Below are 72,089 nucleotides of genomic sequence, written 5' to 3' on the forward strand. Positions count from 1 at the left end.
TGTTCAGTGGCAACTTTGCATTACGTATTGATTTGTTTATTTATTTGGGGGGTGGGGGGGGGGGGGGTAAAGGGAGTGTGAAGCCTAAGCAGCATTACTATCAAAGCCTGAAAACATGATTTCTAGTTAAGCAACATGTAAGACTGCCCTTGTTTCGTCCCACGTTCGAGAGGCCAGGCATTTAAATCCAATTTTTCCCACACCTTCCTCTGAACACGAACGGGGAGCTTCACATGGGGTGTCTGCAAAGTCTGAGCGCCCTCAAGTGGCGCTCATTGAACGGCTGATTGGTTTGGGGCATTTTGTGGCGGTGAAGAACTGAAATGAACACAGTATTCTTGAAGGTGTTAGTGTCACAAATACTGTAACAATAAATATTTGTTTTAAACAAACGCATTAAGCTACCAACATTCTAAATTTACTAATTAACACTTTCATATTTGCTATATGATTCCTGTGCATATATACAAATCCCAACAAACGTTTATTTTTTTACAATCACACACACATTAGACATAAAATTATGATATTTAAATCTCCCTATGTCTGAAGGCTGAAATATTTTCTCCTTTTTCGTTTGTTTGTTTCTCTCTCTCTCTCTATATATATATATATATATATATATACTGTATACCCGTGTGTGTGTGTGTGTTGTGTGTGTGTGTGTGTGTGTGTGTGTGTGTGTGTGTGCATGTCCGCGTGTGTATGAAGAATGGGTAATAGAGTATGGCCTGCAGGTCACATACGGATCACTCCAAATCTTAAAACATTTTCAGGAGTCCCGATGCAGCAATAATGTAGCCATTTTCCCCCTAAAATTCGATAGTTAAACTGTATTGAAGTCATACATCACATCTCACAATTTGCAGGGTGAGTGACTGATTCCTGCAACTAATAGAGGGGAGAACAATGCAAGTATTGGCATCCCCCCACCCCCCGAATTTGTAAAAAAAAAAAAAATCCTTTGAACAGTAATAGGTTCAACAATTTATTATAATTTCACACTCACCTTACAATAACAGTCTTATAAATAAATGGTGTGCAGATGATTTGATTTACAAAAAAATGAAAACTTATATTACATTTTTAAAAAGTACACGATTCAAATGTTATCAAATAATTACTGTATCATAGCCAAGTAGACAATGAGGAACATGGTTACTAGTGGTTTGCAGATCCGCATGACAAGTCTACATTTTGTCGCACTTTCACATGCAATACCTTATCCATCCATCCATTTTCTAATCCGCTTATCCTCACAAGAGTCGTGGCTGGTGCTGGAGCCTATCCCAGCTGTCTTCGGGCAGTAGGCAGGGGACACCCTGAACTGGTTGCCAGCCAATCGCAGGGCAAGACGAACAACCATCCGCGCTCACACTCTCACCTCGGGACAATTTAGAGAGTTCAATCAGCCTGCCATGCATGTTTTTGGAATGTCAGAGGAAACCGGAGTACCCGGAGAAAACCCACACAGGCCCGGGGAGAACATGCAAACTCCACACAGGGAGGCCGGAGCTGGAATTGAACCTGGTACCTCTGCACTGTGATGTCGACGCGCTAACCACTGGACACCGGGCCGCCTGCAATAGCTCCTTAGATTTTATGAAATAATTGAGCATTCATTGTAAATATTTAGTTTACAAATTTTAAAAAGTAAATGAATGCATTCCCACAACCCTAGTGAAGAAAATAGGTTGAGAAAAATGAATTAATTTATGATTATTTTATATATAAAATGATTTTATTATATCTACGATTGACCTGTCTCATCTATCCGTTTTAATAAATCACATGTGACGTTTTTGCATAAATTGCCCATCACTGTGGTACCACTCCGTTACGGTAGATGACAGTAATTAATGCCAAAAGCTCTCCTCTGTGTGTATAACAGAAGAAGAAAAAAACATACGAAGAAGCAGGAAGGCGTCATGTAAATATGTAATGACAAGTATGCAGACTTGCTCAAATATTCCCTGCCTCTTGTGAAATAGCTGGTCTTGTTTTACGGTAAATAAATGTCGTTCGGTGCTTTACATCGCCTCTTTTTGGCCCTCGAAAACCTCGACATTGTTCGAAGGAAGAGGAAAGATGAAGGTTGTCCGCACCATCAGGTCTGATTCCGACAGTGATGAAGACTGCTCGGATGTGGAATTTGTGGGCTCCTACCACATCTCTGTCGCCGAGCCAAAGTCCACCACGACTGTGCTAGTTAATGTCGAAGATGCCACCATCAACCCATCTGTAAGTACGATAGATAAGCGCAAATTGCGCAACAGAAACCTCTTTGGGAAGGCACCATGTTCCGCTAGAGCAGGGGTGGTTAGCATGTAGTTTGTTTGTTTGTTTATTGAGCATATATAGTACATACAATAACAGGTTGACAAAAGTCAAACAAAAATTATGAAAGGAAAATTTGAAAGTAGATAAAAGAAAAAAAACACATCATCACAGTTGTATGCTCAAAGGAGTAGGAAGAAGTAAATAACTTATCCAGTCCTACCCCTTATTATGTAGCAATTTGAATTGATCATTTTTCAAAACAAAGAAAAAGAAAAATATACATATCATCAGATACTTTTACCCTTATGTATACTATACTTTTCTATTTGTACACCTTTTGGTTTGTATATATACAGTATAGTTATTCTTTCTCTTTTTTTATTTCAATTTTCTCATATTCATTATAATTAGCATTTCTTGAATACAATTGATAAGTTGATCAAAATCCAAAACAAGAACAAACAGTTGTATTACTATATTTTATAAGTATATCAAATTTATCTTCTTAATTCTGATTCATGTAGTTTTTTTGTACTAATCTTTTGAATTGGATTTTGAACTCCTCCAACGATTTACCGGTACTCATTTTCAGGTCCGTTTCAAGCTTATTCCACAGATTGACACCTATTACTGATACACATCTTTGCTTGATGTTTGTTCTTGTTCTGGATATTTTTGTATTGATTAGTACCCCTTAGATTATAAGAGCTCTCTCTAATTTCAAAAAGCTGCTGGATATTTTGGCAAAGGAGATTGTTATGTGCTTTATACATTAATTGGGTGATTTTTAAGTCAACCAGGTCGTAGAATTTCATTGTGTTTAATTTGATGAATATTGGATTTGTGGGTTCTATATATTTAGACCTATTGATTATTCTGATTGCCTTTTTTTGTAGTTTTAAAACAGGGAGTGTGTTTGTTTTACAGGCTTTCCCCCATATTTCTACACAGTAGGTCATATATGGGAGTAATAATGAGTAATATAATGTATACAAGGAGCTCTTATTCAACACATCCTTAGTTTTGTGGAGTACCCCGATAGTTTTGGATATTTTTCTTTTAATGTTTTCTATGTGTGGCTTCCAGGATAGTTTTGTATCTATTACTAGTCCAAGAAACTTATTTTCATAGACTCGTTCTATTTCAATTGAATTTATCTTTATTTTAACTTGGTCTTTGATTGGTCTCGTGCCAAAAACAACTAACTTAGTTTTTGTTAAATTTAAAGATAGTTTATTTCTGTCGAACCAGTTTTTTAATTTTGTCAATTCATTTTCCACAGTTTTCAGGAGTTGTTTCGTATTTTTTCCAGAGCAGTAAAGGTTGTGTCATCGGCGAATAGGACGCATTTGAATTGTTTTGACGCACTACAGATATCATTTATATATAAAATGAATAGTTTTGGTCCTAGCACTGACCCCTGAGGCACTCCATGGATAATCTTCAGTAAATTGGATTTTTTGTTTTTGAACTGCACATACTGATATCTGTTTTCTAAATAACTTTCAATCCATTTATCTATTATCTACTGTATATTAGTAGCTATTGCTTCCACAAACTCCATTGCTGCCATTAAGGTGGTCCGTTTTTCTCTGAAGCCATATTAATTTTCACTTAATAGCATGTGTTTATATATGAAGTTGTCAAGTCTGCGAGAATATAATTTTTCTAATATTTTTGAAAATTGTGGTAGCAGTGATATTGGTCTATAATTTGTAAAGCATTGTTTTTCTCCACTTTTAAAAATTGGAATGACTTTAGCTGTTTTCATTTTTGATGGAAAAATACCGAATTTAAATGACAGGTTGCAGAATTTTGTAAAGGGTCGCACTACAAATTCTATAATCTGTTTTACTATTGTCATATCAATATTAAAACAGTCAATTGACTTTTTACTTTGATATGTTTTTCAATATTTAATATTTCATTTTGATTCACAGCAGTAAGAAACATTGTGGAAGGATTTTTTTCTAAGAATTTTTTGGATCAGGAATTTGTTTTGCTAAGTTACTGCCGATATTAACAAAATATTCATTAAATTCATTTGCTATTTCTGCAGTTTCCTCAATTATGGTATTTTTGTCTTTCATAAAATACTGCGGATAATCTACTTTATTAGAGCTATTTCTAATTACATGATTTAAGATTTTCCAAATTTCTTGAGTGTTGCTTTTATTTTACTCTAATAATGCATGAAAATGGTCTCTCTTGCTAGTTCTTATAATTTTTACAAATTTGTTTTTATAAGTCTTATATTTTGTTTCAGCTTCTTTAGTTCTGGATTTTAGAAACGATTTGTATAGATTGTTTTTCTTTTTACATGCATTTTCTATGCCTTTTGTTATCCATGGCTTACCTTGTTCTTTGAACTTTCTGGTGACTTTAATTACTGGGAAATGCTTGTCGTATAAGAAGGTTATGATTGACTGAAATGCGTCAAACGCAATATTTGGATCTTCATTTGTGTAGACCTCAGACCAATTTTGCTTGTCTAGGTCGAGCTTGAAAGCTGCGATGGAATGTTGGGTTCTGAGTCTTATTTCTGATGTGTGGGTTATTGGTTTAGTTTTTCTATCAATGTAATTGTGAAAGACTGCAAAGACCGGGAGATGGTCACTTATATCAGTTATGAGAAGTCCACTTTCCTTTTTATGATCAATCTTATTTATAAATATATTATCTATCAATGTGGCCATATCAACTGTTATTCTGCTGGGTCTCAGAATGACTGGGAAAAGACCGTTGCTATACATTGTATTTATGAAATCTGTTGTTTTTTTGTGTCCATTTGGGTTTAATAAGTTGATGTTAAAGTTGCCACATATCATTCGTGTTTTCTTGTCATTAGAACAACTCAGCATATCTGTCAATTTTTTATTAAATGTGTCTAGACAAGATCCTGGTGTCCTATAAACGCAACTTTTAATAACATTTGATGCATTTTTAATATGTATTTCAAGAGTTAGACATTCCATTAGATTCTCAGTTGTGTTTGTCAGGCTCTCAATTTTGCTGCATTTCAGTGTTTTATCTACATATATTGCTACTCCCCCTCCTTTTTTGTCTTCCCTATGAGTTGCATACATTTCATATCCATCAATTTTCATTTCACTTGTTTTTTCATCATCAAGCCAAGTTTCTGATATGGCAATTATTGTAAATTTATTAAATGTAGTCAAATATTCTTTGATTTTGGTGAAATTTTTATAAAGACTTCTTCTATTTATATGTATCACTGAAAATGTCTTTTTCAGTTCTACATTTGTGTTGAATTGTTCATCCGTATAATACTCTGAGTTTGTGATGCTGTGATTATGATTGAAGAAATTATTGTCTGGGTCCAAGTTGTTCTCTGGGTCGAATGTCTTGTGTTCAGCGTAATCAAAGATTTTAAAGTCCATGTTTGTGTTGTTTGTTTCCTATATCTATTAAGTCAAAGTTTTGTCTGGTGGTAATCAGCTTTCAGCATGTTGAAGTCGAGCCCGTTGAATTGGAGTGCGGGGGTGGACGATGAGTTTGTCGTGCCTCAAGTAGGCAATTTCCCCTCTTTGACGTGCCGCTTTTAGTTTTGGAAGCAATTCTTTTCTTTTATGACGTACCATATCTGTATAATCTTCATTAATGTAGATTTTGGTACCTTTTAAGTATTTTGCTCTCTGTAGAATCATGGTTTTGTCCTTATACTTTTCAAATTTCACCACGACTGGCCTTGGTCGAGGTCTTCCCGATTCGTGTCTCCCCGTGTGGTGGGCTCTTTCCACCTCGATTGTCTCCTTTAAATGCAGTTGCTCCTTGAAGATTTTTTTCACTTTTTGCTCCGTTTCGGTCCACGTTTCTCCTTGCATTTCTTCAATTCCATCGATTATCAAGTTATTTCTTTTAGATTGTCCCTCTAAGTAGTCCATCTTGTCTGTTAAAACCAGCATACTGTCACATACTTTATAGATTTCAGTTTGCATGGTTTTGCAATGGTCAGTTCCATTCGTTTGTTGTTTTTTAATGTCATCGACCTCCTTTTGGGTAAAATTAAGACTTGTTTTCAGTTCTTGTACTTCCCTGGAATAATTGTCGAGTCGTGTGTTTGTTGAGTCCAGTATCATCTTTACAAATCCTTTGAAGTGATCCTGTTGTTGCTGAATGAGTGCTGTGAACAGTTCTTTTTGTTGCGTGAGTAGTTCGTTGACTTGCGTAAGGGTCATCAATTCTTCGTCCTGTTTAATATCTTGTCCCCGTTTGGGCGGCATTTTTCAGCTTTTGTTGCTAGCCGGCTGTCAGCTAGTTGATGAGGTGTGCTGTGGTCTTTCTGCGAACCCGGAAGTTGGTGACGTGGCAGTGGGCCTGTGGCCTCCCCGGACGGCACCGCCGCGGTGTTCGAACTTTTCCGCCGCTGCTGCCGGATTAACCGTTCAGCAGGTTGGCCTCAAGTGGTGGTGGCTCCAGCTGCCAGCACCGCCGCCACCGGAGCCCCAAAGAGTCCTCTCGCCCAACCACGCCAGCAGGCTATCGCTTGCTCGCGCTGCCTCGGTGGTCGAGCGTGCCGTGCCTCCGCCTGGCTCACTGACCGGCCGGTTAGTTTTATGGGGTGGACCCCGCTGCCCACGTCCGACCAATGGGTCGACCGCCGCTAGCCCCCCTGGCGTGAACCCAGCCACCGGCGCGGAACCAATGGGTCAGCCGCCGCCGGAGCCCCAGACGACCACTGGCTGTCGCTCGCTCGCTCCCACTGGCTATCGCCCGCTCGCTCCTACGTCTTCGTTTCGAATCTGATGAATGAAAACGGCGAAGCGAACACGTTTCTTCGGTCATGTCGAGTGGGTGCTGCTTTTAAGCTAGTGCCGCGTTACGTCGTCGTTTAGAATCTGATGATCGAAAAACGCGAAGTGAAAACTTGTCTCAGCGTTGTGTCTTTTCCGTCGCATCGGGTGGGCGTTGCGTGTGTAAGTTGAGGGGTTCGTAGGTTTTAGATGGATTGCTCTACGTTTAGAATGGGCAAAAAGGAGAGGACGACTTCGTTTGAAAACAGCTCTTCCTTTTTTTTCCCAACGGCTGCCCCCTAACTCTCGCACGAACACTCCCCCTTTCAGTAATGTCCCACCTTCCTGCTTTTCTTCCCCAATCACATGTAAGCAACATAAGAATATTTCAGAAAGTATTAAACAGAAAATAATTTAGGTAACTAACATAAAATAATACAATGCTGAAATATAAAATGATAATAATTAACAATTGAACAAAAGCTCACACGTGTATTTAAGCTGTAGTGATGGGCAAAGTAAGAAAACCTCGCAATGGAGAAATTCCCGATTCACAGCAGCAAAGTTATGAAAGGAAGAAGTAGAACAACAAAATATAGGAGCTGCTGGAAAGGCAGCCACTCACGCGGTGCCATTTTGAAGTCAAAATAACAAAAATAACACAACACATAGGACACAGACAGTCGTGCAATCTTCACCACTTTTGAAGTTTGAAAGTGCTCTATAAATACTGTTGACTTGACTTGACTTTTCTGCATACACTTTGTTGTCTGAAGCAGTTATAGATGAAAGAGAGGATCAAAGTGTCCTTTCACCAGTGGATCAGAGACGTCATGCTGAAAATGTGCACACGTCTGCTACAAGCTAAGTTTTGAAAGCAAACACGAAGCTCTAGCGTCCATTGACGAAAAAGAGATTGGCTCACATCTCCTGTCCCATGTAAATCCACTTCAATTCCAAGCCGCGACTCCCTCCCAGTTCCACATCCGCATCGGCGCTCCGCGCTAACGCTCCTTTCTTCTCATCGTCGGCTCCTCAAGCCTTCCATCCATCCAGCCGCAGACCGTTCAACAGCACCGATCTCTCCGCTGAACAAAGTGGGGCAGTGAAAAATGCTGCCCATAACAGGCGCAAGACACAAGCGCCCCGGGACTGTCCAGCAACGACAGTCAAATGGCGCCAACATTCCTCCCAGGCAAAAACAGTGCTGGTATACCCATGCTGCCGAGAAGGCGCAACCACCGAGCACAGTCTCCTCCTTGATGAATGTCGTGGCCAAAAAATGCTGAAAAAAGTCCACAGCAGGTCCACACGACGTAACAACAAACACAAAGTGACAAAACAAACCAAAAAACAACAAAAAAAGCAAGGCTCATGAGAGCACTTGCCGACGGCTGTCTACTTGGGCGCCATCTTGACTTCAAAAAAGTGAATGAGACATTGTTTTTCGCGTATCAGCCAATGGTTCATTACGCGATGATTCATTCATATCAGCTCTGAGAGGACTCCTGCTGCACAGTGATCAGTATTGCAGTTTGTATTTGAGATGCTTATTATATCGCTTCACTCCAAATTACGACCGTGTCGATGTTTGACTCAACTAATCCTAATACTATGTACACACTACAATGCAACTAAATTGGAAGACTGAATATTACCTATTTATCTTTGGATTACTGAACTAACTGTGTGACTGACGCGGGGGTGCTGGAGCCTATCCCAGCCGTCTTCGGACAGTCGGTGCGGTACACCATCATGTGACGCAAAATTAAATTAAAACCTTCTTTTTAACAACTTTTTTTTCATAACTTGCTCGCGCGCTTACAAAATGTATTCTAGCAGGAAGCAGTAACAACGTTTTACAGTGGACATTATGGAACTCAACTCATCTTTATGTGGCACTTTCACAGCAGCTGCAGTTAACAACAATATGACTCAAGTAAAAAGTAGTCTCCCAAATAATTACTTGAGTACGACGTAAACATTCAGTGACAGTGAATCTCTTATTAAATTTGCTCAGCCTGGTGGTAGGGAAGCCCACCTGCAGCCCATCATGTTTTTGTTTAATAATAAGCAGTTTGGAAACAATACTTACACGCACAGTCTTCCAAAAAGGCACAATATGGAAATACGGTTTTAAAGGGAGTGTGTAAAATGGGTCTAGGGTGGTTCCATTTACCTATTTACAGAGTGCTGCAAAGCATGCTCGTTGCAATAAATTTACATACAGCCATCCCTTGTACTGCTTGTCCTCACTCGGGTCATGTCTAATTTCTTCATCAAATGAATTTACCCACATTTATCAGCAATGCTGACATCTGATTCATCAAAGCAAGGTGAATTTTGAAAACTTGCCTCCTTTTATCATCAGCGATGTGCATATATTGCCGATTTGTTTTCTCCATGCTTCTGTTGACTGCACCACCCTTTCTACTGTGAGGAGAGGAGTGCTCACATGGCTCTTATTGGGTCGTACGAATGATAATTCATTCGCGCTACAAGCATGGAGTGAAATCCATTTTGTCTCATCTGCTTCAAGATGCACCAAATGAAGATTTTTGTTTGTTTGTTTTGAATCAATAGGAGTGGGTATATTCACAGGATGGGACAGAGGCTCTGATGTTTTAATGTCAATTTGTGCACGGTTTTGGGCACAAATTCCAATGCCCAATTCCCATCTGGGCATATTTTTCCTGTCTGCAATTACAAATAAGATATTGTAACTTCCCTTTTTCTAGGCACCGACAGGGGAGAGAGAAGCAACAAAGGCTCTTCCAGATGTGAAGTTGCATGAAAGACGAACAAACTTCAATGAGAACACTTTGACGAAAAAGTCCAAACAAGAGGACAGCGTACTAAAAAGAACATGGAAACATGACGCTTCAAATGAACTTGATTTACATATACAAAAATCATCTAAGCAGGGCAGAATACCAAAAAACCATCCTTTTCTAGAAACGAGAGTGACAGAAGCTACACGTTCAGGACAGAACGCTTCTCTTAGTTTAAGTGAAGATGCCACGCAGAGGTCAATGTGTCCCGGACAACCGCACAGCGTTCATACAGATGAAATGGATGACGCCGCATTCACCCATGCCTCATGTTACACAAACAACAACATAGAAAACCTGATGTCCACACGTGACCATAAACAAGATGGGACCATCATTTCGCAAAGAGCTACAGAGGATGTGAGTGATAGCGAGTCAAACAGGTCTGATCACCTGTCCCAGAGCGTTCCTGTTGACTCTCCTTGCTCCATATCGAAAAGTGAAGATTTGGATGGCTGTTGGGCAGGTGGCCATGAAGCGGAGCTAGACAGTCCAACATATTTCATGTGGCAAGGGGAGAGTGATGGCGAAGGAAATGCTGATGTTGAATTCAGGGGGGCCAGTCAGGATGAAAGGCATTTTGTGTGCCCACGTGCATGCCAGATATTAATGGATGGATTAGCAAATACTCTGGTTGGTACACTTATTCACATTTTTGTACCTGAATTCACTTATTCGCACCCTTTAAGCATGGACCTATCATATGCTGTCTTTCTAGGTGCATGAGGAAAATGTGAAATGTGACAAATCAATAGTTGGGTGCGAGCAAAGACTCAGCCTAGTTTACATCACCATGGACCAGAACTACCACGAAGGCACGTTGCAGCTTTTGTCGGACCTCCTACAACCTGGTTACTGTCTTCCCAAGGATGTCATGTCCCACGTGCTAAGAGGCATCCTGCTGGACTCACAGTGTCCACGCCATCTTTGCGTGCGGGCCTGGAATCTGTTGATGAGGACACAAAGGTAAGAGAGGGCTAACAACCGCCAGGGTGAATGATAGTCCGTCCAAAGAAAATGACCCAAAATCATATCACTTTATGAAATTCCAATATTCTTATTCATGGATTGAAATCACGCTTTGATCGTAGACACCACCTGGTGGATAAAAAGACAGTACCTTGGAGCTGGGAGATGTTGACAGCAGTCATGTCCACTCAGGTACTGAACACTGGGGAATTTATCGCTGCGAGCTTGCTCGTATAGTTGAACACGGCGCTTTGTCTGACACTGGTCTATCTCCACTTTGTTCATATTGTAAAACTATTTTGCTCACGAGTTGATCAATTAATGATGTCTGAAATAAAGTAAGTTCAACAGTCTGATGTCCAAAATCTCGATGACATTTAAGGATTGTACAAGCTATCACTTTACAGATGTTCTTACGCTGGCCCCTTTTCATCAGGATGAGAAAGAGAAGCATCACCCTGAGGTGGTGCGCATGCTCCTGGAGTATGTTGTGCAGACCTTGGAGGATGACTTCTCTCACAAAAAGTCCACGTCTGAACTCCATCACTCAATCGCAAGAGCTACATTGTCATGCAATCAACACTTCCCACAAGTACAGTGAGTTTGGTATCTAGGAACCGACGGGCCTATCTTGGAAAGGAAACGGATCAATGTTTTGTAACTCGGCCACCATTTTATACCCCCCCCCCCCACACCCCCAAAAAAAGGTTGATTATTATGAACCGAAACAATTACATGAGTCACTCCGTCAGTGGTTGTGCTTGGTCACAAAAGACTTTTATTTGCAAAGGACCTGGCCCTTTTAGATAAACCAAAGTCACAGACCAAGGTATCAGTTATCCTTCCATCCATTTTCTGTACCGCTTGTCCTGATTTGGGTGGCAGATGGAGCTGGAGCTTATCCCAGGTGGGATACACACTGGTCTGGTGGCCAACCAAACGCACGGCAGACATAAACAACCAACAATTGATTGCAATATGGATTTTTACCATGCGTTGTAAATTATAACAATGAGGTTTCAGAAAAAAAAGACATCTGTTGCTGAACCTAACCTTTAATTCATAAATGTTACTAAATACATATATTCATGGTATATTTTTGTTTTTGTATTATTATTATGAAAACCTGATGTGCTAGAGAAAAAAAATAAGGGACAATTCGGAGTCAGCGCTAAAAATGTATATACAATAGTTGACGTGCATTTCTGATGAAGAAATTGTTGACCATTAAAAATAGTTGGCCACTGTTATTTTCATACTAGATTAAGCTCAGCGGCCTGGTAGTCCAGTGGTTAGCACGTCGGCTTCACAGTGCAGAGGTACCGGGTTCAAGTCCAGCTGCGGCCTCCCTGTGTGGAGTTTGCATGTTCTCCCCGGGCCTGCGTGGGTTTTCTCCGGGTGCTCCGGTTTCCTCCCACATTCCAAAAACATGCATGGCAGGCTGATTGGACGCTCTAAATTGTCCCTAGGTGTGAGTGTGGGCGTGAATGGTTGTTCGTCTCTGTGTGCCCTGCGATAGGCTGGCAACTGATTCAGGGTGTCCCCCGCCTACTACCCGAAGTAGGCTGGGATAGGCTCCAGCACCCCCCGCGACCCTAGTGAGGATCAAGCGGTTCGGAAGATGGATGGATGGATTAAGCTCACTTCATTTCAATAAATTGGTAATGATTGTGTCAGAAAGTTGTCAAAAAAGGTCAGTGTTATTGTCCAGTAAAATCTTTATTTATTTACTTATTTTTTAACAATAGAACAATACAGACATTGCAAATAATTAAAATTCCTCAATATGTTAATATAACTGTCAAGAGAGCGGTAGCAATACAATACAATACGAAGACAAAAAACAAAGGAAATGTTTGCAAATGCTATATTTTGGAAAAACTCAAAAGATAATGAGTCTGCTTTCATAAAGGACTCCATCAATCAACTATCAACTAACTGTTGAGAGACCGGTATCAGAATATTTGGACAATTTTAAATTAAATCCTTCAACGATTCATTATTCTTTTGATAATTATCAAAATAGTTGTTGATTCATTTGTAACTGACTCAGCAGTGACTGAATTCTCTTACTCAAGTCATTCGGCGGATGAATTTTTACTTTTATTTAAATTATGCTAACGTAACAAATTCTCTTGATTGGGCCTAGTTTTTGGCAACTGTACCAACCTCTGGTCAATTATGTTGCTCTTCTAGGGATGCCATTAAGTGGTTGTTTTCTGCCATTATGAAATCGACTGAAAGTGAAAAGAGTAATGAAACCGCCAGAGAGAAAGATGAGCATATCAGGTAAGTCCCGCATACTTTGTGAGCATTAATGTGACAAGAACAACAACAAGTATTAAGTATTAAATACTGTTTTTTTTCCCTTCTTCACTTGGAAGACTAACTTTTGTAACCTTGCAGAATCGTGTCCATTCTCCAGAGGATGCTATGTCTGGCTTTAGAGGTGGATCGTTCTCCTGCACTCAGTGCACCGAAATTGTCCCAGGAGCTCTTTTTCACACTCATTAGCATCGAGCCCCTGCGAGCACACAGGTGAGGTTGAGAGAAGAGCAAATAACGTAATGAACTAGAAAATGTTTCTGTTCTCCTGCTACACAATTACCCTCTTCTCCTGAGATTCTCTTTCTCCCCAAATGTCTCCCAGGCTCCTGCTGCTGGACAGCCTGCAGAATCACCTGCTCAGATGGAAGCTGCTGGAACATCTACTGGACCAAGCGTGCCCACTGAAAATGACTGTGCCAATGTCGCTCAGTCGCTTGTTGCACTTTTTGGAGAACTGCACACTGGCTGCAGACCCAACGGTGACTACCGCACATGTCACGAAGTATTATCGAAATTCATGAATTGATAACTAAATGTTATGTATGGAGGCGGCGTGGTGGTCGACTGGTTAGAACCTCACCCTCACAGTACGGAGGTCATGGGTTCGATTCCGGGTCCTGGCCTTCCTGTGTGGAGTTTGCATGTTCTTCCCGTACCTGCGTGGGGTTTTCCGATTTCCTCCCACATTCCAAAAACATACGCAATAGGTTAATTGGATACTCTATATTGTCTCAAGATGTGATCGCGAGTATGAATGGTTGTATGTCTATGTGTGCCCTGTGATTGGCTGGCAATCAGTTCAGGGTGTACCCTGCCTACTGCCCAAAGATAAGCCGTTTGAATAATGGTACCCGGAGAATACCCACACAGGCATCGGGAGAATATGCAAATTCTACACAGGAAGTCCAGAGCCTGGAATAGAACCCTGGACCTCTGCACAGTGAGGCTGACGTGCTAACCAGTCGAACATCGCGCTGCCGCTTTAAACACATCTAAGCTTATTAAAACACCCTTAAACCTAAGACCCATCGCACAGCATTTGACACAGCCAAACACAATTGACATTGGCCATTGCCCAAAAAATTGCTGTGAGTGACTCTTCACCGCACACCTTGCGATTGAGCACTGCTTATCTACCTGAGTGCTGCAATGAAAACAACTGCAATCCTGTATTGGGTTTTGAAGTTCCACATACAATATACTCTTGTTACTTTTTTTTTTAACCGGTGACATTAAAGGTAAAGACAACATGAGTGGGAAAAATCCTGTACAGGTATATCCAAAGATTTTAGTAGTACCTTTTGAATTATTATTATTATAACTGCCAACAATTCAAATTCTCGTGTTTTTGTAAAATTATTAGATTTTCAAAATGAAATTCACAGCAGGCGGCCCAGTAGTCGAGTGGTTAGCACGTTGACTTCACAGTGCAGAGGTGCCGGGTTCAATTCCAGCTCCAGCCTGCCTGTGTGAAGTTTGCATGTTCTCCCCGTGCTTGCATGTAAAAGGACACACACACCAAGCCAGAACACTCAGCATGATGCAGAAGAGTCGGCCAAATTCCAAACTGTGTGCCTGCACATAAATGATAATATGCTGCCATTTACTTATGTGCCATCTATGAATGCAGAGTTTAATATGTCACAATGCTCGGTATCGGGCGGCACGGTGGTCCAGTGGTGAGAGCGTCGATCTGGGTTCGAGCCCGGCCCCGGCCTTCCTGTGTGGAGTTTGCATGTGCTCCCCAGGCCTAGGTGGGTTTTCTCCGGGTACTCCGGCTTCCTCCCACATTCCAAAAACATGCATGGCAGGCTGATTGAACACTCTAAATTGTCCCTAGGTGTGAGTGTGTGCGCCGATGGTTGTTCGTTTCTGCGTGCCCTGCGATCGGCTGGCAACCGGTTCAGGGTGTCCACCCGCCTACTGCCCGAAGACGGCTGGCCTAATAGGCTCCAGCACATCCCGCGACCCTCGTGTGGATGAAGCGGTTTGGAAAATGAATGAATGAATGAAATTCACAGCAGTATGTCTTTACCGGTCATGATCAAATTATTTGAAAATCATACACACACACTTTACTGTATGTTCCTGTATTCCTATGGTTTCTGCTCTGACGCCACCAATGACAATAAAATGGCAAAATATACGGTATTACACTGAAGCTGTGTTGTCTTGCATTTGAATGGATCTCTTCCAATCGACTTCAGTGCTACTCTGCATGTTGCAGCACAAAGTGATACGACTGAAGTCACACAACTCTGAATTCAGACTTGCCTGGATATTGTCAAAACCCATGAAAAACGCCCACTGAAAAATACCGGTATGTGACATGCTGGGGGTGCAAACGATGAACCCACAATCTGATGTGTCATTTTGAATCCCCAGGATGATGGTGAACGTTGGAAGAAATGGGAGGAGTTGGTTCAACACCTCTGGATGTTGCTCGTCAGCTTCAACACAACAATGAAAGGTGAGATTTTCGGACGAACCGGGATCATCGCGATAAAGGACCTTTGCGCTTGCTGTTTTTTATTATCTTACTTCCCATATTTAACACATCTGCATGTAATTTTACACATTGCATTTTTGTACACAGGATTGATTAAAAATGTACTCAGGGTAGAAAAATAGTTACTTTATTTTAATGCTTTTATCCGCTTGCATGAGTTAACATGTTATGATGTTTGTTGTTGTCTATTCCACACAGTGCTATTTTTAATATCTGATATCTATTTTATTATTTTTATTGTTTTGCAAGTTTGCATTGTCCTGAAATAGACTGACCACTGTGCATTATGTCTCCCGGGGAGAGAATGTTCAAATAACGTTATGATAGTTTGGGTACCAGTAAATATCCTGGTAAATAAAGATGTATTGTTGACCTCCACACTGTCCACTTCATCTCTAGGATATCTGTACAGCTCAGTCAGCAAGGAAATAAGGCGACCGGGATCCTGGGTCTACAAGACCGATGATATGCTAACAAAGGCGGCCATTTGTAAATCTGTGGAGGCCTTCCTCTCCAGATCCCAGGCAGACATCGGTCAAGCCTTGCCGCCTCACGTGGAAGAGTCCCTCACTTATTTACAGGACTTTCTGCTCGATGTCTGTGGATGTTAATTTTGGTCATTAGGGCACAGTTTCCATTTATGAACATTTCCGGCTGACATTGTTTTGTTAGATCGGAGATATGAATTACAAAGACCAACTGTCAGAGATTTTCACTCGGACAGTTGACAAAGGCCCGAACACAGGAACAGATCCACTTTCACTGCCGGCAGGAGGTGCAGTTCTCCATGAAGCCACTCGGTGTGCGCTCCCCACTGTCACCCGACCTCTGCAACCTCTGCCGGCCTTTTTATTGATTGTATATGCAAATTACATGAATGAATTGGGAATTTCTCCATTGCGAGACTAATAAAGGTTTTCTTATCTTATCTTACAAGAAACATATCAGAAAAACACTCCCATCTTCATGAACTTGACACACCTCTGGACGGCCCCATTGGTTCGCCCCTCAGACAAAGCATTCTCTTGGTACCAGCACCAACATCCAAAAACTAACACACACGTGTACATTTCAATGAGTGGTTTCTCCTTGAATCGAAATGTCTAATCTGGCTCGTGACCCTTTCTCATGATGGAGTGTTCGAGTACTCCCTTCCGTCCAAGGTTAAACCTTCCTTTCCAAGTTGTCAGACAACAGGCACCAGTGTGTCTACTAATGAGGGTTAAATCTTTCTCTCTGAGATATAGTGAGGTACCATCTGCTCAGGTCCCTTGATCTCTCTATGCTTCCATTGTGTGCAAGATGCTCTGAACACAAGCATTTCGAGGTCAATCAAGCATGTAACAAGATGAAACTTTAAAACATGACATTGTATTGTTCTATTCGAACACCAACCATCCATCCATTTTCTGAACTGCTTCATCCTTACAAGGGTCGCGGGGCGTGCTGGAGGCTACCCAGCAGTCTTCGGACAGTAGGCGGGGAACACCCTAAACCGGTTGCCAGCCAATCGCAGGGCACACAGAGACGAACAACCATCCATGCTCACACTCTCACCTAGGGACAATTTAGAGAGTTCAATCAGCCTGCCATGCATGTTTTTGGAATGTCAGAGGAAACCGGAGTACCCGGAGAAACCCCACACAGGCCCGGGGAGAACATGCAAACTCCACACAGGGAGGCCGCAGCTGGAATTGACCAGGTACCTCTGGACTGTGATGTCAACACGCTAACCACTGGCCCACCAGGCTGCCAAAGACCAATCAAATGACTTTTTTTTTTTTAATGGTTTTGTGTAAATGTTCAAACATTCATTTTATATTCATGTTTCTGGCGGCATTGTTTTGGTTAAATTGGGTGTATAAATGAGAGCGATATAAGGCCCTTTCCAGCCATTCATTTAATGTCACACTTTAAGGTTGGGGGAGAGCTGTTCCCTATCTCTTCCACCAGCTGACTTTGAGCGAGAGGCAGGACCCACCCTGGACTGCCAGACAGTTGCGAGGCACATTGCCAATTCCCACTCACATACTCAAGCTTTTATTTTAATTTAATCCCAAACAAAAAACAGGGTTGGAACAACAGGCCTTTTATGATGAACCACAACACTCTGTCAGTGGTTCCATCCATTTGTAATGAGGATTTTCAACTACATAGTGTGGGGTCGAATGTTAAATGTTTCAACCCCATGGTGTGAGATCACTACCTTTGATTAATATTGTATCAATAACAATTTACAAGAAGTATTTTTAAAAAATATAAATATTGGAACTGATATTTGCTTCAATAAATAATCCCAGACTGTACACCACAAATACAATCTTTAGCACAGGAAAATTAATTTACACACATAATGTAGGGAGCCCGATTGGCAAGCCAATCAGTGATCTCTATTTTGCGGACTGTGATTGATGGCCCATTGAATTCAAATCATGCAACTCCTCATTCTTCACAATTGTAAACATAGTTTTTTACTTAGGTTTGTTCCTGCTTGTATTTCGAATGTTTTGCCTTTCATTTCGTTCCTGCTTGTATTTCGAATGTTTTGCCTTTCATTTCATGACATCATGACTGTGAATGGTATGATAAACAATGACTTCTTGTCCATGTTAAATATTGAACCTAGTGTAAAAGTAATATATAGTACGTGTTTCAAAGTGAGATTTTAATAGAAAAAATTTCAACTTTGTAACTTGATTACCTTTGACAAGTTAGCAAATGTAATTATGGAGATTATTTCTGTCAATAATATGAACTGTCCACGGATAAAATGACATTTTTTTTCTTTCTAGCTTTTATTTTGTGAGTGTTTAATTTTGTTGAATATGTCTAGTTGTCCCAATATTGTAAAATGTCACTGAGTAACATGTTACTTTTGTATCGCGTTACTCCCAACACCAGTTTAGTCGAGTAAAATTATATACCGATGATATGAATGGTAACAAAAGAACCCAGAACAACCTCCAAATAAATGATCGGTAAACTCCAAGGCAATGTACAGAACGCAGCATCCATCCTTGTTTGAGCCAAAGTAGACTTCATGGGAGATGATCAAGAAGGACACCACTGATGATGACAAATAGCGAGACTGGAATTTGCCAAGCTGCAAGTGGACACGCTGCAAAGCATCTGTGAGAATGTCCTGCGGACAGACGAGACAAAACTGGAACTTGATAGCAAGGCACATCAGCTCTTATGTTCATAGAAGCGAAAATGAAGCATCCCAAAAAAAACCCCGCTGTCCTCAATGTGGAAGATGGAGGAAGCGCTTATGTTCTGGGGCTGCTGTGCTACATAGTGTTTCTTGAATCTGTGCAGGGTAAAATGAAATATCAAGACTCAAGGTATTCTAGAGAAATGTGCTGCCCGGTGTCAGAAAGCTTCGTCTGAGTCGCAGGTCATGGGTCTGACTCTTGTACAGTAATGGGATAGTGACCGATAAAACAGGTTATTGTAACAAAAACGTGTGCACATTTTCAGCATGACGTCTCTGATCCACTGGTGAAAGGACACTTTGATCCTCTCCTCTTTCATCTATAACTGCTTCAGACAACAAAGTGTATGCAGAAAGGTGGTGAAGATTGCACGACTGTCTGTGTCCTATGTGTTGTGTTGTGTTATTTTTGTTATTTTGACTTCAAAATGGCATCACATGAGTGGCTGCCTTTCCAGCAGCTCCTATATTTTGTTGTTCTACTTCTTCCTTTCATAACTTTGCTGCTGTGAATCGGGAATTTCTCCATTGCGAGACTAATAAAGGTTTTCTTATCTTAAAACTACATGGATGATGTGTCCTCGAGGCATCCTGACCAGATGCCCCGCCCATCCTACTTTTTTCGTGTTTCAGTAGATTTAGGAGTATTTTGTTAAATGTTTAATGAGTACATCCAGGAGTGTTTAAGTCGCTGTACATGAACACTTAGGCCTACTGTATATGCAAGTGTATATTAATGTCGGTCTCTACCACTGATCTACTACTATACACTGTATCTTAAAAGTGTGTGTGCGTGTGTGTGAACGAGATCTAGTTGGAGTACGTGTGTGTGTGTGTGTGTGATCTGTGGCTAATGCTTTTGCTAGTTTGGGTCACAATAATACACAACTAAGAGTTGGTAACAAATACTAATGAAATATGGCAACTGTCACCATTCTCCTGGCCTGCTCTTGTTTCGCACGATGTCGATATTGGTACTAGGAGTTATTGGAAAGTTCTGTGTGCCACAAATAGCAACAATTTTTATTTATTCCCATGCAAATTTGAGTTTAAGTGAGTAATAACAACACTTTTGTCAAACTTGAACCATGTCAGTCTTATATTTGATCTATATTATGCATCAAACAGTGGGGGGGGCAGGGGTTTTGATGCTAACTTGTCATGTCCTGCTTTGTTTGAAAGGAGAGAATTTCTATGGGAAACAAGTGCAGCAAAGCACAAATATAAACTCTCCTCTTGGCTCAGTTTAGCACCTATACCGCTGTGTTTTGAATGAGCTGGGGGGGGGGGGGGCGGGTGTCTTTACAGACTTGCTTGTGCAACTTGTTTGCAAAGAGTTGCAATAATCCAAAGTGAGGTCACACAAGCGTGAACTAGTTTTACAACATCAGCAAGAGGCAGGAAATGACCAGTTTTCATAACATTTCTCAAGTGAAAAAAACGTGTTCTTGATACTTGTTGAAGTTGTTGTATGTGGGAGCTAAAGGATTGATCCTGATCAAAAATAATTAGCTGCAACACCATAGAGCACAGAGTACTCTTGATTTTTTTTCTATCGAACGTTTTATCGAATGTATTTTCTCTTGATATTGTCCATGTGTCTATTGCTCTACATAATGATATAGAATTATCACCCAGCCTTAATGTACACATATCCACAACCTTGCTCAACACACTCGTGATACGAGCAGGATCGAGTCAAAGTGAACAGCAACGTTTTGCTGAGTTTAATTCACGAGATAAGGCCATTTTAATTGTAATTGCTTTGCTTTTTGTCTACTATTTCATAGATTATGTCCATGTCATGTACTGGTGTTGATTTGCCAAATAACAGTCTATCGGAGTGAGCAGTTGACACAGACAGCCGACATCATTTTGCATAGTGCGATTGATGGCCCATTAATTCAAATTATGTATCTCTTCATTCTTCACAATTCTAAACACTGCTTTTTACTTGGGGTTGTTCCTGCTTGTATTAACAATGTGTGGAGCAAAGTGGCTGTGGATCACTCTTCAGACAATACAGCACAAATGTTTGTACAGGAACGTATCTGAGTGATAAGGAAAAGCTTTTCCGCACTCTACTTGCCCAGTGTGAAAGTTGATGGTGCCCTGGTGCAACCTTGCCCATATTTGAAAGTGCTGACATAACAGCCTACCATAAAGTCACAGGGAGAACTTTCCCACTGAGACGAAAAGTAGGCTGCACCTTGACAACAGCACTCAGCAATCACTCTGCCAGTCTCTCTCCGATTGGAGGTGCAAAAATATGAAGACGCTGCTCTTGTAGAGAACTTTAAAAAAAAATTGTCGCACACAGTGTCCGACTGCTGGGAGCAGGGCTCTATTTTATTTTATTTTTACACTTTTGGAGTGTCATTTTATATAGCCCACGATTTTTGTTGTTGTTGTTATTCATTCACATTTGGCAGGATTGTTAACATCGCTATTCTGTGTGGTGTGTCAAATTTGTCAGACATTTCATTTTCCCTTTACAGGGACTCATCTTGCACCCATATGTGAGTACAGCATCATATCAGTGTATGAAAGCTACCAATCAATACTCAAGACAAGGACCAGACGCCAACTTTGTAATGTTCACTAAGCTGAGGGTTTTATTTTGATTCAACAGCTGTTGGAGCCCGTTAGACGCGGACCAATCGCAGCTCTCGCCGTTATCAGTAGAGGGAAAAAAATCCCCACCGTCGCCATAATACAGCAGCAGCGGAAACGACTGAGAAGTGGCTAGAAAACAAAAGAGAGCACGCAGTCGTCCTCGCCATTTGGTATGCTCTTGCAGGTATAAACGCCATTCTTTCCATCCAGCCGACCCCACGTTCCTCTCGTAGCCCTTTTAGACCGAGTTGGATATCGAAAACGTGTCGGTGTTTTTTCCCCCTTTCCCGTAGCGAGACTTATTAGAATGGCAAGTCAGCCTCGAATAATTGGATCTGTTAGCTTGTAGCTAGCTATATAGCTAACAAGCCTGGAAGCTAAAATAGCTCGGAAGGACTCGCAGACGCGCTATTGTGATGTTTTGTATGCCCGCGTACTTGAATAAGATTCACACGTTTTTGGTGCCTTCTGTAATATCGGCTAGTTATCAGTAGCTTGTTGCTACGATGTTTCTTGGCCTAGTGTTGTTCGCTAAGCAGTGCAAGGCTGTTATGTAAACAAATGTGATGTATATATTCATAAATTTCACGTCTGGCGTCTTTGATAAGATCGATGGAACGATGGCAAGCACAATACATGCGTGATCTGACCCACTTAGTGACTCCCCTTCGGTCTGCGAAGAAATGCGTCCGCGTCAACGTTAGCTGTGTGGCGTGTGTGTTATGCAGAGTTTGGTAGCCAACAAAACCTATTTAGGTTAAGCTAGGCTAATCAGCGATCGTCAATGAAGGGGGGAAAATCGCCAAACTAGAACCTTGAACTATATAACGACTATAAACACTACATTTCCAGACTATGGCGTTGTTGTAAGTATGACAGTAATCTTTGGTGCTTGGCGAAATCTCATCTGATACTCATGTTTATCAAGACTTGTTGACATTCTCATTACGCTCCGTTATTTTTCAGACACATGCTATTGTTAAGTCTCCATTTGATATTTGCACACGTCTTCAAATAGTGTTCATTTCTGCTAACCTTAAAAGCAGGATGTCCCCAACTTAGATCCTAAATGGGTTGTGTGTGATTTCAGTCAGTCATTTATTGATCTTTTTTTCCCCATGTAAATAACTTTTTGTTTGTGAGTCACGATGACACAACTTTAGCATTTTTCCAGCCTCTCCTAATGGCATTGATCTCTCTCTCTCTCGCTCGCTCTCTCCCCCTCTAGTGTTACAGGAATGCCCAAGGAAAAATATGACCCGCCGGATCCCAGGCGGATGTACACGATAATGACCAGCGAGGAGGCAGCCAATGGGAAGAAGTCATACTGGGCTGAGCTGGAAATAAGTGGTGCGTATTTATTAAGAGTCCTTGGCTGTTTTCTTTTTTGGAATCTTTAAGATTGGGCCAATGGAGACCAACCCACCGGGTGTTTGTTTTTGTTTAATTTACCAGGCAGTATTATTTTGTATTATTTAAATACATTAACGAGGCATGTATCGAAATGAAACTGCTTGCCTGAAACAGGAATTGAGAAAAACAATGCCGAAACATTCATTCATTCATCTTCCGTACCGCTTGATCCTCACGAGGGTCGCGGGGGTGCTGGAGCCTATCCCAGCTGTCTTCGGGCAGTAGGCGGGGGACACCCTGAATCGGTTGCCAGCCAATCGCAGGGCACACAGAGACGAACAACCATCCGCGCTCACACTCGCACCTAGGGAAATGCCGAAACAATGAATGAAATTATAATACTGGATGTTAAAATCGTAGGTGTTTTTCTGCACTTTACATTGAATAGTTCAGTGTTTTTCAATCTTTTTCCAGCCAAGGCACATTTCTTTCATTGAAAAAATCCCGTGGCCCACCACTTGCTGAAAATGTGAAAAAAGCTTATTTTAACAACTAAGTGTTGAAAAATAACGCTATATTATAACACCTTGGATAGGAATCAAATCAACATCAATCCAATATTTTATAATCTTTCATATCTACAATACAATACATGCTGATATCTATTGTATCTCTGTTTCTCTGTTGTATATGTTAGTTGCTCCATGTACAGCACTTTGTACACAGCGATGGCTGTTTGAAAGTGTTCTATAAATACAGTTGAGTTGAGTTGATCTATTGCCACTCAGTGTGATAAATGGTTTGGATGAACACAGATCTGATACCCTGGCAGAAATCAATGAAAGACACGAAGCTCTTCTTCCACAGCTCTCATTCTTTCTGTTTTTAGTTTTTACAGCAGTCAGGCTATTTCTTTAGCCGCTTCGGGTCCGAACATCTCATTTACAATGGCTTTGCAGGCGGCAAGTATTAATTGCTCTGCCACATTTTTGATTTAGCCACAAGTTCAGTGACATGGTAACTTCCTTTCAAGGCTCTCTCGTTTACCTTTGCGGTTTTTCTCATGCACGTTGCTTGTTTCTCTGTGTGTTCACGCCTCCGAACAAAACATTCCACATTGTTGTTTCGAAGTGAAGGGTGTTTTGTTTGGAGATGGCGTTTAAGCTTACTTGGGACCATCGTAACGCTGTTGGAGGGCTTTTCACCACATACCAAGTACACTGGAGTCGGTGCTGTTGCATCTCCGGTAAAAGTACATCCAAATGAAAGAGAGCCTTCGTCGTATTGGCTCCCGCCGCAAACGTGGCTTGTCTCGAAACACAAGTCAATTCGCTAGCTGCTGCTGCTCCCTACCTGTATGGAAGAGTACTACATGATTACTCTGCCGAAACCCTGTGCCGCGCAGCGCAGGGTTTGAAAAACACTGGAATAGTTGGTCCTCTGTTTATCTGTTATTCCTTGATTATTTTGGTTTGAATAAATATAATTAGCTCAGTGTCTGTTCTGTCTGGGCCTGTATTTGACACCAAAATGACTTTCACTGGTTCACGGTTGCTACACCGAACCAACCGCGAATTTCAAAATTTTGTAGTAATTCCGCTGATATTTTCTTGCATGCATTTGGCCACGTAAAAAAAAAAAATGTATATTTTGATGATTCTGCACCTGCATTTTTTCCCCCTTAATACTCAAGCAGTATGTTGACAGTTAATAAATATTTACGAGTTACCGAAAGTCTGTGGGTGGAGATGTGCTTTGGATGGACCACTTACTGTCATCTTTGCATTTGCAAAGTTTTGAAGAATAACTGTCTTAATCATCGATCCATTTTCTACTCTGCTTATTCTCACAAGGGTTGTGGGCATGCTGGAGCCTATCCCAGCTACCTTCAGGCAGTAGGCGGGGCACACCCTGCACTGGTTGCCAGCCAATTGCAGGGCAAACAGAGGCGAACAACCATTCACGCTCACAATCACACCTAGGGATAGCTTGGAGTGTTCCGTTAACCTGCCATGCATGGTTTTGGAATGTGGGAGGAAACCGGAGTACCCGGAAAAAACCCAAGCAGGCATGGGGAGAACATGCAAACTCAACACAAGAAGGCCAGAGCTGGAATCGAACCCTGCACGTCTGCGCTGTGAGGGTCAGAGGCTAACCCAGGGGTGGGCAAACCTTTTGGCTCGGGGGGGCCACATGGATTTCTAAAATTTGACGGGTGGGCCGGGTCAGCACAAGATACTCTACATATAAAAAACTGCATAGGTTGACAGTCCACACCAAACATCAACAGAACAAAAGCATTAAAGTGTGAACATACTTTTTTTTTTTTTTAAATGAAAACAGTGAAACAACTATTGTATATGTCCTACATGAACGTCCAAGTATGTTAACAACATACATGTGTGACAACACAAGCAACAAGTGCAACAATATATTGCCCAAAAACTGTAGCAGACAGTACAGGTATATACAAAATATTACAAAGTTAGGACTATTTGCTACAAAATGAGACGAGTAAGAAACCTGGTGGCTTTTCTTTCCTCTCACTCACTGTCTCTAACTTTACCTCGTCTCGATCACCACACATGACAGCATTGCTCAGCTGATGTCGCGCAACGAACTTTTGAAGCCAGCCTCGGGACGCTTTGAAGTCTTCGATGCTCATAGTTGTTGCTATGCAACTCGCCTCCTCTCTTATTAGCGGTCCAGTTTGCGGAAAGTTTTTAACATGATAACAATCAAACCATTCTAGGAAATGTTCATTTACTCGAGCCACAAGCAATTCACTCTGAGCATGGAAATTGCCAGAATCGGACTGAGTAAGAATCGCTTCCTTGTTTTTCTAAGTCTCGTAGATTTGAGTCTTTCCGACTCCAGGCGTCTCCTGAATGTTTCGTACTTTGTTATCCGCTTCGTTTAATCAGATACATATCACTTTCCCTTCCACGGTCATTACTCTCTCCCTCTTTCTTCGTCTTCCCCTCCCTCCCTGTGCTCTGCAACTTGAAGTAACTGCGCCACCCGGTGTTGAAATACCCGTCATTACAAGTCCAAATGAAATGAATGCAATCAAACCTTAATTGTGCACCAATCTTCGGCGGGCCGGATCTGGCCCGCGGTCCGTAGTTTGGCCACCTCTGGGCTAACCAGTCAAGCACTGTGCTGCCAGGTCCTGCTCATATTTGATTTTAATTGAATTCCGCTTGAAACATAAAGCACACAATGAACATGTGTTGAGATGTTAATGATTGAACCATGAAGATGGTTGATCTGTGACATGAGTCAATGCCGCCACGTCTATAGTTTTGAAGTATCAGGAAAATGACATCAATGAGAGAGACGATTGTCTCATTTCTGCAAACATTTGTCTTTCCTCTCTCCTCGCTCCGCTGTCCACCTCCCCGTGTCCTTGATGGGATTTCTGGTGGAAGCCGTTAACATGTCAGCAGAGGAACGAGGACCTGGCAAGTTACAAATACAGCAAAAAGATTAGAGCCTGCATGCGGCACCATATTTACTACTGTAAACACTGCACCATGTGACATTGTGTTTTGTGCCACTTGTGACATTTCCGTGTCACTTTACGGACACATTCTTTTGCTTTTGTAATGAGAATGAGAACATAAAAAGGTCAAATTTGACAAAAACCTCCCAATTCGCATTCAACTATTGACTATACATATATGGCCAAAGCTGTATATGTGCTTCTGTTATCATAAGATAAGATAAGAAAACCTTTATTAGCCTCGCAATGGAGAAATTCCCAAGTCACAGCAGCAAAGTTATGAAAGGAAGAAGTAGAACAACAAAATATAGGAGCTGCTGGAAAGGCAGCCACTCTCGCGGCGCCCTTTTGAAGTCAAAATAACACAACACAACACGTAGGACACAGACAGTCGTGCAATCTTCACCACTTTTCTGCATACACTTTGTCTGAAGCTCGATCGGCAAATTGGTGCCGTTGTTAAATCCAGCTTCTTTCACCTTAGACAGCTGGCCAAAATAAAACCTCTCCTCTCACATGAACACTTTGAGACAGTAATTCATGCCTTTGTCACATCCCGGCTCGATTACTGCAATGCCCTTTACTTTGGAGTCAGCCAGTCCTCCATTAAGCGCCTTCAGCTGGTCCAGAATGCCGCCGCTCGCCTCTTGACTGGTACTCGTAAGAGGGAGCACATAACTCCTACTCTGGCATCCCTTCACTGGCTCCCCATTCATTTTAGTTATTTTCAAGATCCTCTTATTTGTTTTCAAATCTCTGAATAATCTCGCGCCACCTTACCTCTCTGAGCTCATCCGCCCCTACACACCTGCCCGGCGCCTCAGGTCTGTGGACCAGACTTTATTAGAAGTACCAAGAACTAAACTGAGGCTCAGAGGGGATCGAGCCTTTTCTGTTGCTGGTCCCAAAATGTGTTTTGCGATTCACCCTGGGTGGCCTTCAGCCTGCTGTTGAGAGGTTTGACAGCATCTACAAAGCAACACCTGAAGGTAAAGACTTGTGGTCTGTTTTGCTTCATGTCAGTGTTGTCAAAGTTGTAACTCAACATACCATATCTAAATCTATGAACAACTGTTAGTTGCTCATTGGGTTGACAACTTTTGAGGATACGTGGCAAGAAAGCCAAAGTACATGCAAACCCTTACATTACCTTACTGCAGCTCTGTATTAGCTCTGCACAATTATTAGCAATGTCATAGGATTTCACCAAATGATGAATATCTGTCAAAATGGAAATGCATGGTTGGAAAGGCCACTTCGACACCTGAGTAAAACAAAGCAAGAATTTTGGAAATCGGATGAAGCATTCTGGAGAAATTGAGCTTTTTCTGTATGTGGGGGGTGATGGGACTTTTTTTGGGACTACGTTTGTCAAAAAAAAAAAAAGAATGGGGAAACACCTGTTTTATTGCCTATGGAAAATCTTGTTCCCAAAAACACCTTCAAATTCAATAAAACAATATAACATCATTATTTCTCAACATATCTCTGCTAAACTTATTAAACAAAACACAATGTATTGGGCCATGTTGAATTTAATTTTTAAATTATTTCTTAAGAAAATGCTCAAGGCCTTAATTAGCATACACTGACAAACAAAAAGGTAAAAACTAATCTTATTAAGCTATTCAACCTTTGTCAGAATATATGAAACCATTATATCATGAGAAAAATATCAACAATGTCAGCCTTGGTTGCAATGGTAACAGGCACTAGCCAAGGGACTTGGGTCTCGTAAGCCTATTTCTCAAAAACTACTGGATGGATCAGGCTGAAACTCATTATGCACAGACTTATAAAGCTGTTAGGTGCAACTCTGCAATTTGCTGTTTCACGGTTAATTTTACTTGGCGCAATATTTGCCTTAAATTGTAAGATACCCTTGAAAGCGCATCTTTCGTAACCGTGAGAACAGTATCGTCGGAAATTATCATAAATGGTAAAAAAAAATCTCATTTGCATTAAGGAAAGTATAATGCAAAGGGTGAATATTTAACGTTGCTATGTTGAGTATATGATACACTAGATAGATAAAATTTAGGCGCGATAGTTGCCACAGACTTGCTGTTTTATGGAGGAAGGCTGATCCAATGAAATCGAGCTTTCTTCATGCAAAATGGTGGCATTGTTCAAAAAATGACTGAAGACATTGTTGAGATTTCCTTGAACGGCACGAGGAGTAGTATCCAAGTAAATTCATGCATGCCAATGCTGGAGTTCAGCGTCGACCGATCGTCGTAGGTAACTAAGCTAATGTGTTGATGCTTGTACATCGGTCAGAACTGCAAGACCACGCAATCGTTGGCATTTTTATAACCGCCACAAGAAAGGCAAAGCCAATCAATCGTATATTTTTTGTCTTTCTTTCTGTGACTAAGTAGGAGCTGTTGGGCTCGCCACATCATTAGGGACAGTGAGCATACGGTAGATGTAACACGTCTGTAATTTTGTGTCGTTAAGGGGGCTTTGTGCTTTGGAAGAGACAAACATACATTACTGAGTTGGATAAACTGAGTAGATCCCTCTGGTACTTGAGGGAACTCACATTATTATTATTATTATTATTATTATTATTATTTTTAAACTAAGCCCCAGGACAGAGCAATTGAACGTGCAAGTCTGCACGTTCAATTGCAGACCAGTTTTGTCTGGTTGCAAAAGCACTTTTTTTCTTTGTTCAACCCTGAGCTGAAAACTCCTTCAGAAAAGACATCTTAGATATTAACATTTGATGTAAGTTTCAACGGACTGAAACCTGAACAGTGTCAGAATTACTCTCTCAGAAAGACTTAATTTTTAATCAACTTAAGTGTTGTTGTAACAATGTCCACAGCTACAATCAAAAGTTCAATCTTGTCTGCTAGTCTTCTTTGATTGGCTGACAATTTTCAGCCCAAAACGTCTACAAGTAATCTTATACAGCTCGAAATTCATAAGTGAGCTCCAAGAGGTCTTCTTAAAATTATTTTGATGCTTCAAACTGCGCCACTTACCCTTAAAAAAAATATACAAATTAAAGATTATTCATGAGAAGAGCAGTGTAGGCATCAGTCATGTACTTCAGGAGGCAATTGTCTCATGAGTGTATCTGTTATAGGGGATTTTAGAGGTGTTTGAAGTGCAGATTATATGGGGGGTTCCAGTTGTTTTTTTGTTTTGTTTTTTTGATCCAGACAATTCCACAGAGATGGTGACGTTGCGACTATTGTACTCCACAATCGCAACTTGGCTGCAGTGTCAAAAGGGTTGACTTCTTCCCATATGCTTTTAAGGTCGAGTGAGAAGTCTGAGCACAGCCCTGTGGTCACTCACCCACCTCACTGCCCTGCACCTCAGTGACAACTCATTGTCACGCATCCCGCCAGACATTGCCAAACTTCACAATTTGGTGTACCTGGATCTTTCATCGAACAAGATCAGGAGCCTGCCAGCAGAGCTCGGCAACATGGTGTCTCTCAGGTGAGCCGCCTTTGGTTTTCTCCATTGTCGCTGCATTTAGACAGAATGCACTGAATTCGATTATTATTATATATATTTTTTAATTCTGTTCGATTTCATACAATCCCCCTGCGGAAATTGGCTTTATTATTGTTAAAATTCAGTCTTGTTTTACTTTTCATGTAAATTAGAGAGAGAAGGAGAAAAGTGTATGTTCCTGTTGATCAAATACTACTTCTTTTTTTTTTCCATCCTAGGGAACTGCTTTTAAATAACAACCAGTTGCGGGTTCTGCCGTTTGAATTGGGAAAACTGTTTCAGTTACAAACACTGGGGTTAAAAGGTCAGTAGCAAATTAACATCAGGCGCAGCAAACGGATCCTTAAAATAAAAAAAAAAAATCTCCTCTCCGCTTTGCTTTGCCCACTATAGGAAACCCACTTGCACAAGAAATTATGAGCCTCTATCAGGAACCTGACGGCACGCGAAGACTGCTCAACTACTTGTTGGACAATCTGGCGGGGGCTATCAAGCGCAGTAAGTAGTCTTTCTGCATACTCCTTCTCTCCATATTGGACACATTTCTGTCTGAATCGCCAATTTATGATAAATATGGTAAATTGTGCATAAAATGTACCTGTAATCATGATTTTACTCTTTTTCAGTACCAACAGAGCAGCCCCCGGCTCGGTCGTGGATCTCTCTCCAGGAACCTGACCGAGCCCGGCCATCAGGTGAGTCAACAGGAGGAATTTGAGTACACTTTGCCAATTTTCTGTGGTTACAAATTAGCCAACGCAGCTCGTGTGTATTTACGTTTATTTATCGACAGAGGGCTGGCTTGTTTGGAACAGCATAAACATCAGGGGTGTTCACACGGCACACATTTGCTCCGGCGCTGCACCGATGTATTTTGTTGCGATATATTTTACACCGCAGCAAATTGTGTGGAGCGTTCACACGTACAAAGCCGCTGAGCGTGTCAGCACCGGCACAGCGTCGGTGCAGCCCCACTTGCGTTCACACGGTAGTTTCTGCAGCGGAGCAAAACGACAGAAAACAAATGAGCTGTCGTGTTGGTTCTTTTTAAAACGTATACACAACTCAAGCGACTACCGAACAGGCACGTCCTTCTCCTTCTCGGTCTCCGTGCCTTCTGCTCGAGAGTGACCGCCCCCGAAAACGTAAATCTACGATGACTTCAATGACACTCAGAAAAGCAAACACGTAATGCGCCAAACAGAAAATCAAGAGAGGAAATCACAAAATAAATTATATGGGGGGCGGGGGGTTGTGAACACACAACAAAGGAACAAACTACACAAACAACTCCGAGACAGTCCAGTCTCCTACAAAAGGAACGATGTTACCAGCCAAGTCTTGTGTCGTTATTAAACAAATACATGACGGAAGTCCGACAGCACGAAAGCAACGCATTCTCGCCGTACGTAATCAACTCTTCACAAGCATTTGCTCTGGAGCTAATTTAACCCAGTTGCGTTCACACGTGCAGATTTACATCGGTGCTGCTTTGCAAACGAGCATTTGCTCTGGAGCAAATTTTTAAACCACCTCCCTGAGGTGGATCAAATTTGGTCCGGTGTAAGCTGTTTTCCGGGGAGCTAATTTGCACGTGTGAACGCTCTACTGAGGCAGCCCTGGCATAGCACCGGACCAAATCTTGCCGTGTGAACACCCCTCTCAACTAAGCACGCTACCCACTGAAATAATAGTTGTAATTTTACACCGTGGTGAGGTGTTCCAACATTTTCTAGATTCCTTGAATGAAAGTTATGATTCACGTCTTCCCTTGCCCTCAGGTAGCAGCAATGCAGACCATTGTTAGTAATAAAAATGACTTGGAGAATAGTACAGAGAAACCCTGGCTAATCAGGACCAGATTGGTGCAGTCTCAACCAATTCTTGTTGCATGAAGCCTTCTTGAAAGAGAGTCAAAAGGTCTTCTAAGACAACCTGAACAGTCCAATGCGATCGACTCAATGCCCTGAGAACAAGCATTTTGCAACGCTGTCTCCATCAAGGCAGCACGGCGCCGTAGTGGTTAGCATGTTTTTCCCTTTAGCTTTCCATTTTGGGCTTTTAGATTGACTCTGCCATTTACAGCCTTTGAATTTGTCAACAAAGTTTTGATTTACACACAGTAGAAACCGCAGTGGACGGGGTATTAAATTGAACAACCCTTTTGCTACTGGACCGAAAAATTATTTTGCTCTACAGGCTATTCGTTCATTTGAACGATAGGATTCCTAAATGAAATTGCAGTCCTGCCTCATACTTGCCAGTAGTTTCAATTTTTATCCCCAAAAACAAACCTATTGTCACCCGTGCTATGGTGGCATTAGTAAACTCGTATTTGTTGACAACCAAAACATCAGCCAATGTCTTGAACAACCCTGGTTCCTACTTATTTAAAACAGTATGAGAGGATCTAAGATGTTTTCTGTGCTTCCCCCCTCTTGCAGCACTGTTTTCTGTCATGTGCTACAACGTGTTATGTGATAAATACGCCACAAGGCAGCTGTACGGCTACTGCCCCTCTTGGGCTCTGAACTGGCAGTACAGGAAGAAGTCCATCATGCAAGAGATTATGGGCTGCAGTGCGGACATCATCAGTTTGCAGGTGATATGTGTATTATCGTCTCTTCTGTCATACTGCATCTTTTGCTCTGTTATTTAAATGTTTACCAATGTATCTGTCAACACCTTCTGCTCACCATGTTGCCCACTCTGACTCATGTTTCTCCTTGTGAAACATAGGAAGTGGAGACGGAGCAGTACTACAATTTTTTCTTGCCTGAGCTGAAGGAGCAGGGTTATGACGGGTTCTTCAGTCCAAAGTCGCGAGCTCGGACCATGTCAGAGTCGGACCGCAAACATGTCGATGGATGTGCAATTTTCTACAAAACAGAAAAGTATGTTGTCAAGTTTTCGAACTATTCTTTTTGAAAGAATTGAGCATTGTAAATGCCTTAATGTGGTTATTTTTTTCCAAACATTTCACTCAAACGTGGGTTTTTGGAATTATTGTGGTTTTGTGATGAGACAAAATTTGAAGTTGCTGCGTGAGTGAAGTGAAAAACAAAATAGAGCAACTTGGTTGGGTTCTGTAAAACCCCTTCATGTGGGGAAGGAGAGCTGGAGCTGCTGATGCCTTTTCAGTCACTCGTTCAACGTAATAGTCAAAGGCACGAAACCAAAATAAGGACTGTGTGTGTGTGTGTGTTTGATGCACCGTTGTTACACGATTTCATGTTAACCGATTGTCTCGCGTTCTGGGTGGCATTAGTTAACTCGCATTTGTTAACAACCAAAACAAATCGCATAGACTCTCTCTCGCTCTCTCGTTCCCAAACTCGCAAAAAGAGTGCTGCTGCGTTGAGCATCTGGGAAACAGGAGATCTTAAGAGGAACAGAACTTGATTATTTTTTCCACACCTGAACTGGAGCACATAATAAACTCATAACTCAGTTCGTTACAATGTACTGTTATAGTGCTAAAAATGTGGTATTAAATTATACCGTACTAGTGCAGCAAAGCAAAATGTTTTGAATAAAGGTTAGAGTAAAGAGCTAAAAAACAAAATTTGTGTTTTAATTTTCTAAGTACAGTTTTCCCTTCTGCATTACATTATGTACATTAATAAAGCCTTGATGACTGAGAAGTTTGAAATATGGATTGGATTGGATACAACTTTATTGTCAAATGTGCTGTATGTGTAACAAACGGCACAGATGAAATTTCTTCCCTCTAAAGACAACCTAAAACAAGAGGAGCTGCTGCAGGTGTCCGCGCCGTCATCAAAAGCAAGTTAAAAAAAATGACAAAATAATACAAAACAATACATGAGACACAGACAATCGTGCAATCTTAACCACTTTCCTGCATACACTTTGTTGTCTGAAGCAGTTATAGATGAAAGAGGAGCGAATCAAAGTGTCCTTTTCACCAATGGATCAAAGATGTCATGCTGCAATGTGCACACGTCTGCTACAAGCTAAGCTTGAAGCAACAAGAAGCTGTAGCTTCCATTAACGAAAAAGAGAGATCCCATGTAAATCCGCTTCAATTCCAAGCCACGACTCCCAGTTCCACATACGCATCGGCGCTCTGCGCTGACGCATCTTTCTTCTCATCGTCGGCTCTTCAATCCATGCATCCATCCAGCCGCAGACTGTCCATCAGCACTGACCTTTTCGCTGAACAAAGCGGGGCTGTGTAAATGCTGCTGCCTACTTCAGGCGCAAGACACAAGCGCCCCGGGGATGTCCAGCAACGACAGTCAAATGGCGCCGACATTCCTCCCAATCAAAAAAATCAGTGCTGGTACGCGTGTGCTGCCTAGAAGGCGCAACCACCAAGCACAGATTCCTCTTCTTTGACGAATGCTGTGGCCAAAAATGCGGAAAACAGTCCACAACAGGTCCACATGACAACACCATGTGACAAAAACAAAGACAAAAACAACAAAAAACGCAAGGCTCTTGAAGAGCACTTGCCGACGGCTGCCTATCCGGGTGCCATCTTGGGGGGGGGGGGTGTTTAAAAAGTATTTACCGTATTTTCGCGACCATTCGGCGCACCGTATGGTTGGGCGCAGTCTCATTAATGGGTGCTATTTCTGTATTTTACACATAGACAAAACGCACTGTATTATTGGGCGCAATTTTAAAGTGGTAAAACATACGCCAGCTTAAACATACGGCATTCATGCGCGCACGCTAAAAACACGTTAGCTTGTAGCATACGGTAGCATGCCAAGACATACAGATACAAGCTAAAAACACGTTTTTAAAAAGGCAACTGAAGCAAAACTGAGTTCCGTTGTATTTTATTTAGCCATTGTACAATGTACTCACGTTTTTCGATCAATCATCACCCAGAAATCCATCAAAGTCCTCATCTTCTGTATCAGAATTGAACAATTGTGCAAGTACCGGTAATCCATCAAAAACGCCGTGTTCCCTCTCGTTATCAGTCACTCTCATTGCCATGTGACTCCACAGAAATGATGCCGTCTTTGCCAAAAACTCGAACAACAGTGCAAGCAGACACGTTCGTCCAAGCAGCCACAATTCATTCGCAAATTGTGGCGTAACTCGCCCGGCGCTGCCTCTCACTCTTTGTAAAGTTGTGTTTGCCATCGATCATTCATTGTTCCCATGCCGTTCGCAACTTTACTTTGAACGCCCGGTTGATGCCGATGTCCAGCGGTTGGAGTTCTTTAGTCAAGCCTCCGGGAATAACGGCAAGCTCAGAGTTCATTTGCTTGACTTGGTTTTTCACCGCTGCTGTGAGATGGGCACGCATGCCAAAAGCATAACCGATGGCTTGAAGTTTGAACTGAGCTTCGTAGGCGTGTCTCTTTGTAGAATTTATTTTCGGGGGTTCTTAGAAACCAAAACCGAAGTTGTTTTGCAACAATGCAGATAGCCACACTCTATACAGGTGTTGGTACCTGCTTGTAGCGTCCCTTTAGCGTCCATTTACACGCCCACCCTTCACTCATTGGCGGACTTCTTCCCCGCATGCCTGTCACTCACGTCTGCCTTTTCTCTCTCTCTCTCTCTCCATATATGTATATATACACGCCCACCCTTCACTGATTGGCCGACTTCTTTGCCGCATGCCTGTCCACAGTCACTTCCGCCTTTTCTCTATATAAACAGCGTGTCGGCTGTCAGTCAGGTTTTGGAACTCAGCGCATACACAAGACGCTCTGCATCATAAGGCGTCCTGTCCATTTTGGAGAAAATTTAAGACTTTTAATGGCGCCTTATAGTCGTGAAAATACGGTACTTTTGTATGTCATTTCATGCTAGTTCAGTGTTTATAATTTTTTTTGCTCAATTTTAAAATACATTACCGTCCGTATTTTCCACACTAAAAGGCGCACCTAAAAGCTTTCCATTTTCTTAAAAGCTCACAGCGCGTCTTAAAATCCGATGCGCCTTGTGTATGGTCATTACGGTAATATGTCAACGCCAAAATGGCTCCTTGCTGGAGACATGCTTACAACGCAGAGTACAAACTTAAGGCGATCGGTTTCGCAGTTGAACACGGAAATAGAGCAGCGTCAAGAGAGTTCAACGTTAACGAGTCAATGTTATAACTTGCTTTTGGTTAAGTGAACTGTGTTGCTGCTTTATTAAATATGTTTTACTGACATCTGATCGTCGCTATATAAATCAGGCTGTACTGTACTGTAGTGTAGTGTTCTGTTGGCATTTCCTTGAGCGTAGCTCCATGTAGTGGATGCATTGTAGATTGCGTCTTATAATGCCGTGCGTCCAATATATGAAAAAAATTACAAAATCGGCCATTCATTGAAGGTGCGCCTCATAATCCAGTGCGCCTTTTAGTGTGGAAAATACGGTAAACATTTGCAGCCGAAAACGTTAAGGCCACAGTATATACTTTAATTTAAGGTGCACCATCATGTAGAGCAGTGGTTCTTAACCTTTTTAGAGGTACCGAAACCAACCAGTTCATGCGTATGTTCGCCGAACCTTTCATTGGTGAAAATTTTAGAAAAAAAGATTTTTTACAAATTCAAGACATTAAAAAAAGCACATTTATGAAAAACAGAAAAAAGTCAATAAAATGACATGGCATAAGTATAGTTTGTTTTTTTTAATTGTATGACGTACTTTCACGACAGTCACACATGACTACTGAGTGAACTAAATTTCCCACAGCACTGATTGGACAAGCAATGTAATGTAATCATCTGCAGCCGTCAAACCCCTGAGACTGATTCACCGAACCCCAAGGTTCGATCGAACCCAGGTTAAGAGCCACTGATGTAGAGACATGTCAGCAATGCTTGTAAAATCTGAACGTTGAATATGCTATCATGTTCATTGTCTGATGATGGATATATACAATAGGAGCAGTTGCTAGATGGTACGATATGCTGTGATTTACATATGATCCGATTTGTCGACGAATCGCATCTACTGTAGGTGGCTAGTGAACTCGCAAAATAATTTGTGGCAGCCCTACTTGACACACACTACTGATTAATCCTCACCCTGTTCCCCTGCATCTCTTCATGTCCAGGTTCAGTGCTGTGCAGAAGCACACAGTGGAGTTTAACCAGCTGGCAATGGCTAACTCGGAGGGCTCAGAGGCAATGTTGAACCGCGTGATGACGAAGGACAATATCGGGGTTGCTGTATTGCTTGAAGTCCGCAAAGAGATGATGGAAGTGTCCTGTGAGTAGATGCTACCTCCATATACAGTACTTGTGTACTTATTTGAGCTTTTGTCTTACTTCTGGATCACTATTTATTCAGCTGGAAAGTCACTGCACGGCATGGAGAAGCAGCTGCTGCTGGTTGCCAACGCCCACATGCACTGGGACCCGGAATACTCTGACGTCAAGCTGGTTCAGACCATGATGTTCTTGTCGGAAGTAAAGAACATCGTGGACAAGGCGACACGCAGCCTCAAGTTGTCCTCGGTCTCCGGTGAAACCAATGGCATTCCACTGGTGCTCTGTGCTGACCTCAACTCTTTGCCCGACTCTGGTATGTAACGCGGTTGTGCTTGGAATGGTTGAATTGGCTCGTTGTGCAAATCTAAATTAAATCGAGGACAAAGAGAGTGCATCATGATCACTTTCAAGAGTAATTGGGCACGCATTCTGCCAGCGATAGCAATATATAGACAAATACTTTATTCATCCCTTGAGGGCAACACAGCCAGAATATTCACAGCTACACCAGTAAAAGAGAAACCATCAAAGACAATATAACAATAAACAAAAACAAATGCACCATTTGAGGGACCCCAAGGAAAATTTTACATTAATCCGAACAGAAGAAAAATAAATATTCACGGTGTTACCTGTTGACCGTAATAAAATTGCCACCTCAATTTTGAAACGACTAGTATGAGTTACTCTAATGGTGGTACGCTTTCACTTGTAAGATGTAATTTAAAATCTGTCTTCACAAAGTTGTTGAGACCTTTGGACTTTGCTCATTTCTTAAGAAGGGTTCTGCCTCCCAATGCAGGTGTGGTCGAGTACTTAAGTACGGGTGGAGTGGACTGCACCCACAAGGACTTCAAGGAGCTTCGCTACAGTGACAGCCTGACCAAATTCAACTGCAATGGCAAGAGCAGCACGTCCAACGGCAGGATCACCCACGGCTTCAAGCTAAAAAGCGCTTACGAGAACGGCCTGATGCCTTACACCAACTACACGTTTGACTTCAAGGTAAGCAGATTTTCTACAGAAAGTCGAGGTCAGTGGTAGCCATCATTTTTTGCGCCATGGACCAGTTTCAAGTCAAATAATCATTTGACAGACCGGCCTAGAAATAAATAAAAACAAATCATGAAAAAGGTGACTCCCCATTTCGCTGGATGGGGTTGTCATATTGAGCGGGAGCCCTGAGCTTGTCCTCAATCAGCCGAGCCTGTCTTGGGGTATTTCGAGATGACGACACCCAATGTATTTTATTCATGTCCAGTCTATTTGTGAAATTTGCTTTAGTTGTCACCAATACAAATCTTGCTTTACTGAGACAGTTTATTGGATTTTTAAAATCAAGGTACAGTGGAAATCTGTTCACGATGCCGTTTCTTGACTAATGCGCGAATTATTTATGTCTTGTGACCTGTTGTAACTGTCATCTGCTTGTGCAGGAGTTTTTTGCCTCACTCAAATTATCCTCAAATGAGGGTAGTTCGAGCGTGGGGGGGGGGGGGGGGTTCTCCCCCTCTCCCTCCCTTGTTTCTTTCTGACTTTCGGGTTGAGTGAACGCTGGCGCGTTTTGGCTGCCGCTGCTCAACCCGTATTGTTTTGTGTTTTTTGTTATTGTAAAGTGTCCTTGGGTGTCTTGAAAGGCGCTTATAAATAAAATCTATTATTATTATTATTATATATTATGAGATTGTGAATCTATTGTATTCCCTTTAGCGTAGCTCCATCTAGTGGATACATAATGCAACCACAGCCACTATTGTAGCCTCTATTTTATGCGCCTTCCAGTGCAGTTTTAAAATAGGCCATTCATTGATAGTATGGCCTAGATAGTTTAACCCCTATCATTCATCTTGATATGTCAGAAAGACCATATTGTTTGGACCACGAAAGAAATGACCCCGCCCCCCCAAAAGTAGGTCACCTTTAAGCTGCGGTGGTACGTTGGATATGTTCTATATGAGGTCTCTCTCATCAGTTTTTAACCCCAAGGAATTAGATTTTATTTACTCTATTTATACCCCCTCTTGATATCTTTATTTGATTGATTTAACATTTCCAAGTAGCATTCATTTTGTCTTCCTTAAAATTACTAGCTTGCTTTCATTAAACCACATGGTATGTGTGTGCAACTTTTTGGAATTTATTGGCTTTTCGTCTGTCTAATCCATCCATCATCCATCCATCTTCTACCGCTTATCCGGGGCCGGGTCGCGGGGGCAGCAGCTTTAGGAGGAAAGCCCAGACTTCCCTCTCCCCAGCCACTTCTTCGAGCTCTTCCTGGCGGATCCCGAGGCGTTCCCAGGCCAGCTGGGTGACATAGTCTCTCCAGCGTGTCCTGGGTAGTCCCCGGGGTCTCCTGCCAGCGGGACATGCCCGGAACACCTCTCCAGGGAGGCGTTCAGGAGGCATCCGAATCAGATGCCCAAGCCTCCTCATCTGGCTCCTCTCGATGTGGAGGAGAAGCGGCTCCACTCTGAGCCCCTTCCGGATGACCGAGCTTCTCACCTTATCTCTAAGGGAAAGCCCGGACACCCTGCGGAGAAAACTCATTTCGGCCGCTTATATCCGTGATCTCGTTCTTTTGGTCACGACCCATAGCTCGTGACCATAGATGAGGGTTGGACCGTAGATCGACCAGTAAATTGAGAGCTTCGCCCTTTGGCTCAGCTCCTTCTTTATCACGACAGACCGATACAACGTCCGCAATCTGTCTAATCATTTGGCTTTTTAATCTTTCCAAAGAAGCTTCCTCCAAACGTCGTTTTCACCCCCCCCCCCAAAAAAAACGGGCAAATTTGTGATCTTATGTATTTTAACATGTACAGAGGCACAGGTGGATGAACTTATCATAGAGTCATCCATTGGCCATTATGTCAGGCAGATATTATCAGCTACCGTTATTATTAGGGGTGGGCCTACTCAAATAAAACAACCAAAAAGAGAATCCATTATTCATGAATTACAGCTTAATCTTAAACATCCAATGAGGCTGAATGGAGTGCAATCAATTATAAATTCATCAATACAGATGATTGTATATGTGTTTGTTGTTGTTGCATGCTGCGTGCACACGATTGGACATTCTCTGTTTGTGTTCGGTGGTTTTCGTCACGGGAGGCGGGAATGGCCCAACAGATGGGCGACACCCCCCGACCGGGCCTTTACCGAGCTTCCAAGAGCCCGCACCGCTCCTCCGGTGGTAGGGCTGGTGTTGTGCGTCGCAGACACACACATTTTCTATGGGTACTTTGCTCCGTGCGGCTTGTCATCGGGATTTAGCACCGACATTGACAAATCTGAAAGATTCAGGGACAATGTTACTCAAGGTTCCACTCTGTTTTCGATTATCGATGCCCAACCCTATAGATAAGCGGCATCCACCGAAAAAAAAAAAAAAGATTTAAATACACACATTCATTGAATCCCACCCATTTTCACTGGAGCAAATCCCTCAATCCCAGCCATTTTACTTGACTTGATTTAACCTGACATGTATCAATGATGTTATCGATGAATTGACTTGGACTCGTCTTATAGTCAACCCAAACATGTGCTGAGCACGTAGATGGGACTACAATATGTAATTGGAGTATTAACTGAAATTTTTTTTTGTCTCCTTTCAGGGTGTCATCGACTACATTTTCTACTCCAAGCCTCACCTGAACGTCCTGGGCATCCTGGGGCCCCTGGATCCTCACTGGCTGGTAGAGAACAATGTCAGCGGCTGCCCGCACCCTCACATCCCCTCCGACCACTTCAGTCTCTTCACCCAGTTGGAGTTGCTTCTGCCCAACTTGCCCCCGCAGGTCAATGGCCTCCATCTGCCTGCACGCAGGTAGTGAGTCCCTGCCACTCCACCAGGCGGGAGGGTGGGGGATCTCTCCCTGTTTGACCACGTCCCCTCCCACGACCAGCTCTTCCCTCTGCCGCCCGGAGGAGGAAGGCAAAAAAGGAAAAAACACAACCTGTAAAATATTCGTACAGTGAGGTCTGGCCAACAGGGATTTCCTATGATGTTATAGATATTCTATATTTTTCTTTTTTCTCTCTGTCTTTTTTTAACTGCTCACTTCAGTACACTTTGTGTATCATAATTTGTCTTTTGGACTCCCTATTCCCACCCATCCATTCTCATTGCCGTCTTGTCACGCTACACAGGATGCTAGCTCATCCCGCGTTTTTCGACGCGAGTGGGAGGGCCACGTTTAGCGGAGAAGCTTCCGAGCTGATGCTGCGTGTGCGCGTGTCTGCCTGTTCTGTATAAACCTGAAACCAGCAAAGATGGCGGACGTGTCACTCTTTACACATGCATAGGGCCGGTAGTCGGGAGTCGAAACGGAAGCTTTTCCCACTGTCATTCAGTGGTGCTTGGGGCCCGATCGAGTGCCCGCGGCCTCCTGTGGTGCTACACCTCCGACCCCGGCCCGGCCCAGCCTCCGGTCCCACTGGTGCAATGGCTCCGACACCCACAGAGCCACCCAACGGTGCTGCACCACTTCACACAGCCTGGAGCACTGCTATGAATCACTCTCAGCCTGCCTGCACTTAATTTTGGGTAAGGGCCATTTGGGGCTTGTGGTCGCGAGGGAGCGAGTCCTGGGTGGTATGACCAGCATTCCTCTCACTGTCCAGCTCAACACACACACACACACAGACTTGTAGCACTGTCTTGACGGCCAGTAGTGACACATTCCCGCTCCTTAAATCCCACATACACAACCTCGCATGATATCAGTGTATTCAGTTCTTTAGTTTTTTTTCCCTCCAAACGAGTGTTTGTACAGAATCAAAAGCATAGATTCAGTCTTTACATGATTGTATATGAACCACAAAAGACCTGTTTTCTGGTGTTTTTTTTGTACCAAAAGTAAATTATGATCCCATTTGAGAGATTGTATGTAAACTATGACAAAATTTTTATCACGTTCATGTCACAGTGAAACTGATAACCAGCTTGTACAAACAACATAAGCAGAAGAAGAAGAGGTTGTTCATGGCGCGTTTGTCACAACTTTGCACTCCTTTTGAGATGAACCATTGCGTAGCGTATCTGTTGTTTTTAAGCCCCCCTCATTACTGATGTTGATTTGGTTTGTTTGTTAGTGGCAATTTGTACGTAGACCAGCCCACCCTCGCATCAACATCCACACACTCCTATGTGACGTGTGACGCCCAGTAAGAATCCCCCATGTCCAAGCAAACAATGTGCCTCATCGTAGCAGTCGTTGTCTTGCACTACTAAACATTCGACAGAAGCCTGAACAACCTTTTCTGCTTTTATTTTTAAATACTGTTGAGACATTTGTGAAGATTTTATGTCCGTTTGTGTTTTGTTTAAGTTGGTTCTCCTTTTTTACGAGCCTCGACGATGTTCTTGCTGTTGTGTATATTCCTTTTTTGTTTTTGTCCCCAACGCCAATAATCAGGTATTTGTGTGCCCCCCCCCCCAAACACACACCATCGCTCTTTAGGATTAGGTGTCTTTTATGAAGTCATCAATTGTACATTTATACAGCTCTGCTACTCTTTACTTAGTTGAGCTCTCATTTTAAATCCCTCTTGAACAACCACTTTGTATCATTGTCACACACATGCACACATGCATCCAGTCGCTGCAGCTACTGTGCCATCTGTGGACCCCCCCCCCCCCCCACACACACACATTTCTCATTTGGTTCCTCCCCGTCCCAAAATATTGGCAGAGGCCTGGCTTTTGATGCCACGGGAAGACGAGCACTTAGTAGACCCCCCCCCCCCCCACCCCATCACTGACATTTCACCACTTTGTTTTAAAGCGATGGAAGCAAAGAAATAGGAAGTATCAAGTTAGTCCTCAGAGGTCTTTCTTGTGCTGTTTCTTTGCATCCTGTTTTTAACTGAAAACCAACAGTGTCCACTTTTTTTTTTACTTCCTTTTCCTGAATGGCATTAGTATTGTAGTAGATGAAAAGGCTAGCTTTTTTTGTAAAGTGTGAATAAAAGATGTATCTCATGTTTCCTTTCTAAAATATTGAATTGTGTTGATGTATAAATACTGAATTCTACGACGGTATTGTTTGCTACTTTTTAGTACTTTCCCATCGTACGCGCCGATCCCGCCATAAACCAAATCCTCTGTAGATTATGTGTACAGGAGTTGAATGTTCCGGAATGAAGGACGAGGCGTTTTGACATCAGGAAGTGTGACTTTTTTTTAAAATTTGTGGTTTTGTTACCTTTCAGCTTTATTGCATATATTTTGTCTGGCACTAGCTGGAGAGTGCTAGTGCCTGAAGGTGAGGGCAGCAGAGCTGACCTCCTCGTGGCTGCCGAGTCTATGATGTGCCGCTGGTCGCCAGACTGCTCCTGTGATCATTTCTCCCTCTTTTTTTTTTCTTCCCTATTTCATAATGTCCCATCGCTTGATTTCGCACGCATCCCTCGCAAAGGGAGACTGCCGCCTCCGAGGGCCAAATCGCAGAGCAAAACCCGTACGATCGTGTTGTGCTTTGTGATGTTTTTTGTGCTCCTTTGGGCATGGACTGATCTATTTCCCCCAAGCTGCATCTTTTTGTTGTTGTTGCAGTGCACACCAAAGCTGCTCGTAGTAAGAGATCATACCCCCACCCACCAATCCAAGTTATGTGAAATGAACTGACTATATTACTTTGTTATAATTGATTGCATCCCTTTCAGAAAAATGGCAATAATACTCAACATTCAAACACTTTTTAAAGGCATTTTATGTGGAGACTAATGTAGCTTCTTTCATCCTTTAACACTGCGCTCACCGTTGTTAGCTGATACATTGATTTCACCTGTATATTTGCTCATCTCCTTCCCTTGCTGACCTCGTGCTAGTTGTTCAATGATCAGGATTGTCTATCTGTAGTCAGCTGAGTACATTTTATTGATCTGTCACTGTGTTCATGCACTGGACCAACTATTGTTTACCATTCATGAAATACCAGCAAAAAAAATAAAATATTAATAACCGACTATAAAACACTTGCACAATGTTGTAGAATGTCCATTAACCCAGACAAGAAATCAAGGCAGCTCTTTTCAAATCAACACATATTATTTGAAAAAGGAACTGAATGGTAAACAATGTTTTCTGTTGTACACTTAGCCGTCCTCTCAATTCTCTTGGACTAGTTTTGTACTTTTTTTTTTTCATTGACTACAGGTTCTGCTTGTTTCCTTTTCACCAACCTATGTATTTTCCTACTTGTTCAGAATAAATTCTATATTATCTGTTTCAAGCTGTGTCACCTTTTATTCTTTGCAATGAATATTAGAAATAAATTCTATGTCCTCATCTGGCCTCATTTTCCTATTTCGTTCTCTGCCAAATATTCTTACTATCAATGTTTTAATGCAAATCACTGTATATCAGAGAAGCTTCTCTTACTTATCCCAGTGTACATTCAGTACATTTATCAGTTTTCCCCAAGTAATGTGTGAACTCTACTTCATTCAAAGATACGCCATGATAACGACACTATTTAGTGTTGGAGAACAGTGGCATGTTCACACACAAAAATGTAATTGATCAGCTTCAGTAACTAAGCGATGTTTTTTTTGGGGGGTGTCAATGGGATTTGGGCTCCAGCATCGCCCCACCCTTATCTCCATAAATAATCAGTTAATATCCACTATTGAAAATGATAAGCGCACTTTTCCCGCCTGCAGGTATTAAGGTGTACAGGGCTCTTTGGCGATCCCAAGTCCGGACATGTCGTTTTTTGAGGTTATGACAGTGGTTCTTAACCTTGTTAGAGGTACTGAACCCAACCAGTTCATATGCACATTCACCGAACCCTTCATTAGTGAAAAATAATGATTTTAATTTTTTTATTTTTAGGTTTATTATTACAAAATAATATAGTTTTTTTATTATTACAAAAAATAGGTTTATTCTATTTATTATTACAAAATAATAAACAGATAAACACAAATTAAAGACATAAAAACCGCATTTATTTAAAAAAAATCAATACATAAGAAAAAATGTCAAGACATAAGTTTAATTTTTTTTTTAAAATTGTGCACAAAATGAACCAGCCACTGATGGCCAAGCGAGCGTGTCATAACTAACTGACATGTTGAGTCGGTGGAGTCTTAACCCCTGGGGTTCGATCGAACCCAGGTTAAGAACCACTGGGTTATGACATCGTAGGCCATCATCACAATATATCACAGAAAATAAAAGACAAGAAAAAAAAACATTAGGTCATCCTGCGGCTAATGATTTTTTTTTCTAATTTGGTTTGAAATTTATGGCCTAGAGAAAAAAATGTCCATGCAAACATATCCTGTAATTATAACTGTAACACCTCGTCAGCGAAGGTTACGGCTCGTGATGTAGGGTCCGGCGCCTTATACGTTTCGATTTACGTGCTGTTTCGTTGTCACGGACCGAACTCCGTCGTAAACCAAGCACCCCTGTACGTGTATGAGAATAGTATGTAGACTCCCTTGTGGACACTAGGTGATGCCAAAGTTTCATATGTGAGCTTGATCCATGAGGATGGTTCAGATTCCAATGTTGAGGAGTCAAGTCAAGTCTGTGTGCAATAAGCCGTGTTGGAAAAGAAGCAGATGGAACTCCTCTATTTACAATGACGTCACATATCTTATGTATACATAGTTGGAACAAGGGGGTAGAGATAAAACACATTTTGAAATTTAACAACCATGCGAAGAGATAGAAATGTTGACACAGTATACAAGGGTTGACTTCTTGCAGATGTGGCAAAAGTACTTAGACTTTGTATTTAAGTATTCGTACAAATGCTTTTTGTATTAAAAAAAAGACTATTGATCCAAGTACGTTACTTAGTAGAAGTTTTAATAGAACTCAATCAAGTTCTCTGCCATGGCTGACTTTAACTCTCTCATTTACATATTATATACATATCATGTCATCTTCCATGCATGTTGAAAAAAGTAAACAGCCTATTTCGACAAAGTAGGTAGTACAGAATAAAAGTATAAATCATTCAAATGTTGGGACTTCTTTGGAAAAAAAAACTCAAGTACAGATTTCTGAAAAATCCACTTAAAGACCCTGTGAAGTGAATTCAGAGATTTGCTTTAAAAAAACATTTTTCATGTTTGAAAATAACTGCTGAAAATGTGTGCAAAGACCGAAGGTTAAGTAGTGCTCAGTTCTCACCATCTCAGTTTTCCTGATATTTTGGGGGCGTGGCTAAACATGCCCCCCCCCCCCCCCCGTGACGCACTATGGAGTCACCACTCCCCGAAGAACTTGAGCGCCTTCATTCTCAGCAGTGATAGCTAGCTATGCCGACGCGCTGAAAATATATCTTCCCTTCACATCGTCCACTGGCTGCACCAGAGTGCCTTATTGTCAGCTGTGAGTGCACGCAGGCCACGCAGACAAAGGCAAAAAGAATGAAAGGTGGTGGTGGGGGCTAGACTAGACATTGCCGAGGTTATCCGGGCAATTGAAGACGACCTTGTACTAACCACCGTGCGTCCGTGTGAAAAATAAGGCCGGCATAACTGGTATCGGTACTCTCCCATTCCTGGTATTTGTTTGTCTTGACATCCCATCAAGTCATTGGTGTTGTAATGGTACATTCACCTGATGTTGAACCAGGCAGTGTGGCTAGTGTGGCTTCATGTCCCATTTAATGATGTTGTTCAAATGAGAGTGAATTTTTGTCTGTCTCTATTTGTGCCCTGTGACTGACTGATGACCGAGATTGGCTTTCACACCAAGTCATGGTTGTTATAGGCGGGACAGAAAATGGATGCCTTGAGACTTTCCACTACCGGCTTTTAGCCCTGAAGCAATCAACAAATTCCATCTTTTCGGTCGCTATGTTGTCAACATGCTATAATTGTATTATCCCAAATATGAAAAACTAGCTTTCGACCATCTAAAATGAGGGTTACATAATTTGTCCGAGCAAAAGTCATCCAAGTATCTGACTGGAAGAAGAAGGGTGCATTTGTGGCTGATGTCACTTTTCATTGCTTGGCCGGTGTTGCCTGCATTCACTGTCGCCTTTCGTTTTGTGTTGGCTGAACTGTCAAGTCCTGCTGCAGCTGGGAGCTTCGGCATGGACAATGCCACAAAGTCATGATTATCATAATTTTTCAGGGACTTATTTAAAAGTGTGAGACCGATGATCACGTCCATGTTTGTGTGTGTGCGCGTGTACGTTTGTGTGACCATTCCAGAGGATTTGTTGAAAGACACACTCCTCTTTTTTCCTCGTCTCCTCAAGGTTGGCAGACGACGGCTGTTGTGTTGACGTGGCAGCGCTATTGGAAAGCCTGTGAAGTCCTCTCACACATGTACACTTTCAATCTCTCTTCACTTCATCCTCCTCGACTCCCCACTAAACCACTTTTTTTTTTTAAAGTCCTCCCTCTGAAATTCCCACTTGTGTCTATGTGTGCACGCATGGGGCCATTTGACTGAGTGATGCTCTGCCAACTCCCGCTAACGCGCGTCTTTGGCTTTCCTGCTGACAAATCCAAGTTGTGAGGATCCAAGTAGTGAGATATATGAAATATAAAGCTCGTTGTTTGTGTGTTTCTCATTGGGGCTGCCAGACTAGACATGAAGCCAGAACAGAAAGAGGCGACAATAAATTATTCCTGTTCATTTCTGTTGAGTGGTAGTCAACAAGTCAGTGTCACTGAACCTTCACAGACAAGAACCAAAATACGGAGGTCTTGGCCATGGAAATGAGACCTGAGAAACACTGAGTGCTCTGCAATTAAAAGGGGGTCTACAGGTACCAACATTCAGGGCGAATTAGCAAATTTCCCAAGGATTCCGATAAAAGCAGGCAAAGGCCCTATTCTCAGATGTTTGTCAAGTTGTCCTGAACCTTATCCTGTGGTTTTGGGTATGTTGTGAGTCTTTCCCTTGAAAATCATAAATGTCAAACCCATTTAACATTTCTAGTCGCAAAAATCCTTAAAAGCATGGTCCAAAGGTAGCCATTTGTGGACTTTAGCAATTACTTTTTACACTAGAATGTGTTATTTGAGTGTTTTTCAGGTACATGGTGTTGATTACTGAACGGTCAGTTGATAAGTCAGGCACTGCCTGACCTTTCATTCATCCATCCGTTTTCTGATCCGCTTATCCTCACAAAGGTCGCAGGGCGTGATGGAGCCTATCCCAGCTATCTTTGGACAGCAGGTAGGGTACACCCTGAACTGGTTGCCAGCCAATCGCAGGGCACACAGAGACGAACAACCATCTGCGCTCACACTCACACCTAGGGACAATTGAGAGAGTTCAATTTGTGTTTTTGGAATGTGGGAGGAAACCGCAGTACCCGGAGAAAACCCACGCAGATCCGGGGAGAACATGCAAACTCCACACAGGAAGGCTGGAGCCGGAAGCGAACCCTGCACCTCTGCACTGTGAGGGCCGACGTGCTAACCAGTTGACTACCGTGCCCCCCTGCCTGACCTTTGACTCATTTTTAAAAATCCTTTGCAGCCCTTTAGTTTTTATATTTGAGTACCCCGGGTGTAAAGTTTCTCCCAAATCATTCATCGATAAAAAAATGACAAGTAGAAACCTTACAGCTGCAATGTGGTTCCCGGGGAAGCTGCTAATTGGCCGAGCACGGTTTCTTCTTTGTATTTTCCTGCAGTATGCATGACTTGTGGCACCATGTTGCCTCTCACTGGTCAGTTTTGGTACTACTGTACTATAGCCAGATGTGCCCCTCTTATTGTTTGGAACTACAAACAAATCAAAACTGTGTTGATTTAGCCACTCAAAATTCAAACTTAATGGATCTCCAAGTTGAAATTGTTAACATAGCTTCATGAAAAAAACAAACAAACAAATGGACCATGTTCTGTGCACGAACACTTCTCAAACTGTTTCGACTCAATGGATGTTCTCTATCCAGCTGCGAGTGAGGAGGGCATTTAACACCGGCAAGAGTCGGATACAAGCATGTGCACATGGATTTCTTTGCAGGGTGGTCAGCTGTCATCATAGCCAGATGTAAAAATTCATAACCGGAGTCACTTCATGTGTGTTAGGTTAGGGTGCAGCGGGGTCAGACACAGGACCACTTGCCATGACAAGGCTGTAATTCATCTCTTCTGTGTTTTTTTCCCCCCTCCAAAGTTCCTTCATCCTGAGCCATTCAAAGGCTGTTTCCCATTACTCTCTTTTATTGTGATGATTTGGGACGAGCCTCCTCGAACATATTTTAGGATGCCACGTGCTGAAAAACATGGAAAAACAATGAAAGCTCTGCAAATGGAAGACAGATTTCCAATGTATCGATGTTTTCTACTTTGGTGTGCAGTTTGTGCTGTGCATTGAACGCACCACTCGGCTACTGTCTGCTGACAAACCACAGAGACAATGTTATCACGGCTATGAGTTAAACCAGAACAATAATAAGGAGTCAAGCCTGAAATGTATCTGGTACAAATAACATGTGGCAACAAGGAAAATAGCACCACTTTGAAGAAAAACGGACAGATTGTGGTTTACGGAACATGGATTGGAAGATGCTGAATTTGACCTCCTATTTTTTCAAGATGCCACAAGACAAATAAACTGTGCTTATGCATCCATCAGTCATATATAGTGTGTGTCCTCATTAGGGTTCACGGCCAGGTCCAAGGGCCAGCTGGAACCTATCCCAGCTGCCCTAAAGACGGAATGGACTCAATTACAAGCCTTTCTTTCATTGAATGTATTCATTTTCATTCAGTTGCTTTTTTGGGTTGATTCCCATTAATTTCCATTCCATCTCTGAAAGTCATCCAAAACCCATATCTTGTTAGATTGTGCACGTTTACCTAATTTTGTGGCCAGAGAGTGTTTATTACGCACCAAGCGCCAGAAAGCAACTTGCCTGTGAAGCCGAGCCAAGAATTTACAGCACGTATTTTCTGTAAAGAAGTGAGATGTATATGAAAAAAAATGTGTTCGTTGATTTTTCTCAAAGCAAAGCAATGTTCTGTGTTTCCTGCGTTTGTTTGGAGTGGAGGTGTGAGCAGTCAGACGAGCTGGCTTGGTATGCTGTGTTGGACCAAACCAAAGCTGCACTTCGTCATGTAATATTGTTACATGCACTACTTAGAGAGTAGTTTCACACGCATATATTGTACAGATGAAAGTTAGCATATAAAAACAAACCGATAACAGGTTGTTCCTGGAGGCTCAGAGCTGCTGAACCATTCTTTTAAATTACAGGTGAGCAATGCATCGCAATGTGTCCGTCCCTGGCCAATAAACATGTAGCGAGGCCTGAGCAGGATCATGACCTGTCATCTCTTTGTGTGACAGCTTATTTCTTTTGCTGTCTGCCTCCGTCTTCAGCTCGGCTAACTGCTCTCGAAGAGTCGAAGAGCTTTCAGCGGTTTGACCCAAAAGTCCTGCAAAGATACGCACAAACAAGCATTCACACAAAAAAAGGCATTTGAAACACAAATATGCATAAAATAAGGTTAGTTGTTGTCATGATTATTTTCTGACCAAATCAAAAGTTCCTTAGGACTCGCCCTACCGAGTAGGTCAGAGCTACCTGGTAGATATAAAGCCTGGTTTTACCAGCATTCCTAGTTGCCCAGAGTCTCGTGGTCTGTGCTGGTCTGCAGTCCCAATAACAACAGTCGAATCCAGAGAAAGGAAAATATGCAACTATTTGTGGCTGGGTTTTCCACTCAGTCTTAGTAGTACGGCAATGTGTGGAACTAGTAAAACCTTGAATATACCATTCAGTGGTCTCAAGAAAGGGTACCCGGTGAGTTGCACACTCCAGGGATGCCAAAGTATCAGCAGATGGCATCGAGGTTAGAACGGGAAACAAATGGAGAGCGGCGGAGGTGGTGGAGTCAGGCCTGAGACAAAAGGCACAGGTGGTTACCATGGCAACCACCAGACCAGGTTTTTGCTCCTTTCAAATAACCCCAGTCGATATTACCGCTGATAGGAGCGTCAACACCCCTCCAGACAGAAGTACGATGAGGGTTGGCGAAAGAGTAAGCCAGTAGGGCCCCGGCAGAAGGAAACATGAACCAAGGCGGGACGGGACACCGCAGAACAGAATCATCTGGTGTCCCATCATGTCCGCTTGCTGATGCAGTTGCTTTGCCAAGCCCAGTAAAGCTCCACATCTGGGAAAAGGACGGGACACCTTCCTGCCTGCTCTGCTCTGGAAGAGGCTCATTATAGCATCTCCTCAGCAGCAGTCAGAAGGCTCAGGCTGACAGCTGCTGTTGCTGACGACATGACCAGCTACCGAGGGCAGTTGCTGCGGGTTTTGCGTCACCCATCGACCCTGGCACACATCCCAGCTCACCAAAGAAAACAATTACCTTGATCAAAGCTGGAGATAAACACTCAGGCTATTGCTGCAAAATCGAATTTGGCCTTCCTATTATTTTTGCTGATGAGTGGTTAGCATCTTGTGGTATGGCCTGTATACTTGATTTCTCCAAGTCTTCTTTGGTCAGTGGATTGTGATACCTTCATCCACTCTGTTGATACCCTCGGACGACCTGTTTTTATGTCTTTTGGTCAGTATACCAGTAGATTCTGTCCTTTTCAGAGCATTCCAAATTGTTGTATTGGCTGTGCCCAATGTTTGCGCAATAGCACTGAATGATTTTCCCTCCTCTTTCAGCTTCAAAACGGTTTTCATCTTCTCCCATGGACAGCTCTCTGGTCTTCATGTTTGCAGAACAGCTAATGCAATTAACACACCTGAGCAACGAGATACACCCATTGGTCACATTTTCCAAATCTTTTGCTCACTTAAAAAGGGGGGGGGGGGGTTCAAACAAAAGGTGCTCTGTCCTGAGTTTAACACATGTAGATAGATGTAAATACCATAAAATAAAAGCTGGACCTCTGAACCTTTGTCTCATAAATATATATCTTGATCTGAGACACAAACACACAAACAAAAACAACCGTTCCGATACTTTTGGAGTGGACTATACATTCGAAACGTGAACCCCTAAATAATAGGACAGTCTTACATTTATGTCTTTCTTGTCGTTCTTTGTGTTTATATTTGAAAAGAAGCTAGATTTGGGACATCTCCTGCTGTAGAATAGAAGCGTGAAAATCCAATCTGTGCATCATTTATAATATTATGAGGATGGATTTCCCCCATCGAAAAATGATGTTGCTCACAAAGAATACATCACGGCAAATAAACGAATTTGATTGCATGGTCCGTTTTGACCCAAGGCCGAGCTGCTGTCCAGGCCCATTTCTTTCATGCAGAAAGTAAGTGGGGTTGGCTTGTCAGGCTATTAGAATATTTTAGTTTTGAATTCATGTCAGGGGCTTCATCAGCTGTTTATCTTGTCCAAATGGAGTCTGCATCAAACTGGTAGCCCTTTGCATTAATCAGTGCTCAAGAATTCGGTAGCTCTTGTTTAGTGACCCCTGATGCACAGTACGCTAACGGAAAATGAGCTCAGCAAGCGGACCGTTGTGGTTGTTGACTTGGAGAAGCTGTGATTGTGACTTGCGCTGTTGCCGCTGTCACACTTCGAGTTGATGCCTGTGCCGTGAGCCTGTGGTAAGGAGCAAACGGCTGCATGTGCCAGCCGGCCGGCTGGCTGCGGTTGTCTCTTCCTTAGCTCTTGTTTAGTCTCTTGTATTTATAGGTGGAGCGCTGCCTGTCTCAGTGAGACGTCTTGTGGCCGCCATAACGATGAGTGATGCAATCAATGGCTAGCTTTCCTAAGAAGTGTGACCTGCATTCTTTCCCATATTCACCGTGGAAGTGTCAACTCTTCTATGTGTGCAGCAAATATGTACCGGTGCAGTCATCCCTGTCAGATGTCGCCTGGTGACATTTCATTCTCCGCCATGAAAGGGTCCACTCTGACGGGGGCCAAGGTCTCCTCCATAGCCTTATTTAGCATGCAGAGACAGACTCCGGGAATGTTCTTTAATCAAACTTAATTTTAGTTTCCCTGTCGTGGCCGCTCGCTGGTCCTTGCTAATCCAGGCTTCGGGTTCAAAAGTTCACTGAGGTTTGTTCGGGTAGTGAGGGATGCGGGGGTCCTGGGCGGTGCAGACCCCCTGCACAGTTCTAACTCACTGTTGGTGATGCAACATTCATTACGAGCTTCTTGTCTGCACTCCCACATGTCAATGTCTGGGCAGCAGCATGACTTTAATGCAGTACAATTGGAGGAAGTAAAGTACAAATACTTGGTTGTTGTGCTTAAATAGTTTTTATGTCACAATGGGCTTGTTACTTTTTTCACCTGGGCAGATGGCGACACGGTGTAAAAACACAAATTGAGAGTAGTAGTCAATCACGAAATGAGAAGCAAGATATTCCTCAAACCACGGCCTTATTTTAGAGAATTGCTTGATCTCGTCTACTCTCAATAATGATTCATGGCTCATGCATTGTGAACCTTGACCTTGTTGTGCACGTCCATCAAAATTTGCCCCCAAATTCTTCCCATCCTCTAGTTTGTTCTCATGTGTTGGGCTTGCAGCTGCATGAGGAGAATGAAGACGGTGACACGTGGGTAGGCTGAACTGACACATCACTGAAGGAGGCTGTTGTGTTTGTTGTGTCGGCCTGCGCTTGTGTGTCAACAACAAAAGATTTCTGGTGCTGCTCCAACACAAAGAAATGTGGAGAATGCATTGAGTGAAGCCTGGAAAATAATTCAGACCACATCAGAATAAACACAAGACACATGTGGAGGGTGGATGTTGTGTGCATAGTTTGGAACGGCGGCTGACACGTTTTCGGAACACTGTGCACTGCTTGAAAGTGTGCTGGACGGGTCATTGGAGTTTGACGGGAGAGAAACAGTCTGTTGTCAGCTGTGCGCAACTTATCGTGTTTGACTCCCACCTCAAGAGGCCCCCGGGTCTATATACACTTTTGAATTTGGTGGAAAACCGGGAACTGAAGTGAGGTGCTGAGGAATATCTGGCAAATTTACAAGAACGAGGCAGCCAAGTAATAGCTCATTTCCACTTTTTCCCCAAGCGGTGACTTACTGACACAAATTGGATAAATAGCATGCTTATGTGAATGCAAATTATTTTACAATACGTGCAAGGGTTAAAATTTCTAGATATGACAAGTAATTCTTTTTGTATTTACAGATAGTTTTATAGTGTTACTATTGCAAACATACATATTGTGTAAAGTCCATTTTAAATACACAAAACATTTTCTGCTAAAAATGTTAAGGCCACACAAACGCTTTCGATGTAAATTTGCACCATAGTTTATAAACAAGCCAGGAATGCTGGTACAAACTGCAAAGTTGAGTCAAGGTTGTGTGCACTATCATCTTAATTGTCACTATTTTTTGTTTGTATATACTTTGAAGAATTCCAGCTGTGAAATAATGCTAGTTATGTAAGCGGAGCCGCTTGCTCATGCGATATGCTATTTGTCGGCTAATTGCTACTGTTATCGGTGACTAAATGACTAGTGAAATAATGGTTTGTGGCAGCCCTCGTTGAGAATTGTGATTGCATAACATACACCAAAGGTTTCAAAGTCAAAGCCTGGGGGCCAGATCTGGCCCGCTATGTCATTTTATGTGGTCCTCGAAAGCGAATCATGTGTATCAACTTGCTTAATTAAATCTGTACCGAAATGTCAAATTGTCATGTGTAATAAATAACATTGAGATTTTGCAATAATTTTGTTACCCAGTTTACACTCACTTGAAGAATAATTGAACAAACTATGATAATTGACTGATTTCAAAGCTAGTAATCTATTATTTTGTAGAAGATGTAATCTATTATTTTGTAAAGAAGGAAGACGTAACTCCAAATTGGCCCTCGACTAAAATGAGTTTGACACCCCTGCCTGACACAGACTGAATTAGTTCTTAGTCTTATTGATGTGACATGTATAAAACTTGCCAGGGTGAGTCGTGTGTGTGTGTGTGTGTTTGCATGTGAGCGGGTAGGATTATGACCTTCGCTCTCCCAAGTGAACCTCCTGCCTGCCGTGTTACGGTTCATTAGCTTGAATTCAGTGCGGGCAGCGCGGGTTCAATTTCCACTTAATAGTGATGTGAATGGGCGTCTTAAAGCTTGTCTCTCTCTGTATGTCCCCTGACGTTGATCGGCAACTCGTCCAGGCCAGGGTGCCATCTGCCTTTAACCTGAAGTTATCAGGGATCGGCTCCAGCTTTCTGTGACAGACCATAGGTATAGAAACAGTCCAAAAGAAGGCCTTGTTTATAGTGTTGCTTCTGCAAGAATTTCCCTTATTTATACATTGCAGGCACAAACAGTGTATGTTTGCATAGAGAGCAGTCTAATGAGAGCTGATCGGTGGTCAGAGGACACACAGGCAGAGATTCATTTTCATGCCAGGTGTGAAGCCCTCATCACCCAGGAAGAATTTTAATGCTGGGTCCGAACAGGGCCGTAGAGACCCGGCAAGTGTTTCGGAATATCGATCTCGACTTGAGAACAGCCAACTGAGAGGCGCGGAAATGACAGCTGCTGGTCGCTGCTTCCATTCCTTCCATTTCATTATGCAGTCTGCAGTGCTTTATTCGCATCCCACTCGGCTCATTATGTCCTGCAGCAGTCCTCAAGGCTAGTAAGCGGATGTGCGCGTGCCTGCCTCACCTCTGTGCAGTGGGGACATTCTAGTTGGGCCCTGTGAATTCCAGCAGATAGCACTCTGAAGAATCCTGTTAAATTGACTTTTGCCATTCATTATCTAAGTACAGTACAGTACAGTTCAATGTTATTATTATTATTATTGTTATTATCATTTTAATTTTTTCCTCCGGGTTCTCCGGTTTCCTCCCACTTTCCAAAAACACGCATGTCTGGCTGATTGGACACTTAAATTGTCCCGAGGTGTGAGTGTGAGCCCAGATGGTTGTTTGTCTCTGTGTGCCCTGCGGTTGGCTGGCAACCGGCTCAGGGTGTCCCTCGCCTACTGCCCAAGGACGGCTGGGATAGGCTTCAGCACCCCCGCGACCCTTGTGAGGATAAAGCGGATCGGAAAATGGATGGATTATTATCCTTATTATTATTGTTATTATTAGGAGTAGCAGTAGCAGCAGTAGTGGTAGTGGTAGTAGTAGTAGTAGTAGTAGTAGTAGTATATACCGTATTTTCTGAGGTATCAGGCACTTCGGATTATAAACCGCACCGTCAAAGTATGGCCGAAATAAACTTAGTCCACGTGGTACTTTGAGTTTGTCTGGTTTTGTCTGACCCAGATCCTGATGGTTCTCCCAATGTTTAATGGCATTTCAATTCATTTCACTGGGGAAAGATGATTCGAGATTCAAGGGATTTGGGTTTCAAGCATGGTCACATTAAACTGAAGGCACCACTGTAAAATCCGACACTTCGGCAGAGCCAAGCCTGGAGGGAAGCGCATGAAATGCAATGAGAGGCACAATTATTATCATTAAGACACTACAGACAGCACTTTGCTCCATCTATTTGCTGATGTTACTACTCATTAGTCTTGAGTAGTGCCCTTTATGACGACCACCGGCAAGTATTATCATGGACAACATTTACAATACATAAACATAGATGCCATCTTGAGTGTGTTGACGCCCCAGCCATATTGGATGTGGCAAAGTGAAGTTATCTGTGAAGATTCCTTGCTCGTTTCCCTTTTCTCTAGACCAAATTTATTAGTTTGACAACTTCCCAGTCAAGCTTGGATTTTCGGAGAGCAGTTGCTTCTGCAGTGTAATGCACATATCTATTTGATTTATTCTGTTTCTCCTGCAGTTTATAGAGTTCTATCATACAAGCCTTCAGCTGATCTTGGTCTTTACTTGGTCTCAGTTTGTGTGGTCTTGACTCCAGCACGACAGCCAGCAGAGTTTAAAGAGAGCGTCTTAGTTTCATTATGTTCTTTGCATCTTGTCGTGTGTATTTTGCATCAATATGTTAAACTAACTTTGTCGAGGGGGTAAATCAACAAATAATTTGCTGAGATGGGAAGCTATTGTGTGAGAGCGGAAAAGAGCTGAGAGGTAAGAATAGATAATGATGCAGCTGGCGTGTGAGCCCTTGAGGATTCTGGGTAAAGCATCTCCACGTCGTGTGGCACCGATCACATGATGGCTCTGTTGTCATGAGACCGTGCCGTGGAGGCTCTGTCGGTACTGGTGAGATTGCGACGCCACAATCTACTGTAAATTATCCTACAAAAAACAAACGGACAGTTGTAATGGCTGTGTTCTGTGCTTGAACCACTGAATATGTCAGTAGAGAAGCTTCGGTCAATCCAATTGGGTGATACTGGCTTGACTGATTATAGAATATTTGTGGGCACTAACCTCTTGAAATTTCCTCATTTGTAGTTGAGTCATTCACAGAGAAAGTATGATAGGCATATGGTATTGCAGAAAACAATTTGGAAAAACCAAGAATATGCAAAGAACGGCTTCATTTCGGTTGGTCGGTCGGTAGGTTTCATAAATTATATGGTACATGTACAGTATATTTTATTGATTTATCTAGATAAGGTCAGTGCCTCTGAAGTGCACTCTTCATGCCAAAATCTGAAAGCATTGGAGCTAGTCCCCCCCCCCCAAAAAAAATCTATTAAATGTTGCTTCATTTCTCCAAGAAATATGAAATGCATTTTGGCATTCTCTCTAAACTCCCAGAGTGCCTCGCTAATTTTTAGTATGTCTTTTTGCCAAATAGATTTCTGCCAAAAAAACATTGGACTTTGCGACAGTCGTTTATTTAGTCTTTTTATTGATCCACTTTTCCTTTTTTTTTTCTTTTTAGAAACTGTGTTTCTCATTGACCCCCGAGGGCAGGAATGAACCAGCAGTGCCGTTCATTTAAAGGTTAAGGAACAATGCAAAAACTAAACTAGGGCCAACATAAAATATCTCCTAATTAAGATCAATTATCCTTGTTTTTTGTCTGCCAAGATATTTTGTTCTGACCAGGCAGTTCTTGGGAGCATTGCATTTTCTTCAAGGTGACGTTCTTTATAATTGCCTGTAGGGACCACAAAATGATGCATTAGACAAGGATATGTCTTGACTAAATGAAGCTACTCTTCTCATTCCAACATATTTTCTTGTCTCTAAGGTGCCTCAAGATGGCACCAAAGCTACATTTTTAATTAGACAGGGCTTTGGCCTGGGCATAAAAACAGCAGAATGACTAAGAAAAAAGGAACCAAGTTGTCCACAATTAACAGATGATATTTTACCCCAAAACATTCCGCAGAAAATCACGTTTGAAAGTGCCAAACAGCAACTCTGCAGGAGGTCTCTGTATTTCTCATTCCATTACTTTTTTGAAATATTTTTTAAGACCCGTTTTGACGGTGAATCATTGGAGCCATATTTACAGCAATATAAATTGTTTCAGTGCCTTGGACATGTTTATGGACGGTGATGACTACTACGTTTACAGACAATGCTATGCTTACTTAACTCCAACTTTGCTTGTGTCTTTCATGTGTGAGTTGTGTTCATGGAAGCTGTTGAAATGTTTGCACATTTTGGGGCTCCTTTGAAGGCAGCAGACACACAGATGGACACTTAATGGGCTTCCTTTGGAAGTGACAGCAATTTGGAGTGGACCTCAACTGTTCCCTGTGTCAGTTGTTGTTTTAGCTGCTTCCACTCTTGGTGAATTCAACTTTAGCCGCTAAAATATACAGTTTTCTCTCAGGTGAATGTTCCATCCGATTCACATGGGCAGTGGAAAGAAAGGTGTCAGGAGTCTTCCAAAACAACATATTTTCGTGCATACAGTAAAAAAAAGAATGTCTATAAACAGCTAAGCTCTGTTACACAACCACAGTGCTCCCTTTACTTCTCTATCCAGCCTTGACTTCACGCTTTGTGCTGATGACACTTGAGTCTGACCCTGTGCTCAAGTTCTGCCACACCTGGAAGATTTTACTTTTCATGTTGTACACTCGGGCCGCAGGCAGCAAGGTGGTCGACTGATTAGCATGCCGGCCTCACAGTGCAGAGGTTCAGGGTGCGCCCTGCGATTGGCTGGCAAACCAATTCAGGGTGTATACCGCCTGCTGCCTGAAGACAGCCGGGACAGGCTCCAGCACGCCCGCGATCCTTGTGAGGATAAGCGGATTAAAAAGATGGATGGATGTTGTACACTCCACCCTGAAGCAAAATGGCACAAAATGTTGGCAGATATGGGTTACTGAGTGACCTGTCGAGGCAGCAGATGATAGACGTTGTCTTTGTCTTCACTCGGATGCTTGTGAGGCGCTGTCTCCTGTAATTCATTACGACAACCCGTGGAGTTTATTTCTATATGATGGCAATGAGACCATAACATAATCAAAAGTGGAAAATGTTCTTTCCCAACTTCCTCATTAATGAGACATCATAGGGGCAATGCGCTAAATTTGGTTGCGAGGGAGCCCTAATTTTATGATAAGGCAACTGATAAGAATTATGGGTTGTACGTGTACAACCAACCAATGGAGGGGAAAAAAAGTTTCCTCAACTATAAAAGCCATTTTTACAATTTCATATGTACTAATCGATGAAATATTGAGCCTTGGGGTAAACATTTTTGGGAGCGCAACTGCCGCTGGCAGGGTTCCATTACCTTGAAGGAGTGCCTCTGCGGTCACCCGGACGTTGAAGAGTGATGACGAACGAGCCGGGCCTTTTCCTTTTTCACTGTACTTTTTACCTTCGCTGCTGCATACTATAATCGTGTGGACATCATCGACACTTTGGATTACAGTACAAACTGACTAGTTCTTGCGACTTTCCGCTGCACTTTCAACATCCCGGACGTGGATTGTTGTCGGGCCTCACAGGCGCTGTAGATTACAGCGGGAACAAAAACAAAAGCGGAGCTGCCGAGCCGGGTTAATAGCCAGGCCAGGGTTCGGCAACTGGCAGCCCGTTGATTAATTCCAAATAAATAAATAAAAATTCTTACAAAAACACGGATAAACCTTCAATATATATTTCCCCATGAAAATCTGCGAATAACTGCCAATATGCAGAGATTGACTGTAGTTTAAAGATGTAATATCACCAATTACCACTCGATGGCAGACGATGTTTCCATTGCACTTCCACTGGGTTTTCTATTGCCCTATTCTACAAACTTGAGTAGGCCTACTAATGTTTTAGCGGATTTTGGAGCTGAAGAATGTGAAAAGTGTGGCATCAGATGATTTTTGCCGCCCGGCCTTAACTGCTTGTAGGTACGGTTTTGTCTTCACCCTATTAATCGAGTTTTATGTAAAAGCTTTCCCCAGAGCATTAAGATAGTTTCTAAAAGATTTAATAGATATTTTTCCGTACTAGTACACGTAATATTCCTCTTTACATTCCAAAGCCTGCTTACCTTGTGAAAAAATAATTATGTGCAGGGTGAGCCACGGCACCCAGGGCCTTTGAGAAGACCTTTAGCTGAAGAGAGATGGCTTTACGCCTGTAATTTAAACTAAGAGCAGGCACGCAGGAGAGGAGAGAGGATGGATACCTGAACCTCTTTCATGAGGCAATAGCTGCACGCTGACTTTTCTTGGCAAGTGATTTATTGCACCAAGAAGGGGAAATGCAGGTTCTGCAACCTGAAGTGTTGTGGTGATGTGTCATGGCCCACTCTGAAATAAGCAAATTGTCCATTTACAAGACAAACAGGAAATATTCCTGCCACCTGAACACATCAGTTTTTCTGACTGCGTGATGGTTTTGTCACGAGGTTGATGGCCCCCATTCTAGTCAGGAGGCCTGTGACTTTTATTTAATTTTTTACAAAATTACAAAATATCATTTTTGAAAACAATTGACAGTTTAATAAATTTGTTGAAACTTTAGGTGTGCAATGCATTCTGGGATGATGTCGTTGGATGGTTGCTGCCCTCTGCTGAGCAAACCAAAAAAAACTGCGAACTACTACTAACATCAATGAAAAGCAGTCAAAATGCCACAATGCACGACTTTTGGATGTCAATTTCAATCCAAAGGGAATAAAGAAAGTGAGGTAAGGCTTCTAAAGAAGTTATGAAAACACTTTATGGAAGGGTTATAAATTTAAGATGAAAGTAAAGGAGTGGGTTCAGTTTATGATGAGAGTAAGGTTAGGATTTGTTCGGTTAGATAGCTGCAGTTACCCAATCCTGGAAACTCAAACCACAATTCCAAATACAAGTGATCACAGCTGTCAATTTCAAGTGAGCATTGCACTGGGCGCAGGGTACCTGATGTCCCATCCGCTGGCTGAATAACATTCACCGCCGTAATTTACATTTACGTTTCAACATTCTGGTATCACAGTTTAATGGCTTGAACCCAGGTGGGATGGCATAAAACGGATTTGTCCGTTGATGATATCTCTGCTGTCTTATAATATTCACCATGACATAAATAACCATTGTATTAAAAATGCCTAATTGTATTACTTGCTCTACCAAAGCTCGCAAAGTGCATGTTTCGTACGGAAAGTCTTTGTGTACTAGTCATAGTTTTTCCATCTGACAGATGACCATATCAGGAACATCTGCTGTCCTCATACGGAAGACAATGAATCATTTCCCCCATCTAGTCATTCTTAAAACAAGAGCTCAGCAGTCGGATGAATCACTTTGGGTGATCTCACTGTTATTGTTTTCTTTTGAATTCTTTTGGAAGTTAGTGTGACAACTTTGCACATCCGAGAGTTGCAAGCAATGCATTCATCCTAACCCAACCTAAAGAACTTGTTATGAGAATCCAACTAAATAAACCGGTCGTGAGTCGTGACCTTGTGATTTCTCTCAGCCTGCTGTTGCCGTCGCCTGTTCAGGAAATCTGGAAGCATCAGCAGGCACGATTAAAAAATCATGAATCAATTTGGGCCGGTTCAAAATTTCAAACAGAGCTTCCATTAAAAATTCACATTAACCTGCACTTCCCTTGCATGTAAATGCATCATTGGTATTGCAGAGGCTGATTCAGGCTCCTTATGTGCTGTTTGACATTGGTGTTAAATACCCTCACTCATCTGGCTCCTCTCGATGTGGAGGAGAAGCGGCTCGACTCTGAGCCCCTCCCGGATGACCGAGCTTCTCACCTTATCTCTAAGGAAGAGCCCGGACACCCTGCGGAGAAAACTCATTTCGGCCGCTTGTATCCGGGATCTCGTTCTTTCGGTCACGACCCATAGCTCGTGACCATAGATGAGGGTTGGGACGTAGATCGACCGGTAAAAACAAGGACCATTGTTTCAGATTTGAAGGTGCTGATTTTCATTCTAACCGCTTCACACTCGGCTGCGAAACGCTCCAGTGAGAGTTGGAGAGCCTTGCTTGAAGGAGCCAACAGTACCACATCATCTGCAAAAAGCAGGGATGCAATACTGAGGCCACCAAAACGGACCCCCTCAACGCTTTGGCTGCACCTAGAAATTCTGTCCATAAAGGTTATGAACAGAATCGGCGACAAAGGGCAGCCTTGGCGGAGTCCTTCCCCCACTGGAAACGATTCCGACTTACTTTCTGTCACTGTTTTCTGTTGTTGCTGTCACAGCTTCTGTTGTTTCGTGTTTGTGCCTGACTGCCATGGATTTTTGTTGATATTGCCTTCACTTTGTTTTTGTCTCTGCCATGGGTTTTCGTTTGTTACTTGAATTCTTGTTGTTTTCAGGACTTTGTTTGTCCTGAATTTAGTTTTCTCATTGTTTTAGAGTTTGTCAAGTTCACCCTGCTTCTCCCTGCTGCCTGCTTTTTGGGGCCCTCCACCATGCCGTTCTTGACATACATAAGGTCAGTGCAGCACTGATACAACAACCAAACTCATCTGTTGGCCTAAAATTGCACTGAACTTTCAACTGGTTGCACTCAGTAACAAAAAATGGCACACAATAAAGAACTGATTATAACAAATACATCTTGTAGGTAGGATGCTTATTTCATGTCAATTACATTTTTTTACTGTTGTTTTTTAGCAGACTGCGATTGCCCCAATGGCTGCCAATACGACCCCAATACACGCAGGAACACACGCACAAACACACGTGCACACACTCAGCGATTCCAGGTTTAGATGAGTTTTTTTAATCACTCCAGCCTGCTCTGCTCATGGTCTGAACACCCCCAATGGGAGGCCCCCAAAAGGCAGCAGATGCCCTAACCACCTCAAATGACTCCACTTGATGCAAAGGCTCTCTACTTTGAGCTCTCATACAGCTGTCTGAACTGTTCACCCGATATGGCCGAGGCCCACCAGCCCCTTTATGAAACCAACTGATTTTGGCATCCAAATTAACATTCAGTGTAGTACTATGTCGATCCGCGACATGCTGGGTAGCACTGAGGTCTTCTGGAAGAGAAGTAGGCAGCATAGTTAATAACAAGAAGAAAAGGCAGGGTCGGTCCACAACTGAGTTTCTTTGTTGTTTCCACAGAGCACAGAGAATACCGTACATGCTTGTGAGTCTTGTTGTATGCTTAGTTTGGATGTATGTGCTCCCAGGATTGGGGGAGTCATGGAATACACTGAGAAATATAATCTATTCATAAAGAGTGTGCACGTGTGTATGTATGTATGTGTGTGTGTGTGTGTGTGTGTGTGTGTGTGTATGTATATATATATATCGTGCCTCGATGGGATCACCACCTTATCGTGGTGAGGCACTTTGCGCGTCTCCATGACCCCTAGAGCTATGTCGGCAGGAGTCCCGCACTCCTGGCAGGGGTCACCCAAGCCGAACAGGTCGAAGGGTAGAGGCCAGACAAAGAGTGATCCCAAACCGGCACCTGGGGGCAGGCACAGGCGGAGTCCAACAGACCGGACTACCGGCAGCCCCCTGCAACTCTTGCCAGGAGAAGGTCGTCATGGGTACCCTCATGCCACCGGAAACCACCTGGCAGGAGTGAAGATGGTGGGAGTGAGGACTGCGCGCCCACACCCTCACCTTAATCCGAACCTCTGCGCAAGCTTCTTGCCCCAACCCCACACCCAATCCCCCACCCTGCATCCCCCTAATCCCCCAAAGTCCTGTGGCGATGTGGAATGGCGGTGGGCACAGGCCAAGGATGTGGCTGGGAGTGCCTAGCCAAACCATGCACACAGGCGGCAATGGAGTGATGGTCGTTGACACTGCGGGATGGACCAGCGCATCTCTTCGGCAGCTTCCATTGTGACTGAGCAGCTCCACACTGCTCACCCCTGAGATGGGGAGGGACCTAGAAAAAATGGTCTAAAAATTGTCTGCTCTCCACACTCCGGACGGTAAACCGCAATCGTCGGAGCATCCCCCTTGCGGTCGAAAGGATAATAAACGAAATAGAAAAAATCTATGCATAGCTTCGTGGAACGTCCGCACACTGCTGGACCTGGCTGAAACTCCTGACAGGCCCCACCGGAGGACAGCACTTGTGGCCACAGAGCTCGCGAGGTATAACATCGATATCGCAGCTCTCAGCGAGACCAGGATACATGGAGAGGACTCCCTGACAGAAGTTGGTGCAGGGTATACCTTCTTCTGGAAAGGGGTCCCTGAAGGCACCGTCGAAACCATGGAGTTGGCTTTGCTGTGAAGTCCCAACTGCTGAAGCGCATCCCAGAATCCCCCACCGGCATCAATGAAAGGCTGATGACATGGCGCATTCCCCTGGCAAAGGGACGCTTCGCCACACTCATCAGTGCCTACGCACCTACTCTGAATGCCGAGCAGAATATAAAGGAGGATTTCTACAGAACTCTGGACACCATCCTGCAGCAAACACCGGCTATGGACAAGCTCATAGTCATGGGAGATTTCAATGCTAGGGTGGGCACGGAACACCTGGTATGGAGTAAAGTTATTGGCCAGCATGGAGTGGGAAAAATGAACAACAACGGCCTTCGGCTCCTCTCTCTCTGTGCAGAACATCAGTTGGTCATCACTAACACCATTTTCCAAATGAAGAACAGGTTTAAGACCACCTGGCAGCATCCCCGCTCCAAACACTGGCATCTCCTGGACTATGTGATTGTCCGTCAAAAGGACATACGGGATGTCCTCATCACCCGTGTCATGCGCGGAGCTGAGTGTTGGACTGACCATCTCATGGTCAGATCCAAACTCCTCATGAGCATTCAACCCCGTCATCCAAGGACAGCTCCCAACAAAAGGCTCAACTGTGCAGCATTGAACAACCCCACCACCAGAGCCAACCTCCGGCGACTCCTTGCTGAAAACCTTGACAAGATCCCGGAGGAATCAAGTGACTGGCCAGCTCTGCACCAGGCTATCCAGAGCACAGCTTCGGAGGTGCTTGGCCAGTCAAGGAGACGCCACCAGGATTGGTTTGACTGCAACTCAACCGAGATACATACACTTCTGAAAGCAAAGCATGAGGCCCATAAAGCTCTCCTGTCCTGCCCTACATCTCTCACCCGTAAAGCCACCTTTTCTGCAGTTAGAACAGTGACCCAGCGAGCACTCCGTATCATGGAGGACACCTGGTGGGTGCAGAAGGCAAATGAGATCCAAAATCTGGCAGACTGTAACAACACCCAGGGCTTCTACAATGCCATCAAAGCACTGTATGGTCCCAAGAAGCGGGCAATTGCTCCAGTCCGATCAGCTGATGGCTCTGCACTCCTCAAGGACCACCATGAGATCCTTGCCCGTTGGGCAAACCACTTTGAACATCTTCTCAACCATACCAACCCTGTCAATCCACACATTCTGGACAATCTTCCAGACCTGCCAACAATCATGAGCCTCGACGCCCCACCATCCTATTCTGAAACCCAGCAAGCCATTGCGGGCCTAAAGAACAACAAAAGCGCTGGACCTGATGGCATCCCTGCAGAGGTTTTCAAACACGGAGGTTATCTCCTCACGCGCCGACTGCACCTCCTGATTCAAAACATCTGGGAACATGGGACCGTCCCGCAGGATTGGAAGGATGCTAACATCGTTGTTATCTATAAGCAGAAAGGGGACAGAGCAGCCTGTGGGAATAGCCGAGGAATCTCTCTCCTCTCCACCGCAGGAAAGATCTTGGCCAAAATCATGCTCAGCAGGCTAGTCGAGCACATCTCAGAAGGTGTGCTTCCAGAAACCCAGTGTGGCTACCGGAAAACTAGATCCACCACTGACATGATCTTTGTTTTAAGACAGCTAATGGAGAAAAGCAGAGAACATCAAAAGGACCTGTACATAGCCTTCATCGATCTCAGCAAAGCCTTTGACACCATTAACCGTGAGTTGCTCTGGAAACATCTCTCCAAACTTGGGGTCCCATCCAAGTTTCTCAGCATCCTCCAGCAGCTGCATGATGGGATGCAAGCCAGAGTGCTCATCGGAGGACTCCAGTCAGAGCTCTTCAAGGTGAAAGTCGGGGTGAAGCAGGGCTGTGTCTTGGCTCCAGTGCTTTTTAACATCCTCCTCTCTGCCACCACGTGCCTCTTCCACCGTGGCATGGGACATGAAGACGGTGTCCATATGGAATACCGCCTAGACGGAAGCCTCTTCAACATCAGACGGCTCCAGGCTCACACAAAGACAAAAATCTGTCAGATCTGTGAGCTTCAGTATGCTGATGACTGCACTATATTAGCTCACAGTTCAAACTCTATGCAGCACGCCCTCGACACCATTTCCAATCTGTACCAATCCTTTGGTCTTCAGATCAACATTAAAAAAACTGAGGTCATGTTCCAACTCGCTACCCCAACCTCCACATCCCCCAGCTTTCACATTAATGGCACTCCACTAAACGTAGTGGACCATTTCACCTACCTTGGCTCCACTTTATCTTCAAACTGTTCCCTTGACACTGAAGTCCACACCCGTATTAATAAAGCATCATCATCCTTTGGTCGCCTACGCAGCAGGGTCTTTGAAAACCGAAACCTGAAGACCTGTACCAAGATTGCTGTGTACAACGCAGTGTGTCTCTCCACTCTGCTCTACGGGTCAGAGTCATGGACTCCATATCGCCGGCACATTACTACCTTGGAAGCCTTCCACATCCGCTGCCTGCAAAAGATCCTTGGCCTGTCCTGGGAAGATCGAATTCCCCATACAGACATCCTCGAAAGCACCAATTCCATCTGCATGGAAGCGGCCGTGGCGAAAAAACATCTTCGGTGGATTGGACACACCATTCGCATGCCAGACAACCGCCTGCCCCGCCAGGTCCTCTATGGCCAACTGAGAGGTGCAAAGCGTTCTGCTGGGGGCCAAAAGCGGCGCCTCAAGGACTACAGCAGGGACCTCCTAAAGCGAGCCAACATCAACCCCACGCAGCTTGAAACACTTGCACTCAACAGACCAACCTGGCAGATCACTTGTGCTACTGCAATCTCTGAAATACACAAAATTAACCAAGCCAGACGAACCGAGAAACGCATTCAACGACACCAGCGGGCAGCTGGTACCCCCCTGGTATCCGGTTTCCCTTGCTCCATCTGTGGTCGAGTCTGCGGCTCAAGAATCGGTCTCTATGCCCACGAGAAGTGGCACCAGCGACAGAGTTGCTGACCCCCCCCCCCCCCCCCACCCCCCTACCCATCCTCCCCTCCCTTGGAGCAAGTGTCATCATCAGACATGATGGACAGCTAGAAGTGTGTGTGTGTGTGTGTGTGTGTGTGTGTATGTATATATATATATATATATATATATATATATATATATATATATGGCGGCTGGAAAGCTCAGTTGGTAAGGCATCGGTTTGGCATACGGGAGACGGTGGTTCGAATCCCGCTTGGGGCAAAAAAATGAGCACATAACACCATCCAGTGTGGGTCCTTGGGCAAGATCCTTCACGCTAATGCCTACCTCATACAATGATGAGAGACAATAAAATGAATGACATGCCGGCTCAGACGTCGCCCGGCCAAACAAGGTCTGCGTCAGGTGCTGGGGAACCAGAGCACCTTGATGAAAAATGGGCTACTGGAACAAAGCGGAGATGGGCGGGATGCGATAACATGGCTCTGTTGGAATGCTACTACTCAAGCAACCCTAGTCAGAGGGGTTACATGCAGAGAATGTGGGCTAAGTGGTTACTTCGAAACCCACAGTCACGGTTGACCACGAAACAACTAGTAGCTCAGTGTTCCAACATCCACAAACGGCAACTGCTGTCACAACTTGAGATTGATGAGGTACAACGCAGGTTCCATGGTGAAGGGCCCCAGGCTGCCAGATCAGAGGAGGAGGTCATACCAGAGATTGGGAGGCAAGCCCCAATGAATGCAGATGATGAGATTGGGAGGCCAGCCCCAATGAATGAAATGCTGAGCGAGGCAGCTACTGACCTGAAAGCTAAGATCATGGCGAGAATGAAAGCTGGGCAACCTAGAAACCGATTACAACGGCTATGTGAAGTACCACCTGAAAGTCTCATGGAAAGTGTGAATGCAGCACTGAGGGCGATCCCTACCATAACGATCACGGAAACCAATGAGCTGATATACGCTTCAGCATCAGTGATCCTTGACATGCTTGGCTATAAGAGCAACCATGGAAGCCATGAGATACGTTACCCACCATGGAAAAGACGGTTGGAGGCTAAGATGAAGGCGGCTCGGAAAGATGTGAGTCAATTGACTGAGGCCCAGAGAGGTGTGATGAAAAGGCCGATACCCGAGAGGTACATCCAGATGACCATACCCGAAGCACTCGAAACTGCCAAACAAAGGCTCCAAGCCTTGTCCAGCCGCCTAAAGCGATACACGAAAGAGAATGAGGCCAGACGAATAAACAGGCTGTTCGCAACACAACCTGCGAAAGTGTACGCTCAGTGGCAGGGTCCTAACAACAGAGCTGACCCACCAAAAAGAAAGGAAAGGCATATGGGAGAAGGAGGTTGCACATAACAGCAGTGCACAATGGCTGGTGACCCTGAGAGAGGAGCACAGCAGCCTCCCTGAACAGAACCCAGTTACCATAACAGTGGCAGACATACAGGAAAGAGTCTCAGATATGAAGAACTGGACAGCACCAGGCCCGGACATGGTCCACACCTACTGGCTAAAGAAACTCACAGCACTCCATGAGCGCCTAGCAGCACAAATGAACCAGCTGCTGAGGGATGGGACTCACCCAGGATGGCTAACCGAAGGGCGAACGATCCTGATCATGAAGAATCCCTCAAAGGGTGTAGTCCCATCCAACTATCGGCCAATAACCTGTCTCTCCACAACATGGAAGCTCATGTCAGGCATCATTGCGGCTAAGATAAGTGGACACATGGATCAATACATGAGCGAAGCACAGAAGGGCATTGGTAGAGATACCAGAGGAGCCAAACATCAGCTCCTGGTTGACAGAACAGTCGCACAAGACTGCAGGTCCCGACGTACCAACCTGTGCACAGCCTGGATTGATTACAAGAAAGCCTATGACTCGATGCCACATACATGGATCACTGAATGCTTGGAGTTGTATAAGGTGAACAGGACCCTAAGAGCCTTCGTTGCGAACTCGATGAGGATGTGGAAAACCACACTGGAAGCCAATGGCAAGCCACTTACCCAAGTGTCCATCAAATGTGGCATTTGAACACTGCTGTTCTGCATAGGACTGAACCCCCTAAGCCAAGTAATCACCAAGACGGATGGATGGATACCGCCTCAGAAATGGAGCTACAATCAGTCACCTCCTCTACATGGATGACATAAAGCTGTATGCTAAGAGCGAAAGGGACATAGACTCCCTGATCCACACAACCAGGATCTACAGCAGCGACATCGGGATGTCATTCGGGCTTGAGAAATGTAGTCGGATGGTGACTAAGAGAGGAAAGGTAGTCCGCACTGAAGGGGTCTCACTCCCTGAAGGAACAATAGCAGACATTGAGGACAGCTACAAGTACCTCGGTATACCACAAGCCAATGGCAACCTCGAACTGGCAACAAGGAAAGCGGCTACGGCCAAATACCTCCAGCGAGTGAGGCAAGTCCTAAGAAGCCAGCTCAATGGCAAGAATAAGACCCGGGCAATAAACAGCTATGCCCTGCCTGTGATCAGATACCCTGCAGGAATAATAAGGTGGCCAAAGGAAGAGATTCAGACCACGGACGTTAAGACCCGAAAGCTCCTAACCATGCACGGAGGGTTCCATCCCAAATCCAGCACCCTGAGACTGTACACAAGCCGAAAGGAAGGAGGCCGGGGACTAGTGAGTGTGAGAGCCACTGTCCAGGATGAAACATCCAAGCTCCATGAATACATCAAGGAGAAGGCTCCAACAGATGACGTACTCAGAGAATGCCTCAGACAATGGGGAACAGAAGATGAGGCGCTGGAAGAGGGACCATCATGGGAGGACAAGCCCCTACACGGGATGTACCACCGGACCATAACTGAAGTGGCCGATCTCAAGAAGTCCTATCAGTGGCTAGAGAGGGCTGGCCTGAAGGACAGCACAGAGGCACTCATCCTGGCTGCTCAAGAGCAGGCCCTGAGCACCAGAGCCATTGAGGCCCAGATATACCACACCAGACAAGACCCAAGGTGTAGGTTGTGCAAAGAGGCACCTGAGACGATCCAACACATAACTGCAGGGTGTAAGATGCTGGCAGGGAAAGCCTACATGGAACGCCATAACCAGGTGGCTGGCATAGTCTACCGAAACATCTGTGCGGAGTATGGACTGGAAACCCCAAGGTCAAAATGGGAAACACCTCCGAAGGTGGTGGAGAATGACAGAGCGAAGATCCTGTGGGACTTCCAGATCCAGACTGACAAGATGGTAATGGCGAACCAACCAGATATCGTGATCATAGATAAAGGGCAGAGGAAAGCCGTTGTAGTGGATGTAGCGGTCCCAAGTGATGGAAACATCAGAAAGAAGGAACACGAGAAACTCGAGAAATACCAAGGGCTCAGAGAGGAGCTGGAGAGAGCCTGGAAGGTAAAGGTGACAGTCGTGCCTGTGGTGGTCGGAGCACTTGGGGCAGTGACCCCCAAACTAGATGAGTGGTTGCAACAGATCCCGGGAACAATATCGGACATCTCGATCCAGAAATGTGCAGTGCTGGGAACAGCAAGGATACTGCGCAGAACCCTCAAGCTTCCTGGCCTCTGGTAGAGGACCCGAGCTGAATGAGGGACGGACACCACCCGAGGGGGGGTGAGACGAGGAATTTATATATATATATATATATATATATATATATATATATATATAAAATTGATATTGTACTTTGCCTTTTGATCATATTTAGTATGAGAGTAATGCAAAAGTCAAAGGAAAGTAATCAAGTTACATTGCTCACACATAATTGTACTTGGGTTACATCACTGGCTACATTTTAAAAAAAAAAAAGGTAGCTAGAAACTGTATCGTAATACTTTTTTAATGTAAGAATAAAGTCGCAGTCCTATAAGATCTGCACTAGTTTTTTTTTAGTCCGCATTATGTTAGCATTAAACGAAGGAACTTTCATTAGGCAAACCTCTATGGCTTGGTTGAACATTTTGGGGTTTTTTCATGTTTAATTCTCGCTTGTTTTATGTGCCAGTTTTACTCTGCCTCTTATTTGGATTATTTCGTAAACAAAGGCGACAACCGCCACCAAGAAATACTTTAAGACATAGGTGTCAAACTCAGGTCCTGGAGGGCCGCTATCCTGCATGTTTTCCAAGTCTCGCTGTTGCAACACACCTGATTCACATGAACAGGTTCAATGTCAGGCTTCCGCAGAGCTTGCTGATGATCTGATCATTTGAATCAGGTGTGTTGCAACAGGGGGACTTGGAAAACATGCAGGACAGCGGCCCTCTAGGACCTGAGTTTGACACCTATGCTTTAAGAAGTGTGTTTTAGTAAGTTTTACTGTGTTTGTATAAGTTTAGGTGTATTTAAATCATGTGGGAAACTATATTTAAAAAATATGTTTTATACGGTCTCTCTATTTTCAGATGCTCAACCTTTTGCAGTTGGGTGTGGACAAACAAGGGTTCTCTGTATGATGTTGCTTCTCCCAGTAAGATTCTGTCTCATCCATAATCTCCACATGGGTGCGCAGAATTTGTGTGCAAGTCAGCGGTTAAGTACATCACTCCATGCATGTACAGTACATGCTGAACAGGCTGCTCTGCCCCCCTATAGCACTCCATACCATATGTCAACCCTGCAGAGAGAGTT

General features: G+C 43.3%; 3 protein-coding genes across 5 annotated transcripts; 2 read left to right on the forward strand and 1 right to left on the reverse strand.

The window, feature by feature from the left end:
- Positions 1 to 1,910: 1,910 nt before the first annotated feature.
- simc1 (SUMO interacting motifs containing 1) lies at positions 1,911 to 18,660 on the forward strand. The gene is made up of 10 exons (XM_086134347.1): positions 1,911 to 2,241; positions 9,773 to 10,498; positions 10,584 to 10,831; positions 10,957 to 11,026; positions 11,271 to 11,431; positions 13,031 to 13,123; positions 13,241 to 13,372; positions 13,485 to 13,641; positions 15,548 to 15,632; positions 16,071 to 18,660. Exons 1-10 carry the CDS (start codon positions 2,089 to 2,091, stop codon positions 16,280 to 16,282), a joined length of 2,037 nt encoding a protein of 678 aa, XP_085990473.1. The 5' UTR covers positions 1,911 to 2,088; the 3' UTR covers positions 16,283 to 18,660.
- LOC147208399 (uncharacterized) lies at positions 2,317 to 7,310 on the reverse strand. Its single transcript, XM_086134362.1, has one exon. It carries the CDS (start codon positions 5,679 to 5,681, stop codon positions 4,458 to 4,460), a length of 1,224 nt encoding a protein of 407 aa, XP_085990488.1. The 5' UTR covers positions 5,682 to 7,310; the 3' UTR covers positions 2,317 to 4,457.
- Positions 18,661 to 21,592: 2,932 nt separating the features above from the next.
- On the forward strand, positions 21,593 to 44,276 carry LOC147208400 (CCR4-NOT transcription complex subunit 6). Of its 3 annotated transcripts, none has more exons than XM_086134375.1 (12): positions 21,593 to 21,685; positions 22,730 to 22,851; positions 29,632 to 29,818; positions 30,055 to 30,140; positions 30,230 to 30,334; positions 30,463 to 30,531; positions 32,281 to 32,438; positions 32,576 to 32,730; positions 36,879 to 37,033; positions 37,115 to 37,348; positions 37,838 to 38,040; positions 40,656 to 44,276. In XM_086134375.1, exons 2-12 carry the CDS (start codon positions 22,740 to 22,742, stop codon positions 40,869 to 40,871), a joined length of 1,680 nt encoding a protein of 559 aa, XP_085990501.1. In that variant the 5' UTR covers positions 21,593 to 21,685; positions 22,730 to 22,739; the 3' UTR covers positions 40,872 to 44,276. The 3 variants fall into 3 exon arrangements, with proteins under 3 accessions (XP_085990501.1, XP_085990510.1, XP_085990520.1); XM_086134384.1 differs by having other exon boundaries at positions 21,616 to 21,671; XM_086134394.1 differs by lacking the exon at positions 21,593 to 21,685 and having other exon boundaries at positions 22,797 to 22,851; positions 26,286 to 29,818.
- The last annotated feature ends 27,813 nt before the right edge of the window (positions 44,277 to 72,089 follow it).

Source organism: Hippocampus guttulatus, chromosome 2 (genome assembly GCF_054856545.1).
Source record: "Hippocampus guttulatus isolate MCC_2025c chromosome 2, RoL_Hgut_1.0, whole genome shotgun sequence".
NCBI lineage: Eukaryota > Metazoa > Chordata > Actinopteri > Syngnathiformes > Syngnathidae > Hippocampus > Hippocampus guttulatus.

Bases quoted from the DNA above. Each gene is read 5' to 3' on its own strand.
- simc1 (XM_086134347.1), top strand. From the start codon at position 2,089: ATGAAGGTTGTCCGCACCATCAGGTCTGATTCCGACAGTGATGAAGAC. The intron at 10,832-10,956 runs GTAAGAGAGGGC...CTTTGATCGTAG, and splicing joins CTGTTGATGAGGACACAAAG to ACACCACCTGGTGGATAAAA. The intron at 15,633-16,070 runs GTGAGATTTTCG...CTTCATCTCTAG, and splicing joins CTTCAACACAACAATGAAAG to GATATCTGTACAGCTCAGTC.
- LOC147208399 (XM_086134362.1), bottom strand. From the start codon at position 5,681: ATGGACTTTAAAATCTTTGATTACGCTGAACACAAGACATTCGACCCA.
- LOC147208400 (XM_086134375.1), top strand. From the start codon at position 22,740: ATGCCCAAGGAAAAATATGACCCGCCGGATCCCAGGCGGATGTACACG. The intron at 29,819-30,054 runs GTGAGCCGCCTT...TTTCCATCCTAG, and splicing joins GGCAACATGGTGTCTCTCAG to GGAACTGCTTTTAAATAACA. The intron at 38,041-40,655 runs GTAAGCAGATTT...GTCTCCTTTCAG, and splicing joins ACTACACGTTTGACTTCAAG to GGTGTCATCGACTACATTTT.